Below are 72,089 nucleotides of genomic sequence, written 5' to 3'. Positions count from 1 at the left end.
GTTGCGTTTTGAGTGGTTTTGGTCCATGGATTTGGTGTTGGAGTGCTTGATCTACTATCTCCCCAACTTTTAGCCCCCAATTCCATCGTTTCCCTTCGTTTTGGTCGATTTGGCTTCGTTTCGCTCAAGAACAGGAGAGAGAAAAACTGCGCCCCGCGAAATCCGGTCAACCGGGCGCCAACCGGGCTGTAGACCGGACCACCCGGCGCCAGGGCCGGTCCAACCGGGCGCCAGACCGGGCGCCAACCGGGCCAGAACCCGGTCAACCGGGCTGTAGACCGGGCAGGCCGGCCCAGGGCCCGGTCAACCGGGCGCCACCACTACCACCACCTCCGCCAACCACCGCCGCCCGCTCCGCCGCCGGCAAGCACCGCCACCCTCCCCAAACCACCGGGAAACATCACCGCGGCCCCATAACCTCCGCCGCAACCGCAAGAGCATCGACACCACCAGCACCGGCTTACCACCGCCACCACTGCCAAGCTACTTTGACCCATTTCTTCCGCTAACTTGTGTTTTCTTGTTCCGGTTTGAGTGCCTTGTTTGTGAAACTAACCCGCAGCTCTGAAGCAAGCGACGACATCCGAGGCACCCCAAACTTGCAACCGTACTCTTGACACCACCGCCATCATCGCAAGTTGTGTGTTCCGACATCGCCTAACATTTTCATCTAGGTATAACTTGCATTCCCCTTGTAACCCCTCTTCTTTTGCGATCTATCCTATCGAGCATTGCTTATCAAGTGTTGCGAGACATTGCACGTGGCCCCGATTGTGAGGTGTGTGTGTAGTGTGGAGTCAAGCTTCTAAGCAAAACTCGTGTGGCAAAATAGCAAAGGTGATGATGAGGTCTAAGACCCCGTGTGTGGCCCGATCTCGCGGATTGACTTCGAAACCAAGGGGGAAGATGGGAAAACGCGAGGAACACGAAGAACACGGCGATGAACACGAGGAACTCTGAGACTCACGCACACACACACCCCGATACACCCGATGCTTACCTCCGTGGCTCGATGGACCACGCCAATAGAATCTCCGAGGAAGAGACACGCGGTAGAATTCCCCGGGGAGAGATTGGGATTGGAGAAGAAGAGCTTGGTGAGGGAGAGAGAGTATCTTGTACTAGAATCTCACTCAACAAGTTCCAAATCAACAACCAAGGTGCCTTGATTACAGAGGGATGATACCCAAGGGAGACTAAGCTCAAATTTAGGTTTGAGTTCAAAACAAGTCTAAAGAGCTAAAGGGGCGTCCTGGGGGTATTTATAGTCTTACAAGGCGTCACAGGCCGAAAAGGTAAGTTCGGGCCGAAAAGATAACTTAAGTCGTGCGGAGGCCGGTCGGGGGCCGGTCGACCGGGCTGTGATCGGCAAAGCCGGTCAGGGGGCCGGTCAGACCGGGCCTGTGACCGGGCAGTCCGGTTTCAGACCGGGCCTGGGACCGGGCGGTGACCGGACGAGGCTCCAAGTCCCCTGGATGGCGCCCGGATGTCACGAGCGCAAATCCCGGTTTCGGACCGGGCGGGCCGGTCAGGAGGCCGGTCAGACCGGGCTGGGGACCGGGTGGCCCGGTCAGGAGGCCGGTCAGACCGGGTTCTGGACCGGCCGACCATCTTCTCTTCCTTGCGCTCTTCGGGCGACTTCCAGTCCAGCTCCAGGTCCATCTTCGCGTCCAGCTGCTCCTCTCCTCCTCTTGACCATGGTGTGTCCTCCTCTTCGTGCTTTTGATGCTCCTTGTACCTAATGACACATAACACGTCGGCATGAGGTAGCAATCCATCCAAAGGAGTACCAAGATCAAGGGTGGTGAGGAGCGAGTTCACCTCATCATGAAGAGCTTTAACTCGGGCTCGTGTCATCGGTCCACTTGGGGGACTTGTTGGTCTTGGTGTAGCTACGTCGGTGACCGGGGCTACATCATCTCCCCCCCCTTGGGAAAGAGTCGTCCTCGACTCTTGCACTTCCTCATCTCCATGATAGGGTGACAAGTCCGAGACGTTGAACGTGTTGCTCACCAAGTACTTGGATGTTGGTATGTCGATGACGTAAGCATTGTCGTTGATGCGCTTGAGGACCTTTAAGGGGCCATCTCCTCTTGGCTTGAGCTTGGAGTTGCGCTCATGAGGGAACCTTTCCTTCCGGAGGTGTATCCAAACGAGGTCTCCTTCTTCGAATATCCTTGCCTTCTTCTTGGCGTTGAGGCGGGTAGCTTGACGAAGCACATGTTCTTGTATGGTTGCCCTTGTCTCTTCATGGAGTTTCTTGACGGCGGCGGTGCGCTTGTCGAAGTCCATGTTGATGCGCTCGTGGAGGGGAAGCGGAAGTATGTCGAGTGCCGTGTAAGGCTCGAAGCCATAGACGACCATGAAGGGGCTCCGTGATGTAGTCTTGTGCTTGGCGCGGTTGTAGGCGAACTCGGCGTGAGGAAGGCACTCCTCCCATGACTTGAAGTTTTTCTTCACGAGAACACGTAGGAGGGTGGAGAGGCTTCGATTGACCACTTCCGTTTGGCCGTCCGTTTGCGGGTGCGATGATGATGAGAATAGAAGCTTCACTCCAAACTTCGCCATGAGCGACTTCCAAAGATAACTCATGAACTTGACGTCTCGATCCGACACAATGGTTTGCGGTACTCCATGTAGGCGGACAATTTCCCTGAAAAACAATGAAGCAATGTGTGAAGCATCGTCGCTCTTATGGCAAGGTATGAAATGCGCCATCTTAGAGAATCTATCCACTACAACAAATATGGAATCATGACCATGCTTAGTACGAGGCAAGCCTAGGACGAAATCCATGCTAATATCGGTCCATGGTGCATAAGGAATAGGCAATGGCATGTAAAGACCATAAGGGTTGGAGGTAGACTTAGCTTGTAAGCATGTTGTGCACCGACGGCAAAGGCGCTCCACATCTCGCTTCATCTTTGGCCAATAGTAGTGGGTTGAGAGCATGGCATATGTCTTGTCACGGCCAAAGTGGCCCATAAGACCGCCTCCATGAGACTCTTGCAAAAGCAATTTTCGAAGCGAAGACTCGGGAATGCAAATCTTGTTAGCTTTGAACAAATAGCCATCATGCAAATAGAAATCATCCACTCCTCGCTCAACGGAGCACTTCTCAAAAATGGGAGCAAAGAAAGAATCGGAAGGATAGAGTTCTTTGATCTCTTCAAGTCCCAAAACATGAAAATCCAAACGAGTTAGCAAAAGGGTGTTTTTGCGGGAAAGAGCATCCGCCACAACATTGTCCTTGCCCTTCTTGTATTTGATCACATATGGGAAGGACTCAATGAACTCGACCCATTTTGCATGTCGTTTGTTCAAGTTGTGTTGGCTTTTCAAATATTTCAAGGACTCGTGGTCGGAATGAATGATAAACTCTTTTGGCCAAAGATAGTGTTGCCAAACTTCAAGAACACGAACTAAAGCGTAGAGCTCCTTGTCATATATAGGATAGTTGAGGCGTGCGCCATCTAACTTCTCACTATAGTATGCCACGGGTTTGCCCTCTTGCATAAGAACACCACCAATACCAAGCCCACTTGCATCACACTCAATCTCAAAAGTTTTGGCAAAATTTGGAAGAACAAGAAGTGGAGCTTCGGTAAGGCGTTTCTTCAACTCATCAAAAGCATTTTGTTGGGCCTTGCCCCAAACAAACGGAACATTCTTCTTGGTAAGCTCATTCAAAGGGCAAGCAATGGTGCTAAAGTCTTTCACAAAGCGGCGGTAAAACCCGGCAAGTCCATGGAAGCTTCGGACTTGGCCAACATTTGTAGGGGTAGGCCAATTTTGGATGGCCTCCACCTTGGAAGAATCAACTTCAATCCCATTTGCGGAAACCACGAAACCAAGAAAAACCAATTTGTTTTGAGCAAATGTGCATTTGGGGAGGTTAGCATAAAGCTTTTCATGGCGCAAGATGCACAAGACTTCTCTCACATGTTGCACATGGTCCTCGAGGTTTTTGCTATAAATAAGAATATCATCGAAGTAGACAACCACGCTCTTGCCAATGAGAGGACGCAAGATGTGATTCATGAGGCGCATGAAAGTGGATGGTGCATTGGAAAGACCGAAAGGCATAACGAGCCATTCATAGAGACCAAGTTTGGTCTTGAATGCCGTTTTCCATTCATCACCAATAGCCATGCGGATTTGATGGTAACCACTACGCAAATCGACTTTAGAGAAAATCGTGGCACCACTAAGTTCATCAAGCATATCATCTAAACGCGGAATGGGATGGCGGTAACGGACGGTAATGGCATTGATGGGGCGACAATCCATACACATCCGTTGCGTCTCATCCGGTTTAGGCACAAGGATCACGGGAACCGCACAAGGGCTAAGGCTTTCTCGGACATACCCTTTGGCGAGGAGATCTTGAATTTGGCGGTTGATCTCCTTTGTCTCTTCGGGATTGGTGCGGTAGGCGGCACGGTTTGGGAGCGGAGCGCCGGGTATGAGGTCGATGCGGTGTTCTATGCCGCGGAGTGGTGGTAGTCCATGAGGGAGCTCGTCGGGGAAGACGTCTTGAAATTCCTGCAAAAGAGACAACAAAGACGGAGGAATGTTGGTTAAGTCGTTAGTCTCCGACGCGGGTCCCTTGCATATGAGCACATAGTGCAATATGGTGGATGGGTTCTCTTGGAGCTCTCTCCACTCACTCTTGGTGGCTAGAAGGACACTCTTGGACTCACTCATATATGGCTTGTGGCGCTCACTCTCTTTGTGGTGGGTCGCTCCCTCTCCTCTCATCTCACTATGGTGGGTGTGGAGTTGTGCCCTCGCTAAAGCCTTCGCATTGTCCGCGATGATTTGGCTAGGAGTCATCGGGCGCAACTCGAACTTCTTGTCGTTGACCTTGAAGGTGTATGTGTTGGAGAGTCCATCATGTATAGCCTTCTTGTCATATTGCCAAGGGCGGCCAAGCAACATGTGGCACACCGTCATGGGTACCACGTCACACTCGATGGTGTCCTCATAAGGGCCGATCTTGAAGTTGACGGTGACGGTATGTTGTATCTTGACGTTGCCCTTGTCACTCAACCATTGGATATGGTAGAGGTGAGGATGCTTGCGGAGAGTAAGGTGGAGCTTCTCACACAACTCGGTGCTTGCAAGGTTATGGCAACTTCCACCATCTATGATGACCTTGATTGACTTGCCACCAATTCCGGCACGGGTTTGGAAGATGTTGCACCGTTGGTCTTCCATAGCATGAGGTTGTGTGGTTAGCACCCTTGTGACCACAAGTGAGGGACTTGGGTCATGCTCACATAAGAGAGGATCTTCTCCACTATCTTGTTCATAAGCTTCTTCACTTGCCACGGCGGCTTGCACAAGGGCTTCATATTCATCCTCATCAAGAGTCTCGATGTCACCATTCTCCATAGTGATCATGACCTTGGTGTTCTTGCACTCAAACGATTTGTGACCTTGGGTGCCACACTTGAAGCAAGTGACACTAGAGGGTCCCGTGGATGCCTTAGAGGAGGCGGTGGAGGAGACCGTTTGCTTCATGCGACTTTGGATAGTCGGTCTCTTGGATGGTGTAGAGGACGCGTCGGCCTTGGCACTTGTAGCATGAGGAGTAGATGTTGTAGTAGGAGTCGATGTAGCTAGCTTGGAGGAGAAATAGGACTTGGCCTTGGAGTACTTGATATCCTCAATCACTTGGCGCTCGGCCTTCGATGCTTGGTGGACTAACTCAACCATGTTGGAGTAGGGTTGGAACTCGACAATCCTCTTGATGGGATAAGTAAGGCCATTGAAGAAACGAGCAATTGTTTGTTCCTCCGACTCTTGGATGTTGGCTCGCATCATAGTGAGCTCCATCTCCTTGTAGAACTCCTCAACGGTCTTGGTGCCTTGCTTCAACTTTTGGAGCTTGTTGAAGAGGTCGGTCATGTAGTGTGCGGGGACAAAACGAGCATGCATCTCCTTCTTCATATCTTCCCAAGTGTCAATAGGAGGTTCACCCTTCTCTTCTCGAAGAGTGAGGACTTGCTCCCACCAAGTGTTGGCGTAGTCTTCAAACTCGAGCGATGCCATAGCCACTTTCTTGGCACCGGAGTAGTTGTGGATGCGGAAGATCTTGTCCACCTTGAGTGCCCATGAGAGGTATGCTTCGGCGTCGTCTTCACCTTTGAACTTGGGCATGTTGAACTTGAGCTTGCCATACATGTTCTCTTCATCCTCCAAGTTTCTTCTACGAGGAGGGGCGCCTTCAACTCTTGCGGCTAGAGGTGGAATAGGAGGTCTTCTACGGCCAACCATAGCATTGGGTTGGCGGTGGAGTTGAACACTTGCTTCACTTGGTTCGCGGTGAGGATGTGGTTGAAGATCTTGTCGCGGTTGAGGACGATGGTCAATGTTGGGTCTCTCATCTTGATCATGGTGAAGCTCTCCTCGTCCACGTTGATCATGGTGAGGGTGGCGACGAAGATCTCGCCGAGGTGGATCTTGAGGATCTTGGTCTTGGGGATGGCCATCACGCCCATGGTGAGCATGGCGATCCACTTGGTGACGATCTTGTTGAAGGTCTTGAGCTTGTGGAGGACGCTCATGTGGACGAGCATTGCGATGTATTTCTCCACGCCTAGAGTTGGAGCGGGAGTCTTCATGACGAGCATGTGAGCGATGAGGTCGATGTTGGTCTTCACGCCTTGAAGAAGAGCTTGGGGACGAAAGGCCACCATGAGAGTAATGGTCTTCATGCCTTGAGGAAGAGCTTGATGAAGAGGAAGTAGAGCGGTGTCGACGATGGCGACCCAAGTTGGTGATGGCGCGCTCGAGGCTATCCATGCGCCGCTCCATGTTGGCATCATTGGCCGCCATTTGGCCATTCAAGTTGTCCGTAGCTTCACGAAGAAGGGCCAAGTCGTGGTTCACGGTGGAGAAGTTGTGAGCCACTTCATCGTATTGCTCATCGATGCGCGTCTCGAAGAGAGAGAGTTGCTCCTTGAACTCTTGTCGTTGCGTCCATAGGTTGTGTTGAGTAGCCAACCTCTCGGTGTTGCTCTTTTTGTATTAAGTCAATGCCCGAAAAGTTGGGTCAAAACGAGCGGTCGGAAGTTGGGCTCTAAAAATTTCGGAAAAGGTGTCAAAATTAGAGTTAAGATGAAAGGGGGTAACTGTGAAAGTTTGGGGTCAAACGGGCGCCGGAAAGTTGTCAAAATTTGGAGCAAAAAGTGGAGTCAAAATGGCCGAAAACTGGGTCAAACCCAGTCCAGAACCCGGTCAAACCGGACCTGGGACCGGCCGGCCCGGTCCAGAACCGGATCTGGAACCGGATGGGCCCCTGGACTTGGTCCGGATGGCACCGGTCTGGGCCCCGGTTGCAGACCGGACGGCCCGGTTCGTACTCCGGTCTGACCGGAAATTGCGCTGGCGTGTGAGCAGATGCCGGGCCTGGAGCGGAAACGCGCGCGTGGTGGAGGTGCGGCCGAGCGATGCGGGCGGGCGGGCGAAATCTTCTCGCTGCTGCGTGCGATGCGGCGTGGTGGCGGGGCCGGTCGGGAGCGGGAGTGCGTTGGGCAAGGCTGCGCGCGGCTGGTGAGGGGCGTGGCCGGCGGCGGCCGGGCCTGTGGGCGGAGCAGGGCGGTGTGGTGGTCGGGGCTCGTGGCCCTGTTGGAGAGCGACGGCGAGGTGGAGCGGCCAGGAGGTCGTGGAGGGCGGGCGCACAGTGAGGTGCGGCAGCGGGAGCAGGGCCAGGGGCCAGAGGCGGGTGCGGGCGGCGCTGTTGGGCCGATGCGGCGGCGCAGTGGTGGGCCAGCGAGGAGAGCGGATTGAGGCGCAGGTGGATGGGGCGTGCGGGCGTTGACCCTCAGAGAAGAAGCTGTTCTTCCCAGTTCTTCACGCAAATGAGCCAAACTTGCTCAGATCTGAACGAAATTGGACGAATTTGATGGGGAAAAGATGGGGAAGTAGTAGATCAAGCACTCCAACATCAAATCCATGGACTAAAACCACTCAAAACGCAACGAAATCGCAGATCCGTCCAAAGGCAAATTAGGGCTATTTTTTGGGGCAATTTTTTGGGAAAAATTTTGGGCGAAAATGGAGAGATTCAAGGGTCAAATCCGCGGAAACCAAAGGCTTCTGATACCATATGATGAGGTCTAAGACCCCGTGTGTGGCCCGATCTCGCGGATTGACTTCGAAACCAAGGGGGAAGATGGGAAAACGCGAGGAACACGAAGAACACGGCGATGAACACGAGGAACTCCGAGACTCACGCACACACACACCCCGATACACCTGATGCTTACCTCCGTGGCTCGATGGACCACGCCAATAGAATCTCCGAGGAAGAGACACGCGGTAGAATTCCCCGGGGAGAGATTGGGATTGGAGAAGAAGAGCTTGGTGAGGGAGAGAGAGTATCTTGTACTAGAATCTCACTCAACAAGTTCCAAATCAACAACCAAGGTGCCTTGATTACAGAGGGATGATACCCAAGGGAGACTAAGCTCAAATTTAGGTTTGAGTTCAAAACAAGTCTAAAGAGCTAAAGGGGCGTCCTGGGGGTATTTATAGTCTTACAAGGCGTCACAGGCCGAAAAGGTAAGTTCGGGCCGAAAAGATAACTTAAGTCGTGCAAAGGCCGGTCGAGGCCGGTCGACCGGAGCTGTGGACCGGGCAGGCCGGTCAGGGGCCGGTCGACCGGGCTGTGGCCGGGCAGTCCGGTTTCGAACCGGGCACAGGACCGGCGGTGACCGGACGAGGCTCCAAGTCCCCTGGATGGCGCCCGGATGTCACGAGCGCAAATCCCGGTTTCGGACCGGGCGGGCCGGTCAGGAGGCCGGTCAGACCGGGCTGGGGACCGGGTGGCCCGGTCAGGAGGCCGGTCAGACCGGGTTCTGGACCGGCCGACCATCTTCTCTTCCTTGCGCTCTTCGGGCGACTTCCAGTCCAGCTCCAGGTCCATCTTCGCGTCCAGCTGCTCCTCTCCTCCTCTTGACCATGGTGTGTCCTCCTCTTCGTGCTTTTGATGCTCCTTGTACCTAATGACACATAACACGTCGGCATGAGGTAGCAATCCATCCAAAGGAGTACCAAGATCAAGGGTGGTGAGGAGCGAGTTCACCTCATCATGAAGAGCTTTAACTCGGGCTCGTGTCATCGGTCCACTTGGGGGACTTGTTGGTCTTGGTGTAGCTACGTCGGTGACCGGGGCTACATCAGGTGAGCTAACGCTAACATAGAGCGTGAAAAAGAAAGAAAAGCACAAAAAGAGTGCAAGTGCCATCATACATACACAAGTGTACAAAGTGCCACCATAGATACAAAAGAGTGTCAAGTGCCACCAAATACAAAAGAGAAAAAAAAGCTTTTAAGCAAAAGAGAGATAAGAGAAGAGAGGCCGCGTGTGAATCTTGTTGTCTCTTCGTTTGCAACCAAAGCTTTGATCTCTTCTTGTGTTAGTGTGACACCGAGCACCCTTGCTTAAGGGCTTCTTACACTTTTCCGCTCATTCCTTGGTCGCACTAACCCCGTTCATCTCGTGTGTGCGTTCCATATCTTTTCCGTGTTTATAGTGATCACCGCTTTGACACTTGAATTTTTGGATTTCACCCACTCTTGACAATACACTTGATTTCAGATTTCGTCTTTTGGCTTTCCACCATACTCACCTAACACCATATTTGATGTAGCCCCGCTCACCGACGTCGCTACACCAAGACCAACAAGTCCCCCAAGTGGACCGATGACATGAGCCCGAGTTAAAGCTCTACATGATGAGGTGAACTCGCTCCTCACCACCCTTGATCTTGGTACCCCTTTGGATGGATTGCTACCTCATGCCGATGTGTTATGTGTCATTAGGTACAAGGCGCATCAAGACCCCGGAGAGGAGGACACGCCATGGCCAAGGGATGGAGAGGAGCAGCTGGACATGGAGGTGATCACGAAGCCGAACCCGACGTCGCTCGAAGCGCTCCAAGGAAGAGAAGGACGCTGGCCGGTCCAGGACCCGGTCAGACCGGACCCACAACCGGATGCCCCGGTCCCAGGCCCGATCAACCGAGCGCCAACCGGCGCAGCTCCCTCGTACCGGACGAAGACCGGAAACCTCGCAGATTCCCGGTTGGAGCCCGGTCGACCGGACCCAGGACCGGACCGCCCGGTCACAGGCCCGGTCAGACCGGATCCAAACCGGGTCTGACGGGAATGACCCACCAAACTGCCTTAAGTTATCCATTCGCGTACCTGTTCGCCCTTGCTGGCCATGTGTGCCTATATAAGTAGCCTGGACCCCTCCTTTACCCCTTAGACTTGTTTTGAACTCAAACCTACCTTTGAGCTTAGTCTCCCTAGGGTTATCATCCCTCTGTAATCAAGGCACCTTGGTTGTTGACTTTGATCTTGTTGAGTGAGATTCTAGTACAAGTTACTCTCTCTCCCTCATCAAGCTCTTCCTCTCCAACCCCAATCTCTCTCCGGGAATTCTGCCACGTGCCTCTTCCTCGGAGATTCTATTGGCGTAGTCCATCGAGCCACGGAGGTAAGCATCGGGTGTATCGGGTTGGTGTGCGTGCGTGAGTCTCGGTGTTCTTCGTGTTCTTCGTGTTCCTCGCGTTCTCCCACCTCTCCCCTTAGTTTTCGGGGTCAAACCGCGAGATCGGGCCACTCCCGGGGTCTTAGACCTCATCATATGGTATCAGCAGCTCTTGGTTACCGCGGATTTGACCCTCCACCCACCCGATTTCATTCCTAGAAAATTTTCCAAAAAATCCCCAAAAATAGCCCCAAATTGCCTTTTGACCGATCTGTGATTTGGTTGCGTTTTGAGTGGTTTTGGTCCGTGGATCTGGTGTTGTTGTGCTTGATCTACTATTTCCCCAACTTTGAGCCTCCAATTCCATCGTTTTCCCGTCGATTTGCTCTTTGGATTTGGTTTGGGGAAGAACAGGAGAGAGAAATCGCGAAACCCGGTTGAGAATCCGGTCAACCGGACCCCAGACCGGACGAGCCGGCCCAGAACCCGGTCGACCGGGCGGCAACCGGATCCGCCGGTCCACAGTCCGGTCCGACCGGCCCCAGACCGGGCGCAGCTCCGCGCCCTCCTTCGAGCTCGACTTCCGGCGACAACCACCACCACCACCACCACCACCATCATCGCAGGTATAACTTGCAGTTTCCCTTGTAACCCCTCTTCCTTTTGCGATCTATCCCATCGAGCATTGCTTGTTTAATGTTGCGAGACATTGCACGTGGCCCCGCATTGTGAGGTGTGTGATGCGGGGTGGCCTTCGGTCACCTCCACACCAAGACCAACAAGTCCCCCAAGTGGACCGATGACACGAGCCCGAGTCAAAGCTCTCCATGATGAGGTGAACTCGCTCCTCACCACCCTTGACCTTGGTACCCCTTTGGATGGATTGCTACCTCATGCCGACGTGTTATGTGTCATTAGGTACGAGGAGCATCAAGAGCACGAAGAGGAGGACACACCATGGTCAAGAGGAGGAGAGGAACAGCTGGACGCGAAGATGGACATGGAGCTGGACCGGAAGTCGCCCGAAGAGCGCAAGGAAGAGAAGAAGGACGGCCGGTCCAGAACCCGGTCAGACCGGCCTCCTGACCGGGCCACCCGGTCCTCAACCCGGTCTGACGGGCCTCCTGACCGGGCCGCCCGGTCCGAAACCGGGATTCGCGCTCGTGACATCCGGGCACCATCCAGGGGACTTGGAGCCTCGTCCGGTCGCCGCCCGGTCCCAGGCCCGGTCTGAACCGGCCTGCCCGGTCACAGGCCCGGTCTGACCGGCTCCCTGACCGGCCTGCGTAACTTAAGTCGCCCAATCGGCCCGAACTTGTTTCCTTCGTACCCTTTCGGCCCGTGACGCCTTGTAAGACTATATAATCACCCCAGACGCCCCTTTAGCTCTTTAGACTTGTTTTGAATTCAAACCTACCTTTGAGCTTAGTCTCCCTTGGGTATCATCCCTCTGTAATCAAGGCACCTTAGTTGTTGACTTTGAACTTGTTGAGTGAGATTCTAGTACAAGCTACTCTCTCTCCCTCACCAAGTTCTTCCTCTCCAACTCCAATCTCTCCCCGGGGAATTCTACCGCGTGTCTCTTCCTCGGAGATTCTATTGGCGTGGTCCATCGAGCCACGGAGGTAAGCATCGGGTGTATCGGGTTGTGTGTGTGTGCGTGAGTCTTGGAGTTCCTCGTGTTCGTCGCGTTCTTCGTGTTCCTCGCGTTTTCCCATCTTCCCCCTTGGTTTCAAAGTCAATCCGCGAGATCGGGCCACACACGGGGTCTTAGACCTCATCATATGGTATCAGCAGCTCTTGGTTACCGCGGATTTGACCTTCCACCCACTCGATTTCGTTCCTAGAAAATTTTCCAAAAAAATCCCCAAAAATAGCCCCAAATTGCCTCTTGACCGATCTGTGATTTGGTTGCGTTTTGAGTGGTTTTGGTCCGTGGATCTGGTGTTGTTGTGCTTGATCTACTATTTCATCATGAAGACTCCCGCTCCAACTCTAGGCGTGGAGAAATACATCGCCATGCTCGCCCACATGAGCGTCCTCCGCAAGACCAAGTCCTTCACCAAGATCGTCACCAAGCGGATCGCCATGCCCACCATGGGCGTGATGGCCATCCACAAGACCAAGATCCTCAAGATCCACCTCGGCGAGATCTTCGTCGCCACCCTCGCCATGATCAACGTGGATGGGGAGAACCACAACATGATCAAGATGAGAGACCCAACCTTGAGCATCGTCCTCAACCGCGACAAGATCTTCAACCACATCCTCACCGTGAACCAAGTGAAGCAAGTGTTCACCTACAACGCCAACCCAATGCTATGGTTGGTCGTAGAAGACCTCCTATTCCACCTCTAGCCGCAAGAGATGAAGGCGCCCCTCCTCGTAGAAGAAACTTGGAGGATGAAGAGAACATGTATGGCAAGCTCATGTTCAACATGCCCAAGTTCAAAGGTGAAGACGACGCCGAAGCTTACCTCTCATGGGCACTCAAGGTGGACAAGATCTTCCGCATCCACAACTACTCCGGTGCCAAGAAAGTGGCTATGGCATCACTCGAGTTTGAAGACTACGCCAACACTTGGTGGGAGCAAGTCCTCACTCTTCGAGAAGAGAAGGGTGAACCCCCTATTGACAATTGGGAAGATATGAAGAAGGAGATGCATGCTCGCTTTGTCCCTGCACACTACATGACCGACCTCTTCAACAAGCTCCAAAAGTTGAAGCAAGGCACCAAGACCGTTGAGGAGTTCTACAAGGAGATGGAGCTCACTATGATGCGAGCCAACATCCAAGAGTCCGAGGAGCAAACAATTGCTCGTTTCTTCAATGGCCTTACTTATCCCATCAAGAGGATTGTCGAGTTCCAACCTTACTCCAACATGGTTGAGCTAGTCCACCAAGCATCGAAGGCCGAGCGCCAAGTGATTGAGGACATCAAGTACTCCAAGGCCAAGTCCTATTTCTCCTCAAAGCTCGCTCCATCGACTCCTCCTACTACATCAACTCCTTATGCTACAAGTGCCAAGGCCGACGCATCCTCTACACTTTCCAAGAAACCGACTATCCAAAGTCGCATGAAGCAAACGGTCTCCTCCACCGCCTCCTCTAAGGCATCCACGGGACCCTCTAGTGTCACTTGCTTCAAGTGTGGCACCCAAGGTCACAAATCATTTGAGTGCAAGAACACCAAGGTCATGATCACTATGGAGAATGGTGACATCGAGACTCTTGATGAGGATGAATATGAAGCCCTTGTGCAAGCCGCCGTGGAAAGTGAAGAAGCTTATGAGCAAGAAAGTGGCGAAGATCCTCTCTTATGTGAGCATGACCCAAGTCCCTCACTTGTGGTCACAAGGGTGCTAACCACACAACCTCATGATATGGAAGAACAACGGTGCAACATCTTTCAAACCCGTGCCGGAATTGGTGGCAAGTCTATCAAGGTCATCATCGATGGTGGAAGTTGCCATAACCTTGCGAACACCGAGTTGTGTGAGAAGCTCCACCTCACTCTCCGCAAGCATCCTCACCCTTACCATATCCAATGGTTGAGTGACAAGGGCAACGTCAAGATACAACATACCGTCACCGTCAACTTCAAGATCGGCCCCTATGAGGACACCATCGAGTGTGACGTGGTACCCATGACGGTGTGCCACATGTTGCTTGGCCGCCCTTGGCAATATGACAAGAAGTCTATACATGATGGACTCTCCAACACATACACCTTCAAGGTCAACGACAAGAAGTTCGAGTTGCGCCCGATGACTCCTAGCCAAATCATCGCGGATAATGCGAAGGCTTTAGCGAGGGCACAACTCCGCACCCACCATAGTGAGATGAGAGGTGAGGGAGCGACCCACCACAAAGAGAGTGAGCGCCACAAGCCATACATGAGTGAGTCCAAGAGTGTCCTTCTAGCCACCAAGAGTGAGTGGAGAGAGCTCCAAGAAAACCCATCCACCATATTGCACTATGTGCTCATATGCAAGGGACCCTCGTCGGCGACTAACGACTTGACCAACATTCCTCCGTCTTTGTTGTCTCTTTTGCAGGAATTTCAAGACGTCTTTCCCGACGAGCTTCCTCATGGACTACCACCACTCCGCGGCATAGAACACCGCATCGACCTCATACCCGGCGCTCCGCTCCCAAACCGTGCTGCCTACCGCACCAACCCCGAAGAGACCAAGGAGATCAACCGCCAAATTCAAGATCTCCTCGCCAAAGGGTATGTCCGTGAAAGCCTTAGCCCTTGTGCGGTTCCCGTGATCCTTGTGCCTAAACCGGATGAGACGCAACGGATGTGTATGGATTGTCGCCCCATCAATGCCATTACCGTCCGTTACCGCCATCCCATTCCGCATTTAGATGACATGCTAGATGAACTTAGTGGTGCCACGATTTTTTCTAAAGTCGATTTGCGTAGTGGTTACCATCAAATCCGCATGGCTATTCGTGATGAATGGAAAACGGCATTCAAGACCAAACTTGGTCTCTATGAATGGCTCGTTATGCCTTTCGGTCTTTCCAATGCACCATCTACTTTCATGCGCCTCATGAATCACATCTTGCGTCCTCTCATTGGCAAGAGCGTGGTTGTCTACTTCGATGATATTCTTATTTATAGCAAAAACCTCGAGGACCATGTGCAACATGTGAGAGAAGTCTTGTGCATCTTGCGCCATGAAAAGCTTTATGCTAACCTCCCCAAGTGCACATTTGCTCAAAACAAATTGGTTTTTCTTGGTTTTGTGGTTTCCGCTAATGGGATTGAAGTTGATTCTTCCAAGGTGGAGGCCATCCATAATTGGCCTACCCCTACAAATGTTGGCCAAGTCCGAAGCTTCCATGGACTTGCCGGGTTTTACCGCCGCTTTGTGAAAGACTTTAGCACCATTGCTTGCCCTTTGAATGAGCTTACCAAGAAGAATGTTCCGTTTGTTTGGGGCAAGGCCCAACAAAATGCTTTTGATGAGTTGAAGAAACGCCTTACCGAAGCTCCCCTTCTTGTTCTTCCAAATTTTGCAAAAACCTTTGAGATTGAGTGTGATGCAAGTGGGCTTGGTATTGGTGGTGTTCTTATGCAAGAGGGCAAACCCGTGGCATACTATAGTGAGAAGTTAGATGGCGCACGCCTCAACTATCCTATATATGACAAGGAGCTCTACGCTTTGGTTCGTGTTCTTGAAGTTTGGCAAGAGTATCTTTGGCAAAAAGAGTTTATCATTCATTCCGACCATGAGTCCTTGAAATATTTGAAAAGCCAACACAACTTGAACAAACGACATGCAAAATGGGTCGAGTTCATTGAGTCCTTCCCATATGTGATCAAATACAAGAAGGGCAAGGACAATGTTGTGGCGGATGCTCTTTCCCGCAAAAACACCCTTTTGCTAACTCGTTTGGATTTTCATGTTTTGGGACTTGAAGAGATCAAAGAACTCTATCCTTCCGATTCTTTCTTTGCTCCAATTTTTGAGAAGTGCTCCGTTGAGCGAGGAGTGGATGACTTCTATTTGCATGATGGCTATTTGTTTAAAGCTAACAAGATTTGCATTCCCGAGTCTTCGCTTCGAAAATTGCTTTTGCAAGAGTCTCATGGAGGAGGTCTTATGGGTCACTTTGGTCGAGAGAAGACATACGCCATGCTCTCAACCCACTACTATTGGCCAAGAATGTACCACGACGTCGAACGCCTTTGCCGCCGGTGCACCACATGCTTACAAGCTAAGTCTACCTCCAATCCCTATGGTCTTTATACCCCATTGCCTATTCCATATGCACCATGGACCGATATTAGCATGGATTTCGTTTTAGGCTTGCCTCGCACTAAGTATGGTCATGATTCTATATTCGTGGTAGTGGATAGATTCTCTAAGATGGCTCATTTCATACCTTGCTAATAAGAGCGACGATGCTTCACACATTGCTTCATTGTTTTTCAGGGAAATCGTTCGCTTACATGGAGTACCGCACAGCATTGTGTTGGATCGAGACGTCAAGTTCATGAGTTATCTTTGGAAGTCGATCATGGCAAAGTTTGGAGTGAAGCTCTTATTCTCATCATCCTCGCACCCGCAAACGGACGGCCTAACGGAAGTGGTCAATCGAAGCCTCTCCACCCTCCTACGCATCCTCGTGAAGAAGAACTTGAAGTCATGGGAGGAATGCATTCCACACGCGGAGTTCGCCTACAACCGCGCCAAGCACTCGACTACATCACGGAGTCCCTTCATGGTCGTCTACGGGTTTGAGCCGCTCACGGCACTCGACATACTACCACTTCCCCTTCATGAGAGGACGAACATGGACTTCGCCAAGCGCGCCGCCGACGTGAAGAAACTACATGAAGAGACAAGGGCAACCATACAAGAACATGTGCTTCGTCAAGCTACCCGCCTCAACGCCAAGAAGAAGGAAAGGATATTTCAAGAAGGAGACCTCGTTTGGATCCACCTCCGGAAGGAAAGGTTCCCTCGTGAGCGCAACTCCAAGCTCAAGCCAAGAGGAGATGGCCCCTTCAAGGTCCTCAAACGCATCAACAACAACGCTTACGTCATCGACATCCCCACCTCCAAGTACTTGGTGAGCAACACCTTCAACGTTGCGGACTTATCGCCATATCATGAAGATGAGGAGGAACAAGAGTCGAGGACGACTCTTTCCCAAGGGGGGGGGAGATGATGCGGGGTGGCCTTCGGTCACCTCCACACCAAGACCAACAAGTCCCCCAAGTGGACCGATGACACGAGCCCGAGTCAAAGCTCTCCATGATGAGGTGAACTCGCTCCTCACCACCCTTGACCTTGGTACCCCTTTGGATGGATTGCTACCTCATGCCGACGTGTTATGTGTCATTAGGTACGAGGAGCATCAAGAGCACGAAGAGGAGGACACACCATGGTCAAGAGGAGGAGAGGAACAGCTGGACGCGAAGATGGACATGGAGCTGGACCGGAAGTCGCCCGAAGAGCGCAAGGAAGAGAAGAAGGACGGCCGGTCCAGAACCCGGTCAGACCGGCCTCCTGACCGGGCCACCCGGTCCTCAGCCCAGTCTGACCGGCCTCCTGACCGGGCCGCCCGGTCCGAAACCGGGATTCGCGCTCGTGACATCCGGGCACCATCCAGGGGACTTGGAGCCTCGTCCGGTCGCCGCCCGGTCCCAGGCCCGGTCTGAACCGGCCTGCCCGGTCACAGGCCCGGTCTGACCGGCTCCCTGACCGGCCTGCGTAACTTAAGTCGCCCAATCGGCCCGAACTTGTTTCCTTCGTACCCTTTCGGCCCGTGACGCCTTGTAAGACTATATAAGCACCCCAGACGCCCCTTTAGCTCTTTAGACTTGTTTTGAACTCAAACCTACCTTTGAGCTTAGTCTCCCTTGGGTATCATCCCTCTGTAATCAAGGCACCTTAGTTGTTGACTTTGAACTTGTTGAGTGAGATTCTAGTACAAGCTACTCTCTCTCCCTCACCAAGTTCTTCCTCTCCAACTCCAATCTCTCCCCGGGGAATTCTACCGCGTGTCTCTTCCTCGGAGATTCTATTGGCGTGGTCCATCGAGCCACGGAGGTAAGCATCGGGTGTATCGGGTTGTGTGTGTGTGCGTGAGTCTCGGAGTTCCTCGTGTTCGTCGCGTTCTTCGTGTTCATCGCGTTTTCCCATCTTCCCCCTTGGTTTCGAAGTCAATCCGCGAGATCGGGCCACACACGGGGTATTAGACCTCATCAGTGTGTGTGTCGTGTTGAGTAAAGCATCCAAGCAAACACTCGTGTGGCAAGATAGCAAAAGCGAGGCTAACGCTAACATAGTGCGTGAAAAAGCCCCAAAAACACAAAAAGAGTGCGAGTAGCACCATACATCCATACATCCATACATCCGTATACCCATACATACAAAAGTGTGCAAGTGCTACCAAAGATACAAACGAGTGCAAGTGCCACCATATACAAAAGAGAAAAAGCTTTTAAGCAAAGAGAGATAAGAGAAGAGAGGCCGCATGTGAATCTTGTTGTCTCTTCCTTTGCAACCGAAGCTTTGGCTCTCCTTGTGTTAGTGTGACACCGAGCACTTATACATACACTTTTCCGCTCACTTTTGGTTGCACTAACCCCGCTTATCCCGTGTGTGTGTTCCACAACTTTTCCGTGTTTATAGTGATCTTCACATTGACATTTGGATTTTTGGACCTTACCCACTTTTAACAACATACTCGATCTTGGATTTGTCTTTTGGCTTTCCACAACACTCGCCTAACACCATATTTGCTAGCTTTTGCGTGTGGTTTTTTGTGTGTCCCGATACACTTGATCTTGCTTTTAGCTTGGTGGATTGCCTCAATACTATCTTACCTTGGTAAGAGTGCGAGGTAGTCTCCTTCCAGTAACATACACAACATAGTTCTTGTCTTTCCATCATGGATAGGAACGGAGATACCACAAGGGATGAAGAAGTCCTCCGCAACACCGAGAGGTTGGCTACTCAACACAACCTATGGACACAACGCCAAGAGTTCAAGGAGCAACTCGCTCTCTTCGAGACGCACATCGATGAACAATACGAGGAAGTGGCTCACAACTTCTCCACCGTGAACCAGGACTTGGCCCTTCTTCGTGAAGCTACGAACAACTTGAATGGCCAGATGGCGGCTAATGATGCAAACATGGAGCGGCGCATGGATAGCCTCGAGCGCGCCATCACCAACTTGGGTCGCCATCGCCGACACCGCTCTACTTCCTCTTCATCAAGCTCGCCACAAGATTACTACTCTCATGGTGGCCTTTCGTCCTCAAGCTCTTCCTCAAGGCATGAAGACCATCATCGACCTCATCGCCCACATGCTCGTCATGAAGACTCTCGCTCCAACTCTAGGCGTGGAGAAATACATCGCCATGCTCGTCCACATGAGCGACCTACACAATACCAAGTCCTACAACAAGATCGTCACCAAGCGGATCGCCATGCCCACCATGGGCGTGACGACCAACCCCAAGACCAAGGTCCTCAAGATCAACCTCGACGAGATCTCCGCCGCCACCCTCGCCATGACCAACGTGGACGAGGAGAGCCTCACCATGATCAAGATGAGAGAGCCAACATTGAGCATCGTCAACAACCGCGACAAGATCTTCAACCACATCCTCACCGTGAACCAAGTGAAGCAAGTGTTCATCTTCAACGCCAACCCAATGCTATGGTTGGCCGTAGAAGACCTCCTATTCCTCCTCTAGCCGCAAGAGATGAAGGCGCCCCTCCTCGTAGAAGAAACTTGGAGGATGAAGAAAACATGTTTGGAAGGCTCAAATTCACCATGCCAAAGTTCAAGGGTGAAGAAGATGCCGAGGCCTACCTCTCATGGGCACTCAAAGTTGACAAGATATTCTGCATCCACAACTACTCCGGTGCCAAGAAAGTGGCTATGGCATCGCTTGAGTTTGAAGATTATGCCAACACTTGGTGAGAGCAAGTACTCACTCTTCGGGAAGAAAAGGGTGAACCTCCTATTGACACTTGGGAAGAGATGAAGAAAGAGATGCATGCTCGCTTTGTCCCAACTCACTACATGACCGACCTCTTCAACAAGCTCCAAAAGTTGAAGCAAGGCACCAAGAACGTTGAGGAGTTCTACAGGGAGATGGAGCTCACTATGATGCGAGCCAACATCCAAGAGTCCGAGGAACAAACCATCGCTCGTTTCTTCAATGGACTCAACTACCCCATCAAGAGAACTGTGGAGTTCCAACCATACTCCAACATGGTTGAGTTGGTCCACCAAGCATCGAAGGCCGAGCGCCAAGTGATTGAGGACATCAAGTACTCCAAGGCCAAGACCTACTTCTCCTCCAAGCTCGCTACATCAACTCCTCCTACTACATCAACTCCTCATACTACAAGTGTCAAGGCCGACGCATCCTCTACACCATCCAAGAAACCGACTATCCAAAGTCGTATGAAGCAAACGGTCTCCTCCACCGCTTCCTCTAAGGCATCCACGGGACCCTCTAGTGTCACTTGCTTCAAGTGTGGCACCCAAGGTCACAAATCGTTTGAGTGCAAGAACACCAAGGTTATGATCACTATGGAGAATCGTGACATTGAGACGCTAGATGAAGATGAATACGAGGCTCTTGTGCAAGCCGCCGTGGAAAGTGAAGAAGCTTATGAGCAAGAAAGTGGAGAAGATCCTCTCTTATGTGAGAATGACCCAAGTCCCTCACTTGTGGTCACAAGGGTGCTAACAACACAGCCTCAAGCTATGGAAGACCAACGGTGCAACATCTTCCAAACCCGTGCCGGAATTGGTGGCAAGTCGATCAAGGTCATCATAGATGGTGGAAGTTGCCATAACCTTGCTAGCACCGAGTTGTGTGAGAAGCTCAACCTCACTCTCCGCAAGCATCCTCACCCTTACCATATCCAATGGTTGAGTGACAAGGGCAACGTCAAGATACAACATACCGTCACCGTCACCTTCAAGATTGGACCTTATGAGGACACTATCGAGTGTGACGTGGTACCCATGACGGTGTGCCACATGTTGCTTGGCCGCCCTTGGCAATATGACAAGAAGGCATGATGGACTCTCCAACACATACACCTTCAAGGTCAACGACAAGAAGTTCGAGTTGCGCCCGATGATTCCTAGCCAAATCATCGCGGATAATGCGAAGGCTTTAGCGAGGGCACAACTCCGCACCCACCATAGTGAGATGAGAGGAGAGGGAGCGACCCACCACAAAGATAGTGAGCGCCACAAGCCATATATGAGTGAGACCAAGAGTGTTCTCCTAGCCACCAAGAGTGAGTGGAGAGAGGTCCAAGAGAACCCATCCACCATATTGCACTACGTGCTCATATGCAAGGTACCCTCGTCGGCGACTAACGACTTAACCAACATTCCTCCGTCTTTGTTGTCTCTTTTGCAGGAGTTTCAAGACGTCTTCCCCGATGAGCTCCCTCATGGACTACCACCACTTCGAGGCATCGAACACCGCATCGACCTCATACCCGGCGCTCCGCTTCCAAACCGTGCCGCCTACCGTACCACCCCCGAAGAGACAAAGGAGATCCAACGCCAAATTCAAGATCTCCTCGCCAAAGGGTATGTCCGCGAAAGCCTTAGCCCTTGTGCGGTTCCCGTGATTCTTGTGCCTAAACCGGATGAGACGCAACGGATATGTATGGATTGTCGCCCCATCAATGCCATTACCGTCCGTTACCGCCATCCCATTCCGCGTTTAGATGACATGCTTGATGAGTTAAGTGGAGCCACGATTTTCTCTAAAGTCGATTTGCGTAGTGGCTACCACCAAATCCGCATGGCAATTGGTGATGAATGGAAAACGGCATTCAAGACCAAACTTGGTCTCTATAAATGGCTCGTTATGCCTTTCGGTCTTTCCAATGCTCCATCTACTTTCATGCGCCTCATGAATCACATCTTGCGTCCTCTCATTGGCAAGAGTGTGGTTGTCTATTTCGATGATATTCTCATTTATAGCAAAAACCTCGAGGACCATGTGCAACATGTGAGAGAGGTCTTGTGCATCTTGCGTCATGAAAAGCTTTATGCTAACCTTCCTAAGTGCACCTTTGCTCAAAACAAATTGGTTTTCCTTGGCTTTGTGGTTTCTGCTAATGGGATTGAAGTTGATTCTTCCAAGGTGGAGGCCATCCATAATTGGCCCACTCCCACCAATGTTGGTCAAGTCCGAAGTTTCCATGGACTTGCTGGGTTTTACCGCCGCTTTGTGAAAGATTTTAGCACCATTGCTTGCCCTTTGAATGAGCTTACCAAGAAGAATGTTCCGTTTGTTTGGGGCAAGGCCCAACAAAATGCTTTTGATGAGTTGAAGAAACGCCTTACCGAAGCTCCTCTTCTTGTTCTTCCAAATTTTGCAAAAACTTTTGAGATTGAGTGTGATGCAAGTGGGCTTGGTATTGGTGGTGTTCTTATGCAAGAGGGCAAACCCGTGGCATATTATAGTGAGAAGTTGGATGGCGCACGCCTCAACTATCCTATATATGACAAGGAGCTCTACGCTTTGGTTCGTGTTCTTGAAGTTTGGCAACACTATCTTTGGCCAAAAGAGTTTATCATTCATTCCGACCATGAGTCCTTAAAATATTTGAAAAGCCAACACAACTTGAACAAACGACATACAAAATGGGTCGAGTTCATTGAGTCCTTTCCATATGTGATCAAATACAAGAAGGGCAAGGACAATGTTGTGGCGGATGCTCTTTCCCGCAAAAACACCCTTTTGCTTACTCGTTTGGATTTCCATGTTTTGGGACTTGAAGAGATCAAAGAACTCTATCCTTCCGATTCTTTCTTTGCTCCCATATTTGAGAAGTGCTCTGTTGAGCGTGGAGTGGATGATTTCTATTTGCATGATGGCTACTTGTTTAAAGCTAACAAGATTTGCATTCCCGAGTCTTCGCTTCGAAAATTGCTTTTGCAAGAGTCACATGGAGGTGGTCTTATGGGTCACTTTGGCCGTGATAAGACACTTGCGATGCTATCCACTCATTACTATTGGCCAAAGATGAAGCGAGATGTGGAGCGCCTATGCAACCGTTGCACGACATGCCTTCAAGCTAAGTCCACTTCCAACCCTTATGGTCTTCGCTTCGATGATTTCTATTTGCACCAAGGATTCTTGTTCAAGGGCAACAAACTTTGTATCCGCATGTCTTCGCTTCGCCTTTTGCTCTTACAAGAATCGCATGGTGGTGGTCTTATGGGACACTTTGGACGAGAGAAGACATATGCCATGCTCTCCACTCACTATTATTGGCCAAGAATGTACCGCGACGTGGAGCGCCTTTGCCGACGGTGTACAACATGCTTACAAGCTAAGTCAACTTCCAACCCCTATGGTCTTTATACACCATTGCCTATTCCTCATGCTCCTTGGTCCGACATTAGTATGGATTTTGTGTTAGGATTGCCTAGAACCAAATATGGTCATGATTCCATTTTCGTAGTGGTTGATCGATTCTCTAAAATGGCACATTTCATACCATGCTCCCGAACGGATGATGCTTCACACATTGCTTCCTTGTTTTTTAGGGAAATTGTGAGACTCCACGGTGTACCAAGAAGCATTGTGTCGGATCGAGATGTCAAGTTCATGAGTTACCTTTGGAAGACACTAATGGCCAAGTTCAACGTCAAGCTTTTGTTCTCCTCATCCTCGCACCCACAAACCGATGGGCAAACCGAAGTGGTGAATAGAAGCCTCTCCACCCTACTACGAGTCCTTGTCAAGAAGAATTTGAAGTCATGGGAAGATTGCATCCCGCATGCGGAGTTTGCCTACAACCGCGCCAAGCACACTACAACACTAAGAAGCCCGTTCATGGTTGTCTATGGCTTTGAGCCTCCTACGGCGATTGACCTCCTTCCTCTACCGCTACATGAGCAAGTAAACATGGACATAGACAAGCGAGCACAATACATGAAGAAGCTACATGAAGATACAAGGGCAACAATCGAGCAACAAGTTCTTCGTCAAGCAACACGCCTCAACATGAAGAAAAAGGCACGGATCTTCAACGAAGGGGACCTAGTGTGGATACATCTTCGCAAGGACCGTTTCCCTCAAGAAAGAAACTCCAAGCTCAAGCCCCGAGGCGATGGTCCCTTCAAGGTCCTCAAGCGAATCAACGACAACGCCTACGTCATCGACATACCAACATCCAAGTACTTGGTGAGCAACACATTCAATGTGTCCGACCTCTCGCCATACCATGAAGATGAAGAGACATTAGAGTCGAGGACGACTCTTTCCCAAGGGGGGGGAGATGATACGGGGTGGCCTTCGGACACCACCGCCTCAAGACCGACAAGCCCTCCTCGTGGTCCAATGACACGAACTCGAGCCCAAGCCCTACACCAAGAGGTGAATTCGCTCCTCTCCACGTTCGCCTTTGACACCCCTTTGGATGGATTGCTACTTCATGCCAATACCCTATGTTCAATCAGGTACATCGACCAAGAAGCGAGCCATGGAGACCAAGCCAATGAAGAGAGAGCTGGAAATGATGAAGATGGAGCTACAGCGCTCAGGCCGGAACTTCCGCCCCCCAGGACCGGAACTTCCGGCCAGATTCCCTCCAGATGCTCTGAAGATGCCTTCCAGCGCCCAGAAAACAGAGTCCAGCCGGAACTTCCGCCACAGAGGACCGGAACTTCCGCCCAAGTTCCGCCCAAGTTCCGAAAGTCGGCGAAAACCATACTGGATGTTACTGCGGGACAATGGCGCAATTCCGGAACAAGGCCGGAACTTGGCCGGAACTTCCGCCCCGACCGGAACTTCCGCCCCTCCAGACCGGAACTTCCACCCCTGACCGGAACTTCCGCCCAAGATGACCGAAACTACCGCCCCAGCGAACTTCAGCACGACATCACTTTTCAGCGTGTAACTTACCCCTTCGCCCCCACCTATAAATAGCCTTGTTGGCTCAGATCTGAGATTAGACTTGATGTGAAATTAAACCTGAGCTTAGCTCACCCTTGTGGGAACCCTACCTAGATCTTTGATCTTGTACCCACCCGGGCTCCTTATCGACTTGTCAAGATCTCTTTGGTGACTTCTACCGTTTGTTTGATCTTTTGCTTGCACTTCTACCGATTTGGTCTTTTGCTTGCACTTCTATCAACCTTCCGGTCTTTTCACCCTTCTAGATCTTGCGAGCTTCGATTTGTCGATCTCTTTGCGGGACTTCTACCGGAAGGTCTTTTCTCGCAACCTCTATCGAGTAGGTGTATCGGGCCTACGAGGGAAAACCGGTTTGTGTGTGTGTGTGTGTGTTGTATCCCCACGATTCCCCCTCGCGTTCTTCGTGTTCATCGCGTTCATCCACCTACCCCCACGAGTTCCACCCAAATCCGTGAAGATCGGGCACATCCTTGGACTTAGTCCACATCAATGGGAGTTCCTTCTCTCTTGGTCCTTGTCGATGTCGGCACCTATAGACACAATGATGATAGGCATGAGGTAGCATACCATTCAAGTTGGTGTTGAGGTCGACCATAGAGAGGAAAGAGTTCACCTTGACATATATGGCGGGGGTTTGTGTTGTTGGTCCACTTGGGGGACTCCTTGGCCATGGTGTGGCGTCGACGATAGGCGGGGCTACATCATCTCCCCCCCCCCCCTTGGGGAAGAGTCGCCCTCGACTCTTGTTCCTCCTCACCGACGGTGTAGTCCATGAAGGTTTTCCCATGTTGTGGTAGAGGGATAAAGTCGCGGTCGAAGAAGAGCTTGGGGAAAAACAACTTGCAAATGGAAAGATTGTGGATGCCAATTTTGTGATCGGCGAACAAGAGGCTCTCAATCAAATACGAAGCATCAAGTCGTTTCTCCAAGAGGCATTTGGCAAAAATGGGAACCAAAAGAGTGTCGATGTATTCAAAATTTGGTGGGGCAAAAGTTTGTGCATGTAAAAGTTTGGTTTGTAAAGTGTAAAAAATGTGATGTGTAGCATTGTCCCACACAAATGGAACAATCAAAAGGCAAGTATCGGCGGCAAAAGTTTGGGCAAAATTGTTATGTGCAATGGCAAAGAGATGGAAACTTCTAGCTTGGGAAAGTATGGTTGGCGTGAGCCAAGTATGGGTATCCTCAAGTGTCAAAGAATCCATTTCAATTGCCAAAGATGAAATGAGAAATCCAAAGAAGAGCAACTTTATGAGTGACATGTGGCACAAGATGCATAAGGTGTCTCTCACATGTATGACATGGTCCTTGAGATTCTCGGAGTGTATGATGATAACATCAAGACATACAACAACCATTGTGCCAACAAGATGTGTCGAGATATGTTGCATAAGAGGCAAAAGAGGTGACGAGGCATTGGTCCAAACCGGAAGCTCGACAAGACAAGCCGGAAACACACGAGGGCGAAGGCGTTTGGGAACATACCCTTTGGCGTGAATCCCATGGGTTGGATCATGTATCTCGTCCTTGTTGGGGTAGCTCTCAATTGCGCGTTTCGTGAGCTCATGCTCCGTAGCGGTGGAAGTTGTCATTCGGGTACCTATACACACAAAAGAGAAAACAAAAAGCGTGTGTGCATGGTAGAGGAACACATCATCCATCATGATGTTCCATGTCTTGTGCACATCACCATTAGTGTCAATCAAGATATTATGAAAAGCATGGCGATGGTGCATATGGCAAGAAGGTGCATTCATGGCATGTGGTAACTCATGATCATCAAAAAGTGAGAAGGCTATGGGGGCCATCTCGTGGACAATGAAATAAGCATTCTTGCATGCCAAGCATAAGAAAGAGCAATTGTTCACAATCTTGGATGCAAGGATCATGGAATGGTGTAAACATTTGGGGCAAAGCATGTTCAACATGTTATCATTGTTGTCGACAACCCTATGTAAAGAGCAAGTATTTATCAAGGGTGGCACAACACAAGTATTATCATAATCATTATCATGGCAAGCAAGCGGGGAAAACGTGAAACTCTCGTAGCATGGCATGTTCATGGTATCACAAGCAAGCAATTTCACATGATCAACAATGTTATCAAGCAAAGCATGACATGGGAAAGTGAAAGTAGCATGTGACGTAGCAAATGTATCATCAAGATCATGCATGCACTCATAAGTCATCATGTCCACTAGTGGGATCATGGCATCATCAACACCTATGTTGTTACCTTTGTAGGCCGACTCATTTGAAGTAGGTGTTGTGGAAGTAGGAGGATCCATGTGGTCGACATGTCCATCTTGGAGCAAGCATGGTGAGATATCATCATCTTCATGCACCATGTACATCGTCTCCATGAGCGGGAACTCGTCCTCCGTGGAACCTAGTGCAACATAAGAAGACACAAACGAGGGAGAGGTTAATGTGTTAGCAAATGCGATGTCCTCCATGGACCTATCATCTACCTCTCTCAACTCACTTTGTGTATCACTCATGTCCTCCAAACGGAAGCACTCAAACTCACATATGGGGTGGAAGTCACTTAACTCACTATCACTCTCACTCAAGTGGGCTAAGTGGCTCTCATGCTCACATGGGATTGGTACCAACTCATCAATCAAGCATATAGGAGTAGGCTCGACTTTCTCATCTCCATGCGCCTCCTTGGTTGAAGGGAACTTCCCATGCTCAACCATCTCAACTCCATGCGCCTCCATAGGTGAAGGGAGAATCCCATGGTCACCATGCTCAACTCCATCGCCTCCCAAGTCATCCTCAAGCGGTGGCGCCGTAGTGTTGATGAGAGCTAGGCTCGGCTCAATTTCACCCTTGAGTTCACCTTGGCGATCTTCATCTTGAAGTGTTGGCGCAATAGGCATCTTGGGGACTTGTGCTTGTAGCTTGTCGAAGTAGAGCGTCTTGGCACTTGGCGTTGTGCATTGCCATGCCACGTGACCCTTGGCCTTGCACACCTCACATAGGAGATTGGGACATTCCCGTGGAGGGTGGCCTTGTTGCTTGCACTTGTAGCATCGGAGTCCATAGGCACGTGACGAGGTAGAGGCCATTGTGGTGGTGGCACAAGAGGAGGAAGTCGCCTTATGAGGAAGGTATGCTCGATGTGCACTTGCCATCCTTGGAGTGGTAGGCACCCTATCATGGTGTTTGTCGCCTTCATGTCGAGGCTCTCGTCTTCGTGCATCATCACCATGGCTTGAGTGGTGTCGTCGAAGACTCGTGGAAGATGTTGGTCGATGGCGATCATGAAGTGGCTTGTGGCGGCGAAGCTCATGTGCTGTCGTATGTCGATGACGGTCCTTGCCATGCCTAGATGATGGCTCATGCGACTTGGCATGTTGCTTGCGGCGCCTTGTGGAGCTTGGAGAAGAGTGTGGATGACGGTCATGATGGGGACGCTCTTGATGCTCCATATGGTGTACTTGAAGTCGACGATCTTGTGCATAAGCACTCTCATGGTGGCGCCTTGTGGAGCTCGAAGAAGTGTGTCGATGACGCTCATGATGGGGACGCTCTTGACGATCCATATGATGGTGTCCTCATGGAAGTCCTCCATCTTCATATGTAGCTCCATTGGCCAAGTAGGGGTATGTAGGAGCACCGACGTTGCTCATGGTGGAGTCGAGGCGAGGCTCCGTCACGGTGTCGATGTCGTAGACGTGGCTTTGCTCCACCATGTCGTCCATGAGTGGTGAGCCATTGTCGATGTAGAGCTCGTCGATGTCGTCCTCAAGGTGGTGTTCCACCATGTCATCCATGCTTGAGGAGCCATTGTCGATGTAGAGCTCCTCGATGTCGGTCATGTCGGTGATGCTCGCGGAGCCATAGTCGGTGTCGAGCTCCACATGTTCCTCCACATCCACGGTGCTTGAAGAGGAATCCTCCTCGAAGTGCTCCGTGTACTCCTCCGTATCTTCTTCGTCGCTATACATGTTAGCACGACAAGATCTATATGGTGTATGTTAGTGGAAGAACACTACCCCGCAACCTTACCGTGGTATGACAAGATTGGGGTGATCCAACAAAACCGAGAGTTAGAACAATTGTATCGGGTACTCACACAAAAGCACACGCAAAAGCTAGCAAATATGGTGTTAGGTGAGTATGGTGGAAAGCCAAAAGACGAAGTCCGAAATCAAGTGTATTGTCAAGAGTGGGTGAAATCCAAAAATTCAAATGTCAAAGCGATGATCACTATAAACACGGAAAGTATATGGAACGCACACACGAAATGAACATGGTTAGTGCGACCAAGGAATGAGCGGAAAAGTGTAAGAAGCCCTTAAGCAAGGGTGCTCGGTGTCACACTAACACAAGAAGAGATCAAACCTTTGGTTGCAAACGAAGAGACAACAAGATTCACACGCGGCCTCTCTTCTCTTATCTCTCTTTTGCTTAAAAGCTTTTTCTCTTTTGTATATGGTGGCACTTGCACTCTTTTGTATCTATGGTGGCACTTTGTACACTTGTGTATGTATGATGGCACTTGCACTCTTTTTGTGCTTTTCTTTTTTTTTCACGCTCTATGTTAGCGTTAGCTCACTTTTGCTATTTTGCCACACGAGTTTTGCTTAGAAGCTTGACTCCACACTACACACACACCTCACAATCGGGGCCACGTGCAATGTCTCGCAACACTAGATAAGCAATGCTCGATAGGATAGATCACAAAAGAAGAGGGGTTACAAGGTGGGGATGCAAGTTATACCTAAGATGTTAGGCGGAGATGAACACACAACTTGCGATGAAGGTGGTGGTGTCAAGAGTACGGTTGCAAGTCCGTGGTGCCGAGGATGTCGTCGCTTGCTTCGTAGCTGCGGATTAGTTGTACAAACAAGGCACTCAAACCGGAACAAGCAAACACAAGTTAGCGGAAGAAAAGGGTCAAAGTAGCTTGGTGGTGGTGGCGGTGGTAAGCCGGTGGTGGTGGTGTCGATGCTCTTGCGGTTGCGGCGGAGGTTATGGGGTCGCGGTGATGTTTCCCGGTGGTTTGGGGAGGGTGGCGGTGCTTGCCGGCGGTGGAGAGGGCGGCGGTGGTTGGCGGAGGTGGTGGTAGTGGTGGCGCCCGGTTGGCGCCCGGTTGACCGGGCCCTGGGCCGGCCTGCCCGGTCTACAGCCCGGTTGACCGGGTTCTGGCCCGGTTGGCGCCCGGTTGGCGCCCGGTTGACCGGCCCTGGCGCCAGGCCGTCCGGTCACAGGCCCGGTTGGCGCCCGGTCGACCGGATTTCGCGGGGCACAGTTTTTCTCTCTCCTGTTCTTGAGCGAAATCAAGCCAAATCGACCAAAACGAAGGGAAATGATGGAATTGGGGGCTAAAAGTTGGGGAGATAGTAGATCAAGCACTCCAACACCAAATCCATGGACCAAAACCACTCAAAACGCAACCAAATCACAGATCGGTCAAAAGGCAAATTAGGGCTATTTTTGGGGATTTTTGGGGAAAATTTTTAGAGACGAAATTGGATGGGTGGGGGGTCAAATCCGCGGTAACCAAAAGCTGCTGATACCATATGATGAGGTCTAAGACCCCGTTTGTGGCCCGATCTTGCGGTTGACCCGAAATCCAAAGAGGGAAGAGAGGGAGAGCGCGAAGAACACGATGAACACGAAGAACACGAGGAACACGAGGAACTCACGCACTCACACCAACCCGGTACAATCGATACTTACCCCCGTGGCTCGATGGACCACGCCAATAGAATCCACCCGGAAGAGACGCGCGGTAGAATTCCGAGAGGAGAGATTGGGGAGGGAGATGAATCTAGGAGTGGGAGAGAGAGTGGGTAGCACTAGAATCTCACACTCACAAATCCATACATTCAACAAGGGTAGCCTTGATACAAAGGGGATGAAACCCTAGGGAGACAAAGCTCAACTTCATGTCTAAGCCTAAATCTTGTCTAAAGAGCTAAGGGGGTGACCTAGGTGCTTCTATAGGCATACAAGGCAGCTTGGGTCGAACAGGTAAGTGGTGGACCGACTCGGGCTGTCCCGGTCGAGTCGAACCCGTGAAATCCAGTTTGGGGCCGATCTGACCGGGCATGTGACCGGGTGGTCCGGTCCTGGGTCCGGTCGACCGGGCGCCAACCGGGAACTTGCGAAGTTTCCGGTCGCCTTCTGGTACGAAGCAGGGAATCCGGTTGGGCGCCCGGTTGACCGGGCCTGGGACCGGATGACCCGGTTGTGGGTCCGGTCTGACCGGGTCCTGGACCGGCCAGGCTGGGCCTCTTCCTCCCGCCTCTTCTTCCTCTTCCTTCTTCTCTTCTTTCCTTCTTCTTCTTCTCTCTTCCTTGCACCATGGGAGTTCCTTCTCTCTTGGTCCTTGTCGATGTCGGCACCTATAGACACAATGATGATAGGCATGAGGTAGCATACCATTCAAGTTGGTGTTGAGGTCGACCATAGAGAGGAAAGAGTTCACCTTGACATATATGGCGGGGGTTTGTGTTGTTGGTCCACTTGGGGGACTCCTTGGCCATGGTGTGGCGTCGACGATAGGCGGGGCTACATCAGATGTGTTATGTGTCATTAGGTACAAGGCGCATCAAGACCCCGGAGAGGAGGACACGCCATGGCCAAGGGAAGGAGAGGAGCAGCTGGACTTGGAGATGATCACGAAGCCGAACCCGACGTCGCTCAATGATGAGGTCTAAGACCCCGTGTGTGGCCCGATCTCGCGGATTGACTTCGAAAACCAATGGGAGAGGCGGGAGAACGTGAAGAACACGAAAAACACGACGAACACCGAGACTCACGCACGCACACCAACCCGATACACCCGATGCTTACCTCCGTGGCTCGATGGACCACGCCAATAGAATCTCCGAGGAAGAGGCACGTGGCAGAATTCACGGAGAGAGATTGGGGTTGGAGAGGAAGAGCTTGATGAGGGAGAGAGAGTAACTTGTACTAGAATCTCACTCAACAAGATCAAAGTCAACAACCAAGGTGCCTTGATTACAGAGGGATGATACCCAAGGGAGACTAAGCTCAAAGGTAGGTTTGAGTTCAAAACAAGTCTAAAGGGTAAAGGAGGGGTCCAGGCTACTTATATAGGCACACATGGCCAGCAAGGGCGAACAGGTACGCGAATGGATAAGTTAAGGCAGTTTGGTGGGTCATTCCCGTCAGATCCGGTTTGGGTCCGGTCTGACCGGGCCTGTGACCGGGCTGTCCGGTCCTGGGTCCGGTCGACCGGGTGCAAATCGGGAATCTGCGAAGAGTCCGGTCCTGGGTCCGGTCGTCGTCCGATACGAGGGAGCTATGCCGGTTTGCGCCCGGTTGACCGGGCCTGTGACCGGGGCGTCCGGTTGTAGGTCCGGTCTGACCGTGTCCTGGACCGGCCAGCGTCCGTCTCTTCCTTGGAGCGCTTCGAGCGACGTCGGCTTCGGCTTCATGATCATCTCCATGTCCAGCTGCTTCTCTCCCTCCCTTGACCTTGGCGTCTCCTCCTCTCCGGGGTGATGCGCCTTGTACCTAATGACACATAGCACGTCGGCATGAGGTAGCAATCCATCCAAAGGGGTGCCAAGATCAAGGGTGGTGAGGAGCGAGTTCACCTCATCATGTAGAGCCTTGACTCGGGCTCGTGTCATCGGTCCACTTGGGGGACTTGTTGGTCTTGGTGTGGAGGTGACCGAAGGCCACCCCGCATCATCTCCCCCCCCCCTTGGGAAAGAGTCGTCCTCGACTCTTGTTCCTCCTCATCTTCATGATATGGCGACAAGTCCGAAACGTTGAATGTGTTGCTCACCAAGTACTTGGAGGTGGGGATGTCGATGACGTAAGCGTTGTTGTTGATGCGTTTGAGGACCTTGAAGGGACCATCTCCTCTTGGCTTGAGCTTCGAGTTGCGTTCATGAGGGAATCTTTCCTTCCGGAGGTGGATCCAAACGAGGTCGCCTTCTTGAAATATGCGTTCCTTCTTCTTGGCGTTGAGGCGGGTAGCTTGACGACGCACATGTTCTTGAATGGTAGCTCTTGTTTCTTCATGAAGTTTCTTCACGGCGGCGGTGCGCTTGTCGAAATCCATGTTGATCCGCTCATGAAGGGGGAGCGGGAGTATGTCGAGTGCCGTGAGCGGCTCAAACCCGTAGACGACCATGAAGGGACTCCTTGATGTAGTCGAGTGCTTGGCGCGGTTGTAGGCGAACTCCGCGTGTGGAAGGCATTCCTCCCATGACTTCAAGTTCTTCTTCACGAGGATGCGTAGGAGGGTGGAGAGGCTTCGATTGACCACTTCCGTATGGCCGTCCGTTTGCGGGTGCGAGGATGATGAGAATAAGAGCTTCACTCCAAACTTTGCCATGAGCGACTTCCAAAGATAACTCATGAACTTGACGTCTCGATCCGACACAATGCTTTGCGGTACTCCATGTAGGCGAACAATTTCCCTGAAAAACAAAGAAGCAATGTGTGAAGCATCGTCGCTCTTATGGCAAGGTATGAAATGAGCCATCTTAGAGAATCTATCCACTACCATGAATATAGAATCATGACCATGCTTAGTGCGAGGCAAGCCTAAAACGAAATTCATGCTAATATCGGTCCATGGTGCATATGGAATAGGCAATGGAGTGTAAAGACCATAGGGGTTGGAGGTAGACTTAGCTTGTAAGCATGTAGTGCACCGGCGGCAAAGGCGTTCCACGTCGCGGTACATTCTTGGCCAATAGTAGTGGGTTGAGAGCATGGCATATGTCTTCTCTCGACCAAAGTGTCCCATAAGACCACCTCCATGTGACTCTTGCAAAAGCAATTTTCGAAGCGAAGACTCGGGATTGCAAATCTTGTTAGCTTTAAACAAGTAGCCATCATGCAAATAGAAATCATCCACTCCTCGTTCAACGGAGCACTTCTCAAATATCGGAGCAAAGAAAGAATCGGAAGGATAGAGTTCTTTGATCTCTTCAAGTCCCAAAACATGAAAATCTAAACGAGTTAGCAAAAGGGTGTTTTTGCGGGAAAGAGCATCCGCCACAACATTGTCCTTGCCCTTCTTGTATTTGATCACATATGGGAAGGACTCAATGAACTCCACCCATTTTGCATGTCGTTTGTTCAAGTTGTGTTGGCTTTTCAAATTTTTCAAGGACTCATGGTCGGAATGAATGATAAACTCTTTTGGCCAAAGATAGTGTTGCCAAACTTCAAGAACACGAACCAAAGCGTAGAGCTCCTTGTCATATATAGGATAGTTGAGGCGTGCGCCATCTAACTTCTCACTATAGTATGCCACGGGTTTGCCCTCTTGCATAAGAACACCACCAATACCAAGCCCACTTGCATCACACTCAATCTCAAAAGTTTTTGCAAAATTTGGAAGAACAAGAAGGGGAGCTTCGGTAAGGCGTTTCTTAAACTCATCAAAAGCATTTTGTTGGGCCTTGACCCAAACAAACGGAACATTCTTCTTGGTAAGCTCATTCAAAGGGCAAGCAATGGTGCTAAAATCTTTCACAAAGCGGCGGTAAAAACCGGCAAGTCCATGAAAACTTCGGACTTGGCCAACATTTGTAGGGGTAGGCCAATTATGGATGGCCTCCACCTTGGAAGAATCAACTTCAATCCCATTAGCGGAAACCACAAAGTCAAGGAAAACCAATTAGTTTTGAGCAAAGGTGCACTTGGGGAGGTTAGCATAAAGCTTTTCATGACGCAAGATGCACAAGACCTCTCTCGCATGTTGCACATGGTCCTCGAGGTTTTTGCTATAAATGAGAATATCATCGAAATAGACAACCACACTCTTGCCAATGAGAGGACGCAAGATGTGATTCATGAGGCGCATGAAAGTAGATGGAGCATTGGAAAGACCGAAAGGACTAACGAGCCATTCATAGAGACCGAGTTTGGTCTTGAATGCCGTTTTCCATTCATCACCAATAGCCATGCGGATTTGATGGTAAACACTACGCAAATTGACTTTAGAGAAGATCGTGGCACCACTAAGTTCATCAAGCATGTCATCTAAACGCGGAATGGGATGGTGGTAACGGACGGTAATGGCATTGATGGGGCGACAATCCATACACATCCGTTGCGTCTCATCCGGTTTAGGCACAAGAATCACGGGAACCGCACAAGGGCTTAGGCTTTCGCGGACATACCCTTTGGCGAGGAGATCTTGAATTTGGCGTTGGATCTCCTTTGTCTCTTCGGGGTTGGTGCGGTAGGCGGCACGGTTTGGAAGCGGAGCGCCGGGTATGAGGTCGATGCGGTGTTCTATGCCTCGGAGTGGTGGTAGTCCATGAGGGAGCTCGTCGGGGAAGACGTCTTGAAATTCCTGCAAAAGAGACAACAAAGACGGAGGAATGTTGGTTAAGTCGTTAGTCGCCGACGAGGGTCCCTTGCATATGAGCACATAGTGCAATATGGTGGATGGGTTCTCTTGGAGCTCTCTCCACTCACTCTTGGTGGCTAGAAGGACACTCTTGGACTCACTCATATATGGCTTGTGGCGCTCACTATCTTTGTGGTGGGTCGCTCCCTCTCCTCTCATCTCACTATGGTGGGTGCGGAGTTGTGCCCTCGCTAAAGCCTTCGCATTATCCGCGATGATTTGGCTAGGAGTCATCGGGCGCAACTCGAACTTCTTGTCGTTGACCTTGAAGGTGTATGTGTTGGAGAGTCCATCATGTATAGCCTTCTTGTCATATTGCCAAGGGCGGCCAAGCAACATGTGGCACACCGTCATGGGTACCACGTCACACTCAATAGTGTCCTCATAAGGTCCAATCTTGAAGGTGACAGTGACGGTATGTTGTATCTTGACATTTCCCTTGTCACTCAACCATTGGATATGGTAAGGGTGAGGATGCTTGCGGAGAGTGAGGTTGAGCTTCTCACACAACTCGGTGCTTGCAAGGTTATGGCAACTTCCACCATCTATGATGACCTTGATCGACTTGCCACCAATTCCGGTACGGGTTTGGAAGATGTTGCACCGTTGTTCTTCCATAGCATGAGGTTGTGTTGTTAGCACCCTAGTGACCACAAGTGAGGGACTTGGGTCATGCTCACATAAGAGAGGATCTTCTCCACTTTCTTGCTCATAAGCTTCTTCACTTTCCACGGCAGCTTGCACAAGTGCTTCATAATCATCCTCATCAAGCGTCTCGATGTCACCATTCTCCATGGTGATCATAACCTTGGTGTTCTTGCACTCAAACGATTTGTGACCTTGGGTGCCACACTTGAAGCAAGTGACACTAGATGGTCCCGTGGATGCCTTAGAGGAGGCGGTGGAGGAGACCGTTTGCTTCATGCGACTTTGGATAGTCGGTTTCTTGGATGTTGTAGATGACACGTCGGCCTTGGCACTTGTAGCATGAGGAGTTGATGTAGTAGGAGGAGTTGATGTAGCGAGCTTGGAGGAGAAGTAGGTCTTGGCCTTGGAGTACTTGATGTCCTCAATCACTTGGCGCTCGGCCTTCGATGCTTGGTGGACCAACTCAACCATGTTGGAGTATGGTTGGAACTCGACGATCCTCTTGATGGGGTAATTGAGGCCATTGAAGAAACGAGCAATGGTTTGTTCCTCGGACTCTTGGATGTTGGCTCGCATCATAGTGAGCTCCATCTCCTTGTAGAACTCCTCAATGGTCTTGGTGCCTTGCTTCAACTTTTGGAGCTTGTTGAAGAGGTCGGTCATGTAGTGCGTTGGAACAAAGCGATCATGCATCTCTTTCTTCATCTCTTCCCAAGTGTCAATTGGAGGTTCACCCTTCTCTTCTCGAAGAGTGACGACTTGCTCCCACCAAGTGATGGCATAGTCCTCGAACTCAAGAGACGCCATGGCCACCTTCTTGGCACCGGAGTAGTTGTGGATGCGGAATATCTTGTCAACCTTGAGTGCCCATGAGAGGTACGCCTCGGCATCTTCTTCTCCCTTGAACTTTGGCATGGTGAACTTGAGCCTTCCGAACATGTTCTCTTCATCCTCCAAGGTTCTTCGGCGAGGAAGGATGCCTTCATCTCTTGCGGCTTGAGGTGGGATAGGAAGTCTTGCACGACCAACCATAGCATTGGGTCGGCGTTGAAGTTGAACACTAGCTTCACTTGGTTCACGGTGATGTTGTTGAAGATCTTGTCGAGGTTGTTGACGAGGCTCATTGTTGGCCCTCTCATCTTGATCATGTGGTGGATCTCCTCTTCCACGTTGATCATGGCGAGGATGGCGCCGGAGGTCTCGTCGGGGTGGATCTTGAGGACCTTGGTCTTGGGGTTGGCCGTCACGCCCATGGTGGGCATGGCGATCCGCTTGGTGACGATCTTGTTGAAGGACTTGGTCTTGTGGAGGACGCTCATGTGGGCGAGCATGGCGATGGATTTCTCCGCGCCTAGAGTTGGAGCGAGAGTCTTCATGACGAGCTTGTGGGCGATGAGGTCGATGATGGTCTTCATGCCTTGAGGACGAGCTTGAGGACGAAAGGCCACCATGAGAGTAGTAATCTTGTGGCGAGCTTGAGGATGATGAAGTAGAGCGGTGTCGACGATGACGACCCAAGTTGGTGATGGCGCGCTCGACGCTATCCATGCGCCGCTCCATGTTGGCATCATTGGCCGCCATTTGGCCATTCAAGTTGTCCGTAGCTTCACGAAGAAGAGCCAAGTCTTGGTTCACGGTGGAGAAGTTGTGAGCCACCTCATCGTATTGCTCATCAATGCGCGTCTCGAAGAGGGTGAGTTGCTCCTTGAACTCTTGTCGTTGCGTCCATAGGTTGTATTGAGTAGCCAACCTCTCGGTGTTGCGGAGGATTTCTTCATCCCTTGTGGTATCTCCGTTCCTATCCATGATGGAAAGACAAGAACTATGTTGTGTATGTTAGTGGAAGGAGACTACCTCGCACTCTTACCAAGGTAAGATAGTATTGAGGCAATCCACCAAGTCAAAAGTAAGATCAAGTGTATCAGGGACACACGCAAAACCACACGCAAAAGCTAGCAAATATGGTGTTAGGCGAGTGTTGTGGAAAGCCAAAAGACAAATCCAAGATCGAGTATGTTGTTAAAAGTGGGTAAGGTCCAAAAATCCAAATGTCAATGTGAAGATCACTATAAACACGGAAAAAGTTGTGGAACACACACACGAGATAAGCGGGGTTAGTGCAACCAAAAGTGAGCGGAAAAGTGTATGTATAAGTGCTCGGTGTCACACTAACACAAGGAGAGCCAAAGCTTCGGTTGCAAAGGAAGAGACAACAAGATTCACACGCGGCCTCTCTTCTCCTATCTCTCTTTGCTTAAAAGCTTTTTCTCTTTTGTATATGGTGGCACTTGCACTCGTTTGTATCTTTGGTGGCACTTGGACACTTTTGTATGTATGGATGTATGGATGTATGGATGTATGGTGCTACTCGCACTCTTTTTGTTTTTTTGGGGCTTTTTCACGCACTATGTTAGCGTTAGCCTCGCTTTTGCTATCTTGCCACACGAGTGTTTGCTTGGATGCCTTACTCAACACGACACACACACCTCACAATGCGGGGCCACGTGCAATGTCTCGCAACACTAGACAAGCAATGCTTGATGGGATAGATCGCAAAAGGAAGAGGGGTTACAAGGTGAAAGCTGCAAGTTATACCTGCGATGGTGGTGGTGGTGGTGGTGGTGGAGATCGCCGGAAGTCGAGCTCGAAGGAGGGCGCGAAGATGCGCCCGGTCTGGGGGCCGGTTGGACCGGACCGATGACCGGATTGTCCGGTTGCCGCCCGGTCGACCGGGTTCTGGGCTGGCTCGGCCGGTCGCGGATCCGGTTGACCGGGTTCGCAACCGGGTTTCACGATTTGGAGCTTTCTCTCTCCTGTTCTTCCCCAAACCAAAACCAAAAGAGCAAATCGACGGGAAAATGATGGAATTGGAGGCTCAAAGTTGGGAAAATAGTAGATCAAGCACAACAACACCAGATCCACGGACCAAAACCACTCAAAACGCAACCAAATCACAGATCGGTCAAGAGGCAAATTGGGGCTATTTTTGGGGATTTTTTTGGAAACTTTTCTAGGAACGAAATCGGGTGGGTGGAGGGTCAAATCCGCGGTAACCAAGAGCTGCTGATACCATATGATGAGGTCTAAGACCCCGTGTGTGGCCCGATCTCGCGGATTGACTTCGAAAACCAAGGGGAGAGGCGGGAGAACATGAGGAACACGAAGAACACGACGAACACCGAGACTCACGCACGCACACCAACCCGATACACCCGATGCTTACCTCCGTGGCTCGATGGACCACGCCAATAGAATCTCCGAGGAAGAGGCACGTGGCAGAATTCCCGGAGAGAGATTGGGGTTGGAGAGGAAGAGCTTGATGAGGGAGAGAGAGTAACTTGTACTAGAATCTCACTCAACAAGATCAAAGTCAACAACCAAGGTGCCTTGATTACAGAGGGATGATACCCAAGGGAGACTAAGCTCAAAGGTAGGTTTGAGTTCAAAACAAGTCTAAAGGGTAAAGGAGGGGTCCAGGCTACTTATATAGGCACACATGGCCAGCAAGGGCGAACAGGTACGCGAATGGATAAGTTAAGGCAGTTTGGTGGGTCATTCCCGTCAGATCCGGTTTGGGTCCGATCTGACCGGGTGATGTAGCCCCGGTCACCGACGTCGCTACACCAAGACCATCAAGTGCAACCCCGCCTATCGTCGACGCTACACCATGGCCAAAGAGTCCCCCAAGTGGACCTTCAACCCTCACCCACGCTACAAGCGACAAGGTGAACTCCTTCCTCTCGAAACTCGACCTCGTAGATACCTTGAATGGAATGCTACCTCATGTCGACATGTTATATGTCATTAGGTACAAGAGTCATCGAGGACCGGAGAGGAGGAACACCCATGGTGCACGTAAGCGAGGGAAGGGAAGAGGAGCCATTCATCATGGTGCAAGGAAGAGAAGAAGAAGGAGAAGAAGAAGAAGAAGAAGAAGAAGAAGAAGAAGAAGAAGAAGAAGAAGAAGAAGGAAAGAGGAGAAGAAGGCTGGCCGGCCCAGAACCCGGTTGGACCGGCCCCACGACCGGACTGTCCGGTTGCCGCCCGGTCGACCGGCCCCAGGAACGGACCACCCGGTCCCAGGCCCGGTCTGACCGGCCCCAAACCGGATCCGACGGGAATGACTCCCCAAGCTGCCTAAGTTATCCACTTGCGTACCTTTTCGGCCGAAGCTGGCTTGTACCTCTATATAAGCACCTAGGACCCCTCCTTTACCCCTTAGACAAGATGATAGCTTAAACATGGATATGAGCTTTGTCTCCCTAGGGTTTCATCCCTCTGTAATCAAGGCAACCCTTGTTGTTGATCTAGATCTGTTAGTGAGATTCTAGTGCGAGCACTCTCTCTCCCTCTCCGATCTCCTTCTCCAACACCGGTCTCTCTCCTTGGAATTCTACCGCGGTCTCTTCCGTAGGAGATTCTATCGGCGTGGTCCATCGAGCCACGGGGGTAAGTATCGGTTGTATCGGGTAGGTGTGCGTGCGTGAGTTCCTCGTGTTCTTCGTGTTCATCGTGTTCTTCGCGCTCTCCCTCTCCTCCCCCTTTGGATTTCGGGTCAACCGCGAGATCGGGCCACACACGGGGTCTTAGACCTCATCATATGGTATCAGCAGCTCTTGGTTACCGCGGATTTGACCTCCCACCCACCCGATTTCGTTCCTAGAAAATTTTCCAAAAAAATAGCCCTAAATTGCCTCTTGACCGATCTGTGATTTGGTTGCGTTTTGAGTGGTTTTGGTCCGTGGATCTGGTGTTGTTGTGCTTGATCTACTATTTCCCCAACTTTGAGCCTCCGATTCCATCGTTTCCCTTCGTTTTGGTCGATTTGGATTTGGTTTGGGGAAGAACAGGAGAGAGAAAGTTCATCCCGCGAAATCCGGTTGAGCAGCCGGTCAACCGGGCCCACGACCGGCCGAGCCGGCCCAGCACCCGGTCAACCGGGCGGCAAACCGGGCAAGCCGGTCCAGAACCCGGTCCAACCGGGCCTCCGACCGGGCGACGCAACGCCACTCCTTCGACCTCGTCTTCCGGCGATCTCCACCACCACCACCACCACCACCACCATCATCGCAGGTATAACTTGCAGGTCACCTTGTAACCCCTCTTCCTTTTGCGATCTATCCCATCGAGCATTGCTTGTTTAGTGTTGCGAGACATTGCACGTGGCCCCGCATTGTGAGGTGTGTGTGTCGTGTTGAGTAAGGCACCCAAGCAAACACTCGTGTGGCAAGATAGCAAAAGCGAGGCTAACGCTAACATAGTGCGTCAAAAAGCCCCAAAAACACAAAAAGAGTGCGAGTAGCACCATACATCCATACCCCATACATACAAAGTGTCCACGTGCCACCAAAGATACAAACGAGTGCAAGTGCCGCCATATACAAAAGAGAAAAAGCTTTTAAGCAAAGAGAGATAGGAGAAGAGAGGCCACGTGTGAATCTTGTTGTCTCTTCCTTTGCAACCAAAGCTTTGGCTCTCCTTGTGTTAGTGTGACACCGAGCACTTATACATACACTTTTCCGCTCACTTTTGGTTACACTAACCCCGCTTATCTCGTGTGTGTGTTCCACAACTTTTTCCGTGTTTATAGTGATCTTCACATTGACATTTGGATTTTTGGACTTTACCCACTTTTAACAACATACTTGATCTTGGATTTGTCTTTTGGCTTTCCACAACACTCGCCTACCACCATATTTGCTAGCTTTTGCGTGTGTCTTTGTGTGAGTGCCCGATACAATTGTTCTAACTCTCGGTTTGTTGGATCACCCCGATCTTATCATACCACGGTAAGATTGCGAGGTAGTGTTCTTCCACTAACATACACCATATACATACCATCGTGCTAACATGGATAGCGAAGATGAGGATACGGAGGAGTACACGGAGCACTCCGAGGAGGACACCTCCTCAAGCACCGCGGATGTGGAGGAACATGTGGAGCTCGACACCGACTATGGCTCCGCGAGCATCGCCAACATGACCGACATCGAGGAGCTCTACACCGACTTTGGCTCCGCGAGCATCACCGACATGACCGACATCGAGGAGCTCTACATCGACAATAGCTCCTCAAGCATGGACGACATGGTGGAGCAACGCCACGACTACGACATCGACGACATGGCGGAGCAACACCACGCGTACGACATCGACGACTTGGTGGAGCGACGCCACGCCTACGACATCGACACCATGGCGGAACCTCACCTAGTCTACACATGGAGCAACGACGATGCTCCCAAGTACGCCTATTTGGCCAATGGAGCTACATATGAGGATAGAGGACCTCCACGAGGGCACCATCATATGGATCGTCAAGAGCGTCCCCAACATGAGCGTCATCGACACACTTCTTCGAGCTCCACAAGGCGCCACCATGAGAGTGCTTATGCACAAGATCGTCGACTTCAAGTACACCATGTGGAGCATCAAGAGCGTCCCCATCATGATGATATCTCACCATGCTTGCTCCAAGAGGGACATGTCGACCACATGGATCCTCCTACTTCCACAACACCTACCTCAAATGAGTCGGCCTACAAAGGTAACAACATAGGTGTTGATGATGCCATGATCCCACTAGTGGACATGATGACTTATGAGTGCATGCATGATCTCGATGATCCATTTGCTACTTCACATGCTACTTTCACTTTCCCATGTGATGCTTTGCTTGATAACATTGTTGATCATGTGAAATTGATTGCTTGTGATACAATGACCATGCCATGCTATGAGAGCTTCACATTTTCCCCGCTTGCTTGCAATGATAATGATTATGATCATGCTAGTGTTGTGACACCCTTGATGAACACTTGCTCTTTACATAGGGTAAATGCGACAACAATGATAACATGTTCCACATGCTTTGCCCCAAATGTTTACACCATTCCATGATCCTTGCATCCAAGATTGTGAACAATTGCTCTTTCTTATGCTTGGTATGCAAGAATGCTTATTTCATTGTCCATGAGATGGCCCCCATAGCCTTCTCTATTTTTGATGATCATGAGTTACCACATGCCATGAATGCACCTTCATGCCATTTGCACCATCGCCATGCATTTCATCCTATTTTGCTTGACACTCATGGTGATGTGCACAAGTCTTGGACCATCATGATGGATGATGTGTTCCTCTACCATGCACACACGCTCTTTGTTTTGCCCATTCCATGTGTAGGTACACGGACGACCGTTTCCACCGCCACGGAGCATGAGCTCACGAAACGCGCAATTGAGAGCTACCCCAACAAGGACCTAACCCGCGGGAATCACACCAAAGAGTATGTTCCCACAAACCTTCACCCTCATGTGTTTCCGACTTGCCTTGTCGAGTTTCCGGTTTGGTCCAACTCCTCGTCACCTCTCTTGCTTCTTATGCAACATATCTTGACACATCTTGTTGGCACAATGGTTGTTGTATGTCTTGATGTTTTCATCATACACTCCGACAATCTCAAGGACCATGTCATACATGTGAGAGACACCTTATGCATCTTGTGCCACATGTCACACAAAAAGTTGCTCTTCTTTGGATTTCTCATTTCATCTTTGGCAATTGCAATGGATTCTTTCACACTTGAGGACACTCATACTCGGCTTAAGCCAACCATACTCTCCCAAGTTCGAAGTCTCCATCGCTTTGCCATTGCACATAACAATTTTGCCCCAAATTTTGCCGCCGATACTTGCCTTTTGTTTGTTCCACTTGTTTGGGACAATACTACACCACACATTTTTGACACCATACAACTCTTACATGCACAAATTTTTGCCCTTCCACATGTTGGATACACCCACACTATTTTGGTTCCCATTTTTGCCAAATGTCTCTTGGAGCTTTCCCTTCGCAAGTGGTTTTTCTCCAAGTTCTTCTTCGACCGCGACTACCCAACTCTACATGGGACAACCGTCATGGACTACCTCTTCGATGAGGAGGAACAAGAGTCGAGGACGACTCTTCCCCAAGGGGGGGGAGATGATGTAGCCCCGGTCACCGACGTCGCTACACCAAGACCATCAAGTGCAACCCCGCCTATCGTCGACGCTACACCATGGCCAAAGAGTCCCCCAAGTGGACCTTCAACCCTCACCCACGCTACAAGCGACAAGGTGAACTCCTTCCTCTCGATACTCGACCTCGTAGATACCTTGAATGGAATGCTACCTCATGTCGACATGTTATATGTCATTAGGTACAAGAGTCATCGAGGACCGGAGAGGAGGAACACCCATGGTGCACGTAAGCGAGGGAAGGGAAGAGGAGCCATTCATCATGGTGCAAGGAAGAGAAGAAGAAGGAGAAGAAGAAGAAGAAGAAGAAGAAGAAGAAGAAGGAAAGAGGAGAAGAAGGCTGGCCGGCCCAGAACCCGGTTGGACCGGCCCCACGACCGGACTGTCCGGTTGCCGCCCGGTCGACCGGCCCCAGGACCGGACCACCCGGTCCCAGGCCCGGTCTGACCGGCCCCAAACCGGATCCGACGGGAATGACTCCCCAAGCTGCCTAAGTTATCCACTTGCGTACCTTTTCGGCCGAAGCTGGCTTGTACCTCTATATAAGCACCTAGGACCCCTCCTTTACCCCTTAGACAAGATGATAGCTTAAACATGGATATGAGCTTTGTCTCCCTAGGGTTTCATCCCTCTGTAATCAAGGCAACCCTTGTTGTTGATCTAGATCTGTGAGTGAGATTCTAGTGCGAGCACTCTCTCTCCCTCTCCGATCTCCTTCTCCAACACCGGTCTCTCTCCTTGGAATTCTACCGCGGTCTCTTCCGTAGGAGATTCTATCGGCGTGGTCCATCGAGCCACGGGGGTAAGTATCGGTTGTATCGGGTAGGTGTGCGTGCGTGAGTTCCTCGTGTTCTTCATGTTCATCGTGTTCTTCGCGCTCTCCCTCTCCTCCCCCTTTGGATTTCGGGTCAACCGCGAGATCGGGCCACACACGGGGTCTTAGACCTCATCACCGGGCCTGTGACCGGGCTGTCCGGTCCTGGGTCCGGTCGACCGGGCGCAAACCGGGAATCTGCGAAGAGTCCGGTCCTGGGTCCGGTCGTCGTCCGGTACGAGGGAGCTGTGCCGGTTTGCGCCCGGTTGACCGGGCCTGTGACCGGGGCGTCCGGTTGTAGGTCCGGTCTGACCGGGTCCTGGACCGGCCAGCGTCCGTCTCTTCCTTGGAGCGCTTCGAGCGACGTCGGCTTCGGCTTCATGATCATCTCCATGTCCAGCTGCTTCTCTCCCTCCCTTGACCTTGGCGTCTCCTCCTCTCCGGGGTCTTGATGCGCCTTGTACCTAATGACACATAGCACGTCGGCATGAGGTAGCAATCCATCCAAAGGGGTGCCAAGATCAAGGGTGGTGAGGAGCGAGTTCACCTCATCATGTAGAGCCTTGACTCGGGCTCGTGTCATCGGTCCACTTGGGGGACTTGTTGGTCTTGGTGTGGAGGTGACCGAAGGCCACCCCGCATCACTCAAAGCACTCCAAGGAAGAGAAGGACGCTGGCCGGTCCAGGACCCGGTCAGACCGGCCCCACAACCGGATGACCCGGTCCCAGGCCCAGTCAACCGGGCGCCCAACCGGGCGCAGCCCCATCGTACCGGACGAAGACCGGAAACCTCGCAGATTCCCGGTTGGCGCCCGGTCGACCGGACCCAGGACCGGACCACCCGGTCATAGGCCCGGTCAGACCGGACCCAAACCGGGTTTGACGGGAATGACCCACCAAACTGCCTAAGTTATCCATTCGCGTACCTGTTCGCCCTTGCTGGCCATGTATGCCTATATAAGTAGCCTGGACCCCTCCTTTACCCCTTAGACTTGTTTTGAACTCAAACCTACCTTTGAGCTTAGTCTCCCTAGGGTTATCATCCCTCTGTAATCAAGGCACCTTGGTTGTTGACTTGGATCTTGTTGAGTGAGATTCTAGTACAAGTTACTCTCTCTCCCTCATCAAGCTCTTCTTCTCCAACCCCAATCTCTCTCCGGGAATTCTGCCGCGTGCCTCTTCCTCGGAGATTCTATTGGCGTGGTCCATCGTGCCACGGAGGTAAGCATCGGGTGTATTGGGTTGGTGTGCGTGCGTGAGTCTCGGTGTTCTTAGTGTTCTTCGTGTTCCTCGCCTTCTCCCACCTCTCCCCTTGGTTTTCGGGGTCAAACCGCGAGATCGGGCCACTCCCGGGATCTTAGATCCTCATCAACCGACATGACCGACATCGAGGAGCTCTACATCAACAATGGCTCCTCAAGCATGGACGACATGGTGGAGCACCACCTTGAGGACGACATCGACGAGCTCTACATCGACAATGGCTCCTCCAGCATGGACGACATGGTGGAGCACCACCTTGAGGACGACATCGACGAGCTCTACATCGACAATGGCTCACCACTCATGGACGACATGATGGAGCAACGCCACGAGTACGACATCGACGACATGGTGGAGCAACACCACGAGTACGACATCGACACCATGGCGGAGCCTCACCTACGCTCCACGATGAGCAAAGACGATGCTCCCAAGTACACCTACGTCGCCAATGGAGCTACATATGAAGATAGAGGACCTTCAAGATGGCACCATCATATGGAGCATCAAGAGCGTCCCCAACATGATCGCCATCGACACACTTCTCCGAGCTCCACAAGGCGCCACCATGAGAGTGCTTATGCACAAGATCATCGACATCAAGGACATCATATGGAGCTTCAAGAGCGTCCCCAACATGATCGTCATCGACACTCTTCTACAAGCTCCACAAGGCGCCCCAAGCAACATGCCAAGTCACATGAGCCATCATCTAGGCATGGCAAGGACCGTCATCGACTCACACCATCTCATGATCGTCGTCGACCACTACCACCTCATGGTCCACATCGACATACGTCACCACATGAGTTTCGCCGCCACAAGCCACTTCATGATCGCCATCGACCAACTTCCCCCAACGATCTTCGACGACACTCATCAAGACATGGTGATGAAGCACGACGACGAGAGCCTCGACATGAAGACGAAAAACACCATCATAGGGTGTCTACCACTCCAAGGATGGAGAGAGCACATCAAGAAGACCTTCCTCATAAGGCGACTTCTCCCTCTTGTGCCACCACCACAATGGCCCCTACCTCGTCACATGCCTATGGACTCCGATGCTACAAGTGCAAGCAACAAGGCCACCCTCCACGGGAATGTCCCAATCTCCTATGTGAGGTGTGCAAGGCCAAGGGTCACGTGGCATGGCAATGCACAACGTCACGCGCCAAGACGCTCTACTTCGACGAGCTACAAGCCCAAGCTACCAAGAAGCCTACGGTGCCCACACTTCAAGATGAAGACCTCCAAGGCCATCGCAAGGATGATGTGGATCCGAGCCTAGCTCTCCACGCCACTACGGCGCCACCGATGGAGGATGACTTGGGAGGCGATGGAGTTGAGCATGGTGACCATGGGATTCTCCCTTCACCTATGGAGGCGCATGGAGTTGAGATGGTTGAGCATGGGAATTTCCCTTCAACCAAGGAGGCGCATGGAGATGAGAAAGTCGAGCCTACTCCCCTATGCTTCATTGATGAGTTGGTACCAATCCCATGTGAGCATGAGAGCCACTTAGCCCACTTGAGTGAGAGTGATAGTGAGTTGAGTGACTTCCACCCCATATGTGAGTTTGAGTGCTTCCGTTTGGAGGACATGAGTGATACACAAAGTGAGTTGAGAGAGGTAGATGATAGGTCCATGGAGGACATCGCATTTGCTAACACATTAACCTCTCCCTCGTTTGTGTCTTCTTATGTTGCACTAGGTTCCACGGAGGACGAGTTCCCGCTCATGGAGACGATGTACATGGTGCATGAAGATGATGATATCTCACCATGCTTGCTCCAAGATGGACATGTCGACCACATGGATCCTCCTACTTCCACAACACCTACTTCAAATGAGTCGGCCTACAAAGGTAACAACATAGGTGTTGATGATGCCATGATCCCACTAGTGGATATGATGATTTATGAGTGCATGCATGATCTTGATGATACATTTGCCACATCACATGCTACTTTCATATTCCCATGCGATGCTTTGCTTGATAACATAGTTGATCATGTGGAATTGATTGCGTGTGATACCATGACCATGCCATGCTATGAGAGCTTCACTTTTTCCCCGCTTACTTGCAATGTTAACGATAATGATCATGCTTGTGTTGTGACACCCTTGATGAACACTTGCTCTTTACATAGTGATGTAGCCCCGGTCACCGACGTCGCTACACCATGGCCAAGGAGTCCACCAAGTGGACCTTCAACCCTAACCCACGCTACACGCGACAAGGTGAACTCCTTCCTCTCGATACTCGACCTCGTCAATACCTTGGATGGAATGCTACCTCATGTCGGTATGTTATATGTCATTAGGCACGAGAGTCATCGAGGACCGGAGAGGAGGAACATCCATGGTGCAAGGAAGCAAGGGGAGGGAAGAGGAGCCATTCATGGTGCAAGGAAGAAGAAGAAGAAGAAGAAGAAGAAGAAGAAGAAGAAGAAGAAGAAGAAGAAGAAGAAGAGGAAGAAGGAAGAGGAAGAAGAGGCAAGAGGGGAGACAGGCCAGGCCGGCCCCAGACCCGGTCTGACCGGCCCTATGACCGGCCAGGCCGGCCCCAGGCCCGGTCTGATCGGCCTACCAACCGGCCTGGTCCGGTTTCGACCGGATTTTCCGCATGTGCCATCCGGACGCAGTCCCGGGGCTTCGGAAGCCTCGCCCGGTCACCGGCCGGCCCAGAATCCGGTTTGGACCGGATGGCCCGGTCCCAGACCCGGTTGGACCGGCCCCTGGACCGGATTTCAAGGGTTTGACCCACCAACTTGTACCCGTTCGACCCGAGCTGCCTTGTATGCCTATATAAGCACCCCGGTCGCCCCCTTACCTCTTTAGACAAGATTTAGGCTTAGACATGGATTTGAGCTTTGTCTCCCTAGGGTTTCGTCCCCTTTGTATCAAGGCTACCCTTGTTGGATGATTGGATTTGGTGTGTGAGATTCTAGTGCTACCCACTCTCTCTCCCACTCCTAGATTCATCTCCCTCACCAATCTCTCCGCTCGGAATTCTACCGCGTGTCTCTTCCGGGTTGATTCTATTGGCGTGGTCCATCGAGCCACGGGGAAAGTATCGATTGTATCGGGTTGGTGTGCGTGCGTGAGTTCATCGTGTTCTTCGTGTTCATCGTGTTCTTCGCGCTCTCCCTCTCTCCCTCCTTTGGATTTCGGGTCAACCGCAAGATCGGGCCACACACGGGGTCTTAGACCTCATCATATGGTATCAGCAGCCTTTGGTTTCCGCGGATTTGACCCTCCACCCACCGGATTTGCCCTCTAAAATTTTTCCAAAAAAATCCCCAAAAAATAGCCCTAATTTGCCTTTGGACCGATCTGTGATTTGGTTGCGTTTTGAGTGGTTTTGGTCCATGGATTTGGTGTTGGAGTGCTTGATCTACTATCTCCCCAAATTTTAGCCCCCAATTCCATCGTTTCCCCTCCGTTTTGGTCAATTTGGTCGATTTTCGTGAAGAACAGGAGAGAGAAACTGCGTCCCGGTTGAGAAATCCGGTCAACCGGGCTGCAGACCGGTCGGGCCAGCCCAGAACCCGGTCGACCGGCCGTGTGACCGGCCAGGCCGGCCCCAGGTCCGGCCCAACCGGCCCCTGGACCGGGCGCCACCCCTCCACCGCCACCGCGACCACCGCCACTCCTCTCCTCCGCCGGCAAGCACCGCCATCATCCCCAACCACCGGCAAACACCACCGCGGCCCCAACAAACACCGCCGCATCCGCAAGAGCACCGACACCACCACCACCGGCTTACCACCGCCACCACCGCCAAGCTACTTTGACCGTTTTCTTCCGCTAACTTGTGTTTGCTTGTTCCGGTTTGAGTGCCTTGTTTGTGACACTAACCCGCAGCTCCGAAGCAAGCGACGACATCCTCGGCACCCCGGACTTGCAAACGTACTGATGAGGTCTAAGACCCCGTGTGTGGCCCGATCTCGCGGATTGACTTCGAAACCAAGAGGGGAGATGGGAAAACGCGAGGAACATGAAGAACACGACGAACACGAGGAACTCCGAGACTCACGCACGCACACCAACCCGATACACCCGATACTTACCCCCGTGGCTCGATGGACCACGCCAATAGAATCACCCGGAAGAGGCACGCGGCAGAATTCCCGGTGAGAGATTGGTGTTGGAGAAAAGAGATTGGTGAGGGAGAGAGAGTAGCTTGTACTAGAATCTCACTCAACAATATCCAAATCAACAACAAGGATGGCCTTGATTACAGAGGGATGATACCCAAGGGAGACTAAGCTCAAAGGTAGGTTTGAGTTCAAAACAAGTCTAAAGAGCTAAAGGGGCGTCTGGGGTGCTTATATAGTCTTACAAGGCGTCACGGGCCGAAAAGGTACGAAGGAAACAAGTTCGGGCCGATTGGGCGACTTAAGTTGTGCAGGCCGGTCAGGGAGCCGGTTAGACCGGGCCTGGGACCGGGCAGGCCGGTCCAGACCGGGCCTGGGACCGGGCGGCAACCGGACGAGGTTCCGAGGCCCCGGGATGTTGCCCGGATGTCACGAGCACAAATCCCGGTTTGGACCGGGCGACCCGGTCAGGAGGCCGGTCAGACCGGGCTGTGGACTGGGTGGCCCGGTCAGGAGGCCGGTCTGACCGGGTTCTGGACCGGCCGTCCATCTTCTCTTCCTTGCGCTCTTCGGGCGACTTCCGGTCCAGCTCCATGTCCATCTTCGCGTCCAACTGCTCCTCTCCTTCTCTTGACCATGGTGTGTCCTCCTCTTCGTGCTCTTGATGCTCCTTGTACCTAATGACACATAACACGTCGGCATGAGGTAGCAATCCATCCAACGGGGTACCAAGGTCAAGGGTGGTGAGGAGCGAGTTCACCTCATCATGAAGAGCTTTAACTCGGGCTCGTGTCATTGGTCCACTTGGGGGACTTGTTGGTCTTGGTGTGGAGTTGACCGAAGGCCACCCCGCATCATCTCCCCCCCCTTGGGAAAGAGTCGTCCTCGACTCTTGTTCCTCTTCATCTTCATGATATGGCGACAAGTCCGCAACGTTGAAGGTGTTGCTCACCAAGTACTTGGAGGTGGGGATGTCGATGACGTAAGCGTTGTTGTTGATGCGTTTGAGGACCTTGAAGGGGCCATCTCCTCTTGGCTTGAGCTTGGAGTTGCGCTCACGAGGGAACCTTTCCTTCCGGAGGTGGATCCAAACTAGGTCTCCTTCTTGAAATATCCTTTCCTTCTTCTTGGCGTTGAGGCGGGTAGCTTGACGAAGCACATGTTCTTGAATGGTAGCTCTTGTTTCTTCATGAAGTTTCTTCACGTCGGCGGCGCGCTTGGCGAAGTCCATGTTCGTCCGCTCATGAAGGGGAAGTGGTAGTATGTCGAGTGCCGTGAGCGGCTCAAACCCGTAGACGACCATGAAGGGACTCCTTGATGTAGTCGAGTGCTTGGCGCGGTTGTAGGCGAACTCCGCGTGTGGAATGCATTCCTCCCATGACTTAAAGTTCTTCTTCACGAGGATGCGTAGGAGGGTGGAGAGGCTTCGATTGACCACTTCCGTTTGGCCGTCCGTTTGCGGGTGCGAGGATGATGAAAACAAGAGCTTCACTCCAAACTTTGCCATGAGCGTCTTCCAAAGATAACTCATGAACTTGACGTCTCGATCCGACACAATGCTTTGCGGTACTCCATGTAGGCGAACAATTTCCCTGAAAAACAATGAAGCAATGTGTGAAGCATCGTCGCTCTTATGGCAAGGTATGAAATGAGCCATCTTAGAGAATCTATCCACTACCACGAATATAGAATCATGACCATGCTTAGTGCGAGGTAATCCTAGAACAAAATCCATGCTAATATCGGTCCATGGTGCATATGGAATAGGCAATGGGGTATAAAGACCATAGGGATTGGAGGTAGACTTAGCTTGTAAGCAAGTGGTGCACCGGCGGCAAAGGCGTTCGACGTCGCGGTACATTCTTGGCCAATAGTAGTGGGTTGAGAGCATGGCATATGTCTTCTCTCGACCAAAGTGACCCATAAGACCTCCTCCATGTGACTCTTGCAAAAGCAATTTTCGAAGCGAAGACTCGGGAATGCAAATCTTGTTAGCTTTGAACAAATAGCCATCATGCAAATAGAAATCATCCACTCCTCGCTCAACGGAGCACTTCTCAAAAATTGGAGCAAAGAAAGAATCGGAAGGATAGAGTTCTTTGATCTCTTCAAGTCCCAAAACATGAAAATCCAAACGAGTTAGCAAAAGGGTGTTTTTATGGAAAGAGCATCCGCCACAACATTGTCCTTGCCCTTCTTGTATTTGATCACATATGGGAAGGACTCAATGAACTCGACCCATTTTGCATGTCATTTGTTCAAGTTGTGTTGGCTTTTCAAATATTTCAAGGACTCATGGTCGGAATGAATGATAAACTCTTTTGGCCAAAGGTAGTGTTGCCAAACTTCAAGAACACGAACCAAAGCGTAGAGCTCCTTGTCATATATAGGATAGTTGAGGCGTGCGCCATCTAACTTCTCACTATAGTATGCCACGGGTTTGCCCTCTTGCATAAGAACACCACCAATACCAAGCCCACTTGCATCACACTCAATCTCAAAAGTTTTGGCAAAATTTGGAAGAACAAGAAGTGGAGCTTCGGTAAGGCGTTTCTTCAACTCATCAAAAGCATTTTGTTGGGCCTTGCCCCAAACAAACGGAACATTCTTCTTAGTAAGCTCATTCAAAGGGCAAGCAATGGTGCTAAAGTCTTTCACAAAGCGGCGGTAAAACCCGGCAAGTCCATGGAAGCTTCGGACTTGGCCAACATTTGTAGGGGTAGGCCAATTATGGATGGCCTCCACCTTGGAAGAATCAACTTCAATCCCATTAGCGGAAACCACGAAACCAAGAAAAACCAATTTGTTTTGAGCAAAGGTGCATTTGGGGAGGTTAGCATAAAGCTTTTCATGGCGCAAGATGCACAAGACCTCTCTCACATGTTGCACATGGTCCTCGAGGTTTTTGTTATAAATAAGAATATCATCGAAGTAGACAACGACGCTCTTGCCAATGAGAGGACGCAAAATGTGATTCATGAGGCGCATGAAAGTAGAAGGAGCATTGGAAAGACCGAAAGGCATAACGAGCCATTCATAGAGACCGAGTTTGGTCTTGAATGCCGTTTTCCATTCATCACCAATAGCCATGCGGATTTGATGGTAACCACTACGCAAATCGACTTTAGAGAAAATCGTGGCACCACTAAGTTCATCAAGCATGTCATCTAAACGCGGAATGGGATGGCGGTAACGGACGGTAATGGCATTGATGGGGCGACAATCCATACACATCCGTTGCGTCTCATCCGGTTTAGGCACAAGAATCACGGGAACCGCACAAGGGCTAAGGCTTTCTCGGACGTACCCTTTGGCGAGGAGATCTTGAATTTGGCGGTTGATCTCCTTGGTCTCTTCGGGGTTGGTGCGGTAGGCGGCACGGTTTGGAAGCGGAGCACCGGGTATGAGGTCAATGCGGTGTTCTATGCCTCGGAGTGGTGGTAGTCCATGAGGGAGCTCGTCGGGGAAGACGTCTTGAAATTCCTGCAAAAGAGACAACAAAGACGGAGGAATGTTGGTTAAGTCGTTAGCCGCCGACGAGGGTCCCTTGCATATGAGCACATAGTGCAATATGGTGGATGGGTTCTCTTGGAGCTCTCTCCACTCACTCTTGGTGGCTAGAAGGACACTCTTGGACTCACTCATGTATGGCTTGTGGCGCTCACTCTCTTTGTGGTGGGTCGCTCCCTCTCCTCTCATCTCACTATGGTGGGTGCGGAGTTGTGCCCTCGCTAAAGCCTTCGCATTATCCGCGATGATTTGGCTAGGAGTCATCGGGCGCAACTCGAACTTCTTGTCGTTGACCTTGAAGGTGTATGTGTTGGAGAGTCCATCATGTATAGCCTTCTTGTCATATTGCCAAGGGCGGCCAAGCAACATGTGGCACACCGTCATGGGTACCACGTCACACTCGATGGTGTCCTCATAAGGGCCGATCTTGAAAGTGACGGTGACGGTATGTTGTATCTTGACGTTGCCCTTGTCACTCAACCATTGGATATGGTAAGGGTGAGGATGCTTGCGGAGAGTGAGGTTGAGCTTCTCACACAACTCAGTGCTTGCAAGGTTATGGCAACTTCCACCATCTATGATGACCTTGATCGACTTGCCACCAATTCCGGCACGGGTTTGGAAGATGTTGCAACGTTGTTCTTCCATAGCATGAGGTTGTGTGGTTAGCACCCTTGTGACCACAAGTGAGGGACTTGGATCATGTTCACATAAGAGAGGATCTTCTCCACATTCTTGCTCATAAGCTTCTTCACTTTCCACGGCGGCTTGCACAAGGGCTTCATATTCATCCTCATCAAGAGCCTCGATGTCACCATTCTCCATAGTGATCATGACCTTGGTGTTCTTGCACTCAAACGATTTGTGACCTTGGGTGCCACACTTGAAGCAAGTGACACTAGAGGGTCCCGTGGATGCCTTAGACGAGGCGGTGGAGGAGACCGTTTGCTTCATGCGACTTTGGATAGTCGGTTTCTTGGAAGGTGTAGAGGATGCGTCGGCCTTGGCGCTTGTAGCATAAGGAGTTGATGTAGTAGGAGGAGTCGATATAGCGAGCTTGGAGGAGAAATAGGACTTGGCCTTGGAGTACTTGATGTCCTCAATCACTTGGCGCTCGGCCTTTGATGCTTGGTGGACTAACTCAACCATGTTGGAGTAGGGTTGGAACTCGACGATCCTCTTGATGGGGTAAGTAAGGCCATTGAAGAAGCGAGCAATGGTTTGCTCCTCGGATTCTTGGATGTTGGCTCGCATCATAGTGAGCTCCATCTCCTTGTAGAACTCCTCAACGGTCTTGGTGCCTTGCTTCAACTTTTGGAGCTTGTTGAAGAGGTCGGTCATGTAGTGCGTTGGGACAAAGCGAGCATGCATCTCCTTCTTCATATCTTCCCAAGTGTCAATAGGAGGTTCACCCTTCTCTTCGCGAAGAGTGAGGACTTGCTCCCACCAAGTGTTGGCGTAGTCTTCAAACTCGAGTGATGCCATAGCCACTTTCTTGGCACCGGAGTAGTTGTGGATGCGGAAGATCTTGTCCACCTTGAGTGCCCATGAGAGGTAGGCTTCGGCGTCGTCTTCACCTTTGAACTTGGGCATGTTGAACTTGAGTTTGCCATACATGTTCTCTTCATCCTCCAAGTTTCTTCTACGAGGAGGGGCAACTTCATCTCTTTCGGCTAGAGGTGGAATAGGAGGTCTTCTACGGCCAACCATAGCATTGGGTTGGCGTTGAAGATGAACGCTTGCTTCACTTGGTTCACGGTGAGGATGTGGTGGAAGATCTTGTCGCGGTTGAGGACGATGCTCAATGTTGGGTCTCTCATCTTGATCATGGTGTAGTTCTCCTCGTCCACGTTGATCATGGCGAGGGTGGCGACGGAGATCTCGCCGAGGTTGATCTTGAGGATCTTGGTCTTGGGGATGGCCATCACGCTCATGGTGGGCATGGCGATCCGCTTGGTGATGATCTTGTTGAAGGACTTGGTCTTGTGGAGGACGCTCATGTGGACGAGCATGGCGATGTATTTCTCCACGCCTAGAGTTGGAGCGGGAGTCTTCATGACGAGCATGTGGGCGATGAGGTCGATGATGGTCTTCATGCCTTGAGGAAGAGCTTGAGGACGAAAGGCCACCATGAGAGTAATAGTCTTGTGGCGAGCTTGATGAAGATGAAGTAGAGCGGTGTCGACGATGACGACCCAAGTTGGTGATGGCGCGCTCGAGGCTATCCATGCGCCGCTCCATGTTGGCATCATTAGCCGCCATTTGGCCATTCAAGTTGTCCGTAGCTTCACGAAGAAGAGCCAAGTCTTGGTTCACGGTGGCGAAGTTGTGAGCCACCTCATCGTATTGCTCATCAATGCGGGTCTCGAAGAGGGAGAGTTGTTCCTTGAACTCTTGTCGTTGCGTCCATAGGTTGTGTTGAGTAGCCAACCTCTCGGTGTTGCGGAGGATCTCTTCATCCCTATTGGTATCTCCGTTCCTATCCATGATGGAAAGACAAGAACTATGTTGTGTATGTTAGTGGAAGGAGACTACCTCGCACTCTTACCAAGGTAAGATAGTATTGAGGCAATCCACCAAACTGAAAGCAAGATCAAGTGTATCGGGAACACACGCAAAACCACATGCAAAAGCTAGCAAATATGGTGTTAGGCGAGTGTTGTGGAAAGCCAAAAGACAAATCCAAGATCGAGTATGTTGTTAAAAGTGGGTGAGGACCAAAAATCCAAATGTCAAAGTGAAGATCACTATTGGTATCTCCGTTCCTATCCATGATGGAAAGACAAGAACTATGTTGTGTATGTTAGTGGAAGGAGACTACCTCGCACTCTTACCAAGGTAAGATAGTATTGAGGCAATCCACCAAACTGAAAGCAAGATCAAGTGTATCGGGAACACACGCAAAACCACACGCAAAAGCTAGCAAATATGGTGTTAGGCGAGTGTTGTGGAAAGCCAAAAGACAAATCCAAGATCGATTATGTTGTTAAAAGTGGGTGAGGACCAAAAATCCAAATGTCAAAGTGAAGATCACTATAAACACGGAAAAAGTTGTGGAACACACACACGAGATAAGCGGGGTTAGTGCAACCAAAAGTGAGCGGAAAAGTGTATGTATAAGTGCTCGGTGTCACACTAACACAAGGAGAGCCAAAGCTTTGGTTGCAAAGGAAGAGACAACAAGATTCACACGCGGCCTCTCTTCTCCTATCTCTCTTTGCTTAAAAGCTTTTTCTCTTTTGTATATGGCGGCACTTGCACTCGTTTGTATCTTTGGTGGCACGTGGACACTTTTGTATGTATGGATGTATGGATGTATGGTGCTACTCGCACTCTTTTTGTGTTTTTGGGGCTTTTTGACGCACTATGTTAGCGTTAGCCTCGCTTTTGCTATCTTGCCACACGAGTGTTTGCTTGGATGCCTTACTCAACGCGACACACACACCTCACAATGCGGAGCCACGTGCAATGTCTCGCAACACTAGACAAGCAATGCTCGATGGGATAGATCGCAAAAGGAAGAGGGGTTACAAGGTGAAAGCTGCAAGTTATACCTGCGATGATGGTGGTGGAGATTGCCGGAAGACGAGGTCGAAGGGGGGGGCGTTGCTGCGCCCGGTCTGGGGCCCGGTTGGACCGGCTCCTTGACCGGCCTGGCCGGTTGTATGGCCGGTCGACCGGATTCTGGACCGGCCCGGCCGGGTCAGAGCCGCTGACCGGTGCTCAACCGGATCGCGCGATTTCTCTCTCTTGTTCTTCACGAAAACCAAGCCAAATCGACCAAATCGAAGGGAAACGATGGAATTGGAGGCTAAAAGTTGGGGAAATAGTAGATCAAGCACAACAACACCAGATCCACGGACCAAAACCACTCAAAACGCAACCAAATCACAGATCGGTCAAGAGGCAATTTGGGGCTATTTTTGGGGATTTTTTTGGAAAATTTTCTAGGGACGAAATCGAGTGGGTGGAAGGTCAAATCCGCGGTAACCAAGAGCTGCTGATACCATATGATGAGGTCTAAGACCCCGTGTGTGGCCCGATCTCGCGGATTGACTTCGAAACCAAGAGGGGAGATGGGAAAACGCGAGGAACACGAAGAACACGACGAACACGAGGAACTCCGAGACTCACGCACGCACACCAACCCGATACACCCGATACTTACCCCCGTGGCTCGATGGACCACGCCAATAGAATCACCCGGAAGAGGCACGCGGCAGAATTCCCGGTGAGAGATTGGTGTTGGAGAAAAGAGATTGGTGAGGGAGAGAGAGTAGCTTGTACTAGAATCTCACTCAACAATATCCAAATCAACAACAAGGATGGCCTTGATTACAGAGGGATGATACCGAAGGGAGACTAAGCTCAAAGGTAGGTTTGAGTTCAAAACAAGTCTAAAGAGCTAAAGGGGCGTCTGGGGTGCTTATATAGTCTTACAAGGCATCACGGGCCGAAAAGGTACGAAGGAAACAAGTTCGGGCCGATTGGGCGACTTAAGTTGTGCAGGCCGTTCAGGGAGCCGGTTAGACCGGGCCTGGGACCGGGCAGGCCGGTCCAGACCGGGCCTGGGACCGGGCGGCAACCGGACGAGGTTCCGAGGCCCCGGGATGTTGCCCGGATGTCACGAGCACAAATCCCGGTTTGGACCGGGCGACCCGGTCAGGAGGCCGATCAGACCGGGCTGTGGACCGGGTGGCCCGGTCAGGAGGCCGGTCTGACCGGGTTCTGGACCGGCCGTCCATCTTCTCTTCCTTGCGCTCTTCGGGCGACTTCCGGTCCAGCTCCATGTCCATCTTCGCGTCCAGCTGCTCCTCTCCTTCTCTTGACCATGGTGTGTCCTCCTCTTCGTGCTCTTGATGCTCCTTGTACCTAATGACACATAACACGTCGGCATGAGGTAGCAATCCATCCAACGGGGTACCAAGGTCAAGGGTGGTGAGGAGCGAGTTCACCTCATCATGAAGAGCTTTAACTCGGGCTCGCGTCATTGGTCCACTTGGGGGACTTGTTGGTCTTGGTGTGGAGTTGACCGAAGGCCACCCCGCATCACGTACTCTTGACACCACCACCATCATCGCAAGTTGTGTGTTCCGACACCGCCTAACATCTAGGTATAACTTGCATTCCCCTTGTAACCCCTCTTCTTTTGCGATCTATCCTATCGAGCATTGCTTATCAAGTGTTGCGAGACATTGCACGTGGCCCCGATTGTGGTGTGTGTGTGTAGTGTGGAGTCAAGCTTCTAAGCAAAACTTGTGTGGCAAGATAGCAAAAGTGAGCTAACGCTAACATAGAGCGTGAAAAAGAAAGAAAAGCACAAAAAGAGTGCAAGTGCCATCATACATACAAAAGTGTACAAAGTGCCACCATAGATACAAAAGAGTGCAAGTGCCACCATATACAAAAGAGAAAAAGCTTTTAAGCAAAGAGAGATAGGAGAAGAGAGGCCGCGTGTGAATCTTGTTGTCTCTTCATTTGCAACCAAAGCTTTGATCTCTTCTTGTGTTAGTGTGACACCGAGCACCCTTGCTTAAGGGCTTCTTACACTTTTCCGCTCATTCCTTGGTCGCACTAACCCCGTTCATCTCGTGTGTGCGTTCCACATCTTTTCCGTGTTTATAGTGATCATCGCTTTGACATTTGAATTTTTGGATTTCACCCACTCTTGACAACATACTTGATTTCAGATTTCGTCTTTTGGCTTTCCACCACACTCACCTAACACCATATTTGCTAGCTTTTGCGTGTGTTTTTGTGTGAGTGCCCGATACAATTGACTTTGACCTCGGCTTGTTGGATCGCCCCGATCTTATCATACCACGGTAAGATTGCGAGGTAGTGTTCTTCCACTAACATACACCATATACATACCATCGTGCAAACATGGATAGCGAAGATGAGGATACGGAGGAGTACACGGAGCACTTCGAGGAGGATACCTCTTCAAGCACCGCGGATGTGGAGGAACATGTGGAGCTCGACACCGACTATGGCTCCGCGAGCATCACCGACATGACCGACATCGAGGAGCTCTACATCGACAATGGCTCCTCAAGCATGGACGACATGGTGGAGCACCACCTTGAGGACGACATCGACGAGCTCTACATCGACAATGGCTCGTCAAGCATCGACGACATGGTGGAGCACCACCTTGAGGACGACATCGACGAGCTCTACATCGACAATGGCTCGTCAAGCATCGATGACATGGTGGAGCAAGGCCACGCCTACGACATCGACACCATGGCGGAACCTCACCTCGACTCCACCTTGAGCAACGCCTATTTGGCCAATGGAGCTACATATGAGGATAGAGGACCTCCACGATGGCACCATCATATGGATCATCAAGAGCGTCCTCATCATGATCGTCATCGACACTCGTCTATGAGCTCCACAAGGCGCCACCATGAGAGTGTTTATGCACAAGATCGTCGACTTCAAGTACACCATATGGAGCATCAAGAGCGTCCCCATTATGAGCGTCATCGACACTCTTCTCCAAGCTCCACAAGGCGCCACAAACAACATGCCAAGTCGCATGAGCCATCATCTAGGCATGGCAAGGACCGTCATCGACATACGTCACCACATGAGCTTCGCCGCCACAAGCCACTTCATGATCGCCATCGACCAACATCTTCCACGAGTCTTCGACGACACCACTCAAGCCATGGTGATGATGCACGAAGACGAGAGCCTCGACATGAAGGCGACAAACACCTTGATAGGGTGCCTACCACTCCAAGGATAGCAAGTGCACATCGAGCATACCTTCCTCATAAGGCGACTTCCACCTCTTGTGCCACCACCACAATGGCCTCTACCTCGTCACGTGCCTATGGACTCCGATGCTACAAGTGCAAGCAACAAGGTCACCCTCCACGGGAATGTCCCAATCTCCTATGTGACGTGTGCAAGGCCAAGGGTCACGTGGCATGGCAATGCACAACGCCAAGTGCCAAGACTGATGAGGTCTAAGACCCCGTTTGTGGCCCGATCTTGCGAATTGACCCGGAAACGAAAGGGGAAAAGAGGAAGAACACGAAGAACACGACGAACGCGATGAACACGATGAACACGGGAACACACGCACGCACACCGACCCGATACAACCGATGCTTACCCTCGTGGCTCGATGGACCACGCCGAATAGAATCACCCACGGAAGAGACCGCGGTAGAATTCCGAGGTGAGAGATACGGTGTTGGAGACGGAATCGGTGAGGGAGAGAGAGTGCACACACTAGAATCTCACTCACAAACTCAATCAACAACAAGGGTGGCCTTGATTACAGAGGGATGATACCCTAGGGAGACATAGCTCAAATCCTATTCTAAGCCAAATCTTGTCTAACCCTAGCAAATGGGGAGTACGGGGATACATATAGCTCAGATTTAGGCAGGGGTACTTTAGGCATTACAAGGGATGGAAGCGTAGACGTTCAGATGAAGAGGAACGGCTCAGATTGAAGTAATTCGCGCACGGGCGGTACCTCGGGCGGTACCTCCGGTGGAGGTACCGGAAGATGCACCAAAATGCATCAAAGTGTCCAGGGTACTTGGATGCACGAGCGGTACAGGCTCCACCCGTGCCTGGGTGGAGGTACCGCTCAAGGTACCGGTCCTGCTTTTTCTCCCGCAGCAAGGAGGTGCCGCCCAGCCTTCCACCGGTAGTACCGGCCATGCTTGGCCGGTAGTACCGGCCTTGATCTTCCCCGCGTGGAGGGTGTGGCCGCCTGGAGCTGGCCTGGCCCTGGCCGGAGGTACCGGCCCTTGGTGGCCGGTAGTACCGCCCTCCCCATGGCCGGTGGTGCAGGCCATGCTACCGGCCACCTCCTCTTCTCTCTCTCTTCCTTCTTCTTCCTTCTTCTTTCTTCTTCTTCCTTCTTCTTCTCCCTTTCTTCTTCCTTCTCCCTTGCACCAAGTGAGTGGCTCCTCCTCTCCGGATCCTTGACGTAGCTCGTACCTAGTGACACAATGAATATCGACATGAGGTAGTACTCTATCCAAGGGTGTACCGAGGTCGAGGGTAAAGAGGATTGGGTTCACCTTGTCATGTATCGCACGGGTTCGGGTTGTCGGTCCACTTGGGGGACTCCTTGGCCATGGTGTAGCGTCGTCGTTAGGCGGGGCTACATCATCTCCCCCCCCTTGGGGAAGAGTCGTCCTCGACTCTTGTTCTTTCTCACCGACGGTGTAGTCCATGACGACTCTCCCATGTTGTGGTAGAGGGATAAAGTCGCGGTCGAAGAAGAACTTGGGGAAAAACGAGTTGCAAATGGAAAGCTCGTGGATGCCAATTTCGTGATCGGCGAACAAGAGGCACTCAATCCAATACGAAGCATCAAGTCGTTTCTCCAAGAGGCATTTGGCAAAAATGGGAAACAAAAGTGTGTCGATGTATCCAAAATTTGGAAGGGCAAAAATTTGTGCATGTAAGAGTTGTAAGGTGTCAAAAATGTGTGGTGTAGCATTGTCCCAAACAAGTGGAACAAACAAAAGGCAAGTGTCGGCGGCAAAATTTGGGGCAAAATTGTTATGTGCAATGGCAAAGCGGTGGAAACTTGTAGCTTGGGAAAGTATGGTTGGCGTGAGCCTAGTATGGGTATCCGCAAGTGTCAAAGAATCCAATGCAAATGCCAAAGATGAAATGAAAAATCCAAAGAAGGGCAACATTTTGTGTGACATGGGGCACAAGATGCATAAGGTATCTCTCACATGTACGACATGGTCCTTGAGAATCTCGGAGTGTATGATGAAAGCATCAAGACATACAACAATCATTGTGCCAACAAGATGTGTCAAGATTTGTTGCATAAGAGGCAAAAGAGGTGACGAGGAATTGGTCCAAACCGGAAGCTCGACAAGACAAGCCGGAAACACACGAGGGCGAAGGCGTTTGGGAACATACCCTTTGGCGTGAATCCCATGGGTTGGATCATGTATCTCGTCCGTGTTGGGGTAGCTCTCAATTGCGCGTTTCATGAGCTCATGCTCCGTAGCGGTGGAAGTTGTCATTCGGGTACCTATACACACAATAGATAGAACAAAAAGCGTGTGTGCATGGTAAAGGAACACATCATCCATCATGATGTTCCAAGACTTGTGCACATCACCATTAGTGTCAATCAAGATAGTACGAAATGCATGGCGATGGTGCATATGGCAAGAAGGTGCATTCATGGCATGTGGTAACTCATGATCATCAAAAATAGAGAAGGCTATGGGGGCCATCTCGTGGACAATGAAATAAGCATTCTTGCATACCAAGCATAAGTAAGAGCAATTGTTCGTAATCTTGGATGCAAGGATCATGGAAGAGTGTAAACATTTGGGGCAAAGCATGCGGAAGCTAATGTCATCCTTGTCATTATCATTGCAAGCAATACATGGTAAAGAGCAAGTGGTCGGCATATTGCAACAATGGTGGAAAAATTGAAGCTCTCATAGCATGGCATGGTCATGGTATCACAAACATTCACTTCCACATGATCAACAATGTTATCAAGCAAAGTATCACATGGGAAAATGAAAGTAGCATGTGACGTATCAAATGTATCATCAAGAGCATGCATGCACTCATAAGTCATCATGTCCACCAGTGGGATCATGGCATCATCAACACCTATGTTGTTACCTTTGAAGGCCGACTCATGTGAAGTAGGTGTTGTGGAAGTGGGAGGATCCATGTGGTCGACATGTCCATCTTGGAGCAAGCATGGTGAGATATCATCGTCTTCATGCACCATGTACATCTTCTCCATGAGCGGGAACTCGTCCTCCGTGGAACCTAGTGCAACATAAGAAGACACAAACGAGGGAGAGGTTAATGTGTTAGCAAATGCGATGTCCTCCATGGACCTATCATCTACCTCTCTCAACTCACTTTGTGTATCACTCATGTCCTCCAAACGGAAGCACTCAAACTCACATATGGGGTGGAAGTCACTCAACTCACTATCACTCTCACTCAAGTGGGCTAAGTGGCTCTCATTCTCACATGGGATTGGTACCAACTCATCAATGAAGCATAGGGGAGTAGGCTCGACTTTCTCATCTCCATGCGCCTCCTTGGTTGAAGGGAAATTCCCATGCTCAACCATCTCAACTCCATGCGCCTCCATAGGTGAAGGGAGAATCCCATGGACACCATGCTCAACTCCATCGCCTCCCAAGTCGTCCTCAAGTGGTGGCGTCGTGGTGTAGTGGAGAGCTAGGCTCGGATCCACATCATCCTGGCGATGGCCTTGGAGGTCTTCATCTTGAAGTGTGGGCGCGATAGGCATCTTGGAGACTTGTGCATTGAGCTCGTCGAAGTAGAGCTTCTTGGCGCTTGGCGTTGTGCATTGCCATGCCACGTGACCCTTGGCCTTGCACACCTCACATAGGAGATTGGGACATTCCCGAGGAGGGTGGCCTTGTTGCTTGCATTTGTAGCATCGGAGTCCATAGGCACGTGACGAGGTAGTGGCCATTGTGGTGGTGGCACAAGAGGTGGAAGTCGCCTTATGAGGAAGGTATGCTCGATGTGCACTTGCTATCCTTGGAGTGGTAGGCATCCTATCATGGTGTTTGTCGCCTTCATGTCGAGGCTCTCGTCTTCGTGCATCATCACCATGGCTTGAGTGGTGTCGTCGAAGACTCGTGGAAGATGTTGGTCGGTGGAGATCATGAAGTGGCTTGTGGCGGCGAAGCTCATGTGGTGACGTATGTCGATGACGGTCCTTGCCATGCCTAGATGATGGCTCATGCGACTTGGCATGTTGCTTGCGGCGCTTTGTGGAGCTTGGAGAAGAGTGTCGATGGCGCTCATGATGGGGACGCTCTTGATGCTCCATATGGTGTACTTGAAGTCGACGATCTTGTGCATAAGCACTCTCATGGTGGCGCCTTGTGGAGCTCGAAGAAGTGTGTCGATGGCGATCATGGTGGGGACGCTCTTGATGATCCATATGATGGTGCCATCGTGGAGGTCCTCCATCTTCATATGTAGCTCCATTGGCCAAGTAGGGGCATGTGGGAGCACCGGCGTTGCTCATGGTGGAGTCGAGGTAAGGCTCCGTCACGGTGTCGATGTCGTAGGCGTGGCGTTGCTCCACCAAGTCAGCGATGTCGTACTCGTGGTGTTGCTCCGCCATGTCGTCGATGTCGTAGTCGTGGTGATGAGGACATCCCTACCTCACTACTACCTCCGTCATTGCAAGATGAAGATGAAGCTGTGAAGCTCAAGTCCAATGAAGTTAGGATTGGACCAATGACACGAGCTCGTGCGAAGCTACTTAAACAACAGGTGAACTTGTTCCTAAACGATACTTTGATTGACGAGAATTTTATACTACCTAAGTCGTATTACTTATGTATGATCAGGTATGAGGAGGAACCAAGCATCGCACGAGGAGAAGAGGAGCAGCTGGACAAGAAGCTGGACGTGAAGCTGGACATGGAGCCGGACGTGAAGACATCCCATGGACGCGCGAGGGAGGAGCGGGAGGCATGCGCGAGAGGAGGAGTTCTTCAGGCCGGTCCCAGGCCCGGTCAGACCGGCCCTGGCGCCGGGCCACCCGGTCACCAACCGGATTTTGAACCGGTGCCATCCGGGCCACATCCAGGGAACACGGACCCTTCGTCCGGTTTCCGCCCGGTCACAGACCCGGTCTAGGACCGGACCTCCCGGTTCCAGGCCCGGTTGACTGCCCCCGCACCGGCCGAGTCCGAGTCTGTCTCGACCAGATCTATTCGGGTCGGTTATTTCCGTACTTTTCGACCTGAGGTCGTCCCGAACGCCTATATAAGTCCCTGGGACGCCCCCAAAGTTGCTTTAGACCACGTTTAAGATAAACCCTAGTTCTTAGTTGTTTGCTCTGCAAAACTATTGAATACTACTCTCCAATTCGCATCGATCTGGAGTTTTATGCTACTGAAAGTTTGTGTGTGATCTGCTGTTCCATTGGGGATTAGAAGATTGCAATTTACCGCTTCGTGGTCGGCGGCTACGTGCGCAAGTGTGTGGAGTTGCGAATATCTTGCAGGGTTGAGAGCTGTTGCATTGGCATCAGGAATCAATCGAGAGACTTCGTCGGCGTCATACAAGTTATCCTCTTCATCATCATCGATTTCATCCGCTGCTACCATCGTGTGTTCATCACCACTGTCGCCATCGAGAAGATCGGGCAACCCCATATCATCTTGGTATCGTATTTCAGTTTTCCTCGGTAAGCCATCCACAATCCACCCCATATCATCTTGGTATCAGATTTCCGCTTTCCTCGGTAAGCCATCCACAATCCACCCCATAGTTGAGTTGTGAGTGTTTTCCTATCCAGAAAAAGCCATAAAAAGTTAGGGTTAGGGTTTGCCATAGCCTTAGATTGCACTAATTTCGAGTTTTAGTTGCTTTTCGTAGTTGTTTTTGCGTATCTTTATCTTTCTTATAGTAGAATTGTTAGGGTTTGTGTTTTCTCTATCATCTAGTTTATCATAGTGTGTCAGTTTTTGTTACTCCGAGTCCACATAGCGGACCGGGTTCTTGTTCCCAACCATAGACACAGCCTATCGATATAAAGTGACTAGGAACTTCCCCAGAAGAGACTAGTTTTACCGCTCGACAGGCTGCTCGTTAGGGTTTTGGTGCTTTGCAATTTCTGTTGGCCGTGTTATCAAGGAGTTGTGTCAAAAAAAAAGAGAAAATTGAAAAGAAGCAAAAAAAAAAAAAAAAAAAAAAGAGCTACATAGCTGCGTGTGTTCTACAAATAGAAAATCCAAAAAGAAAAGTGTTGTGCTAGTTGAATCAAGTGAAGGCCTAAGTTTACTTTACTGCACCCGTAGTTGAGCAATCTTGTGCCTGTCTCGTTGAGCTTTGCTAGCGTCTCTCGTGTGCATTGCAACCATTCCCACATATAGTTGCATTGCCCCATTATATCGCCTTGTGTGAGTATCATTTGGTTGTCTACGGTCAGCGCTAGAGCTTGTTATTGGTGCAAATAGGTAGCCCACCTACAGCCCCACATATATCCTGCTTTGTCGTGTGATTTGTTCTTAGACCCTTGATATTCGCTTCGCTACATCCGTGCACTAGTCCGTCAATCCAAGTTGGTAAGCAATACTAATTCACTTTGGAGCGGTAAGATTTACCTTTCTTATCAGTTTTGAGTGAGTTGTGAGCGTACCACCAAAGACCTTTGTTTAGTGCACTAACCTACTAATCATGTCTTCTACCGAGAATGTTGATGTGATGCAGAAAAAGGACGCCGCTACACCAGTTACTTGGCGTGAATTTGAGGCACTTCGTGATCACATGCAACGTGAAATACGAGTTGCTAGTGATGTGTTGGACAAGGATATTCAGAGTGTTCACTTGAAGGTCGATGAGACTACTACAGCGGTTAACACCGTTCAAACATCGGTGACGACTCTTCAAGCATCTATACAAGCTTTGACAACCGCCGTTGGTGAGATACGTACCATGGTGCAACAACAACCACCACCTGATGAAGATGGCAGTGTGCAAGGTGACAATGCTGAAGCTGCTAATGCTCAAGGGCGTGGTGTTGGTCGTGGTCTTGGACGTGGCGTTGGTGATGCGTTCCGTGGTCGTGGTTTTGTCCCCGTCGGAGCCCAACGTGTTCCTCAACAACAAGACGATGGTTTGGGTAAGCCCAAGTTCTCAATTCCCAGATTTGAAGGAGGTACTGATGTTGAAGAATATCTTACATGGGAGCTGAAGATTGAGAGATTATGGCGTTTACATCCTGACTATACTGAAGATAGGAAGATCAAGCTTGCTTCCTCTGAATTTGATGGCTATGCATTGCGTTGGTGGGATGGACTTGTGAGTGCTCGAGAAGAAGATGGTGAGCTGCCTATTATCACATGGCGTGCTATGAAGGCTGCAATGAGAGCTCGTTTTGTGCCTACCAATTACTTGCGTTCCGTCTTTGACAAGTTGACCCAATTGAAACAAGGTGTGTTGACGGTTGATGCTTACTACATGGAGATGGAGATGCTTATGCAGCGTGCCCGTGTCCGTGAGTCTCTTGAGATGACATTACAGCGATTTCTGAATGGTCTCAGATTTAACATCAAGGGCATTGTGCGTCATCACAGCTACGCTACTATGAATGAGCTACTACATCATGCAAGAGAAGCTGAGTCACAGTTGGCTGAAGAACTGCAAATGAAGGGCCGTGCTACGGTGCGCTGGGCGCTACACACCCCGCGCGCCGCCCTCCATGGTGCCATCTTCGCGCCACCTGCAGATGTTCCTACTTCGTCTAGCAAGTCGGTCTCTAGTGTCACCAACACAAAGAAGCCCGCTCCTGCAGCAAGTGGAACTAGTTCTAACATGTCGACAGCCACAAGAACCGTGATATGGTTTGTCATACATGTGGTGGCAAGGGTCACTTCAAGAAGGATTGTCCTAATCGCAAAGTTATGATAATTAATGAGGACAATGAGTATGAAACTGGAGATGATGCTGATCCAGATGCTCCAGATAAGGATGATTATGACAGTGATGGGTTTGATGCTTTCCTTCCTCAAGCTCAAACTATTGTTGTCTCGCAGCGTGTTCTTAATGTGCATCAAGTGCATCTACACAAATACTGTAATTTGTTCCAAACAAAGGCACTAGTTGGTCCTGATAAAGCTTGCAAGGTCATTATTGATGGCGGGAGTTGTCGCAATCTAGCAAGCAAAGAGTTATGTGCCAAGCTGAAACTGAAGTATCTACCGCACCCACATCCATATTATATTCAGTGGTTGAGCAATAATGGTGAGATGAAGGTGAGCCACATGGTGCGAGTTGATTTTGAGATTGGACCGTATAAGGATTCCATTGAATTTGATGTGGTTCCTATGACGGTTTGTCACCCGTCGTTGGGCCGGCCATGGCTCTATGACCGTTCAGTGCAACACAATGGCCGCGCCAATACATATCACTTGGAGTTCAAGGGCAAGAAAATTAACTTACAGCCTATGTCACCACAAGAAATTGTCAATGAGTCTCGTCGAAGATTGAAGTAAACTTGGAGGATGCATCCATAGATAGACGAGAGAATTGTAATGCCGTGAGTGATATAACGAAAAGTGCGAGAGTGAATTCCTTAGTATCATTAGCCACCAAACAAGATATGAGAGAATTTTGTGAGGATCCTACAGCCATGCCTATTGTGCTCATGTACAAGGGTACGGTTTTGGTTTCTAACGACATGACCCCTCTTCCTCTTGGTGTTTCTAATGTTTTGCAGAATTCAGCGACGTGTTTCCTAAGAGGTACCCGCAGGACTTCCACCATTGCGAGGTATTGAGCATCAAATTGACTTGATCCCCGGAGCATCGCTGCCCAATAGGGCGCCATATAGAACGAATCCCGAAGAAACGAAGGAGATACATGAAGCAAGTACAAGCGCTACTCGACAAAGGTTATATCCGCATAAGCCTTAGTCCTTGTGCTGTTCTGTTATTCTTGTTCCTAAGAAAGATGGTACATGGCGTATGTGCGTAGATTGTAGAGCGATAAACAACATTACTATTCGATATCGTCATCCTATTCCTCGTTTAGAAGATATGCTAGATGAATTGAGTGGTGCTGCTGTTTTCACTAAAATTGATTTGCGTAGTGGTTATCATCAAATTAGGATGAAAGAAGGGGATGAGTGGAAAACCGCCTTTAAAACAAAATTTGGTTTATATGAGTGGTTAGTAATGCCTTTTGGTTTAACTAATGCACCTAGCACTTTCATGAGACTGATGAACCATGTTTTGCGTGATTTTATTGGCAAGTTTGTGGTTGTATATTTTGATGATATATTAATCTACAGCCGCAATGAATCTGATCATATTATACATATTCGACATGTTTTGCGAGTGTTGCGTGATAGTAAACTCTATGGTAATCTTGAGAAGTGCACATTTTGCAAAGATAAGGTCATATTTCTGGGTTATGTTGTCTCTAAGCATGGAGTAGAAGTAGATGTGTCTAAAATTGAAGCTATTCAAAATTGGCCTACTCCCATGAATGTGAGTCAAGTTAGAAGTTTTCATGGTCTAGCTGGGTTTTATCGCCGTTTTGTGCCCAATTTTTCTACTATTGCTGCACCTTTGAATGAATTGACTAAAAAGGGTGTTGCATTTGAGTGGGCGTTGCCCAAGATCATGCTTTTGATGAACTGAAACGATTGTTAACTTCTGCACCGTTGCTTGCACTTCCTGATTTCAATAAGCAATTTGAGATTGAATGTGATGCTAGTGGTATTGGAATTGGTGGTGTGTTGATGCAAGAGGGTCGCCCAATTGCATATTTTTCGAGAAACTTTCTGGTGCTAAGTTGAACTATCCTATCTATGATAAAGAATTGTATGCTTTAATTAGAGTTCTTGAGGTTTGGCAACATTATTTGTGGCCAAAAGAATTTATCATACATTCTGATCATGAAGCTTTGAAATATCTGAAAGCCCAATCTACTTTGCATAGGCGTCTTGCTAAGTGGGTTGAGTTCATTGAGTCTTTTCCGTACATTATTAAGCATAAAAAGGGAAAAGATAATATTGTTGCTGATGCTCTATCTAGGAAGACTATGCTATTAACCCATCTTGATGTTAAAATTCCTGGATTAGAGGTGTTATGTGATTTATATGTGACTGATCATGATTTTGCTGAACCATACCGCTTGTGTGCTATTGGTAAAGCATGGGAAAAATATCACATACATGATGGGTTCTTGTTTAGAGCTAACAAACTATGTGTTCCGTAATCGTCTGTGCGTTTGCTCTTATTGCAGGAATCACATGCTGGAGGTTTGATGGGTCACTTTGGGCGTGAGAAGACGCTACTCATGCTCGCTGATCATTTTTATTGGCCAAAGATGAGGCGGGACGTGGACAGGTATGTGAAGAGGTGCATTACTTGCAACAAGTCCAAGTCCAAGCTGAAGCCTCACGGTTTGTATACTCCTTTACCGGCACCTACTACACCTTGGGAAGATATTAGTATGGATTTTGTGTTGGGTTTGCCGCGTACTAAGAGAGGCCATGATTCTATATTTGTGGTAGTGGACAGATTTTCTAAAATGTCACACTTTCTTGCCTGCCACAAAAGCGACGATGCGTCGCATATTGCTAACCTGTTTTTCAGTGGAGATTGTTCGACTACATGGAGTCCCGAAGACTATTGTTTCGATCGTGATGTGAAGTTCATGAGCTACTTCTGGAAGACACTTTGGGGGAAGTCGGGGACAAAGCTACTGTTCGCACTACTTGTCATCCCCAAACCGATGGTCAAACCGAGGTGGTGAATCGAACCTTGTCACAACTGTTGAGATCCATGATCAAGAAGAACCTGAAGGAGTGGGAAGAGTGTTTGCCGCATGTGGAGTTTGCTTACAACAGGGCGGTACACTCTACCACAGAGTCTGTGTCCTTTTGAGGTGGTGTATGGTTTCAAACCCATTACTCCACTTGACTTGTTGCCTTTGCCCATACATGAGAGAGTTAATATGGAGGCATCCAAGAGGGCAGATTTTGTGAAGAAAATACATCTGAAGACTAAAGAGTTGATAGAAAAGAAAGGCAAGAGCAATGCTGCAAGGATGAACAAGAAGCGCAAAGAGATGTTGTTCAAGCCTGGTGATATGGTCTGGTACATTTTCGCAAGGATAGGTTCCCGAAGCTGCGGAAGTCTAAATTGAAGCCTCGTGGTGCTGGTCCTTACAAAGTGCTTGCCAAGATCAATGATAATGCATACTCGATAGATCTTCCAGCTTGATGAGTTTGGTGTCGGTAATTCTTTCAATGTTGCTGATTTGACACCATATGACGGAGAAGACCTTGGAGCGTCGAGGTCGACGCCTTTTGAAGGGGGGGGAGATGATGAGGACATCCCTACCTCACTACTACCTCCGTCATTGCAAGATGAAGATGAAGCTGTGAAGCTCAAGTCCAATGAAGTTAGGATTGGACCAATGACACGAGCTCGTGCGAAGCTACTTAAACAACAGGTGAACTTGTTCCTAAACGATACTTTGATTGACGAGAATTTTATACTACCTAAGTCGTATTACTTATGTATGATCAGGTATGAGGAGGAACCAAGCATCGCACGAGCAGACGAGGAGCAATGGACAAGAAGCTGGACGTGAAGCTGGACATGGAGCCGGACGTGAAGACATCCCATGGACGCGCGAGGGAGGAGCGGGAGGCATGCGCGAGAGGAGGAGTTCTTCAGCCGGTCCTGTGCCCGGCCGAGCCGGCCACCGGCGCCGGGCCACCCGGTCACCAACCGGATTTTGAACCGGTGCCATCCGGGCCACATCCAGGGAACACGGACCCTTCGTCCGGTTTCCGCCCGGTCCACAGAACCCGGTCTAGGACCGGACCTCCCGGTCCTGTGCCCGGTTGATCGGCCCTGC

At 50.6% G+C, this 72,089-nt stretch overlaps 1 long non-coding RNA gene across 1 annotated transcript; it reads left to right on the top strand.

Moving 5' to 3' along the window:
- The first annotated feature begins 35,640 nt into the window (after positions 1–35,640).
- Positions 35,641–48,483, top strand: LOC139830697 (uncharacterized). Its single transcript, XR_011743939.1, has 3 exons — positions 35,641–35,698; positions 48,219–48,309; positions 48,393–48,483. It is a non-coding gene; the product is annotated as an uncharacterized lncRNA (long non-coding RNA).
- Positions 48,484–72,089: the final 23,606 nt, after the last annotated feature.

This window comes from Lolium perenne, chromosome 1, assembly GCF_019359855.2.
Source record: "Lolium perenne isolate Kyuss_39 chromosome 1, Kyuss_2.0, whole genome shotgun sequence".
Taxonomy (NCBI): Eukaryota; Viridiplantae; Streptophyta; class Magnoliopsida; order Poales; family Poaceae; genus Lolium; species Lolium perenne.
This window is presented reverse-complemented; position numbering and strand designations above follow the sequence as displayed.